The following is a 72,089-nucleotide window of genomic DNA, read 5'->3' as shown; positions in this document are numbered from 1 at the left end:
AAAAAAGGTGAAAGACCGCTACAATGAGAACTATACAACACTAAAGAAAGAAATTAAAGAAATCCTTAGAAGATGGAAAGATCTCCCATGTTCTTGGATAGGCAGAATTAATATTGTCAAAATGGCCATACTACCAAAAGTGCTATACAGATTCAATGCAATTCCAATTAAAATCCCAAAGAAATACCTTGCAGAAATAGAGCAAGCAGTTATGAAATTCATATGGAAGAATAAGAAACCCAGAATAGCTAAAGGAATCCTCAGTAGAAAGAGCGAAGCAGGGGGTATCACAATACCAGATCTTCAACTCTATTACAAAGCAATAGTAACAAAAACGGCATGGTATTGGTACCAAAATAGACATGCAGATCAATGGTACAGAATAGAGGACACGGACACAAACCCAAATGAATACAATTTTCTCATACTAGACAAAGGTGCCAAAAATATGCAATGGAGAAAAGATAGCCTCTTCAACAAATGTTGCTGGGAAAACTGGAAAACCATATGCAACAGAATGAAACTAAACACCTATCTCACCCTGCACAAAACTCAACTCGAAATGGATCAAGACCTCAGAATCAGACCAGACACCCTGCATCTTATATAAGAAAAAGTAGGTCCAAACCTTCATCTTGTTGGCTTAGTATCAGACTTCCTTAACAGGACTCCCATAGCACAAGAAATAAAAGCTAGAATTAACCACTGGGATAGGTTCAAACTAAAAACCTTTCTCTCAGGAAAGGAAACTATCAGTAATGTGAAGAGAGAGCCTACAGAGTGGGAGAATATCTTTGCCACTCATACTTCAGATAGAGCACTAATTTCCAGAATCTATAAAGAAATCAAAAAACTCTACAAGAAGAATATAAATAATCCAATCAACAAATGAGCTAAGGAAATGAACAGACACTTCACAGATGTACAAGTAATCAACAGATATATGAAATAATGTTCAACATCTCTAGTAATGAGAGAAATGCAAATCAAAACTACACTAAGATTTCATCTCACCCTCATTAGAATGGTGATTATCAAGAACACAAGAAACAATAGGTGTTGGTCAGGATGTGAGGAAAAAGGTACACTATACACTGCTGGTGGGGTTGCAAATAAGTTCAGCCACTCTGGAGAGCAGTATGGAGATTCCTCAGAAAGCTTAGAATGGAACCACCATTTGACCCAGCTATCCCACTCCTCGGCCTATACCCAAAGGACTTAAAATCAGCATACTACAGATATACAGCCACATCAATGTTCCTAGCTGCTGAATTCACCATATCCAGTTTGTGGAACCAACCTAGATGCCCTTCAGTTGATGAATGGATAAAGAAACTGTGGCATATATATACAATGGAATATTACTCCGCCATGAAGAATGATAAAATTATGGCATTTGCAGGCAAATGAATGAAATTGGAGAATATCATGCTAAGTGAGATAAGCCAATCTCAAAAAACTAAAGGAAGAATGATCTTGCTAATAAGTGGATGAGGACATATAATGGGGGTAGGAGGGGTTAGAGTTAGGGTTAGAGTTAGGTTTAGGGTTAGGGATAAGGAGTGTGATAAGAATGGAAGAAGGATGGACTGTATAGAGGCAAAAGAGGGGTGGGAGGTGTGGGGGGAAGGGAAAAAATAACAGAATGAATCAAACAACATTGCCCTATGTAAATTTATGATTTTTAATTAAAAAAAATAAAAAAGAACACAGATGAGCATTCTGCCATGTGAAGCACAGGGAGGAGCATTCTGCCTGTGAAGAACAGGGAGGAGCATTCTTCCATGTGAAGAACAGGTAGGAACATTCTGCCATATGAAGCACAGGGAACAGCATTCTGCAATGAGAAAAACAGTGAGGAGCATTCTGCCTTGTGAAAAACAGGGTGGGAAATTCTGTCATGTGAAGCACTGGGAGGAACATTCTGCAAGGTGAAGCACATGGAGGAGCCTTCTGGCATATGAAGAACAGGGAGGAACATTCTTCCAGGTGAAGAACAGGGAGGAGAGTTTTACCATGTGAGAGCAGGGAGAATAATTCTCTCATGTGAAAAACAGTGAGGAGCATTCTGCATTTTGAATAAGAGGGGGGAGCATTCTGACAGGTGCATCACAGGGAGGAGCATTCAGCCAGTGCAGCAAATCTAGGAGCATTATTCCATTAGAAGAACAGGGAGTAGCATTCTTCCTTGTGAAGCACAGTGAGAAGCATTCTGCCATGTGAGGAACAGAGGGGCGCATTCTGCAAGGTGCAGCACAGGGAGTAGGATTCTGCCATGTGCAGAACAGAAAAGAGCATTCTGCCAGGTGAAGAACAGGGAGGAGCATTCTACCACGTGCAGCAACAAGGAGCATTCTGTTATGTGAAGAAGAGGGAGGAGCATTCTGCCACGTGAAGAGCAGGGAGGAGCATTCTGCTTAGTGAAAAATAGAGAGAAGCATTCTGCCAGGTGAAGAACAGGGAGGAGTATTCTCCCATGAGATGCACTGGGAAGAGCATTCTGCCATGAGAAGAACAAGGAGGAGCATTTTGCCATGTGAAGCACAAGGAGGAGCATTCTGCCATGTGAAGAAGAGGGAGTAGCATTCTGCCTTGTGAAGAACAGTGAGGAGAATTCTGTAATATGAAGCAAAGGGAGGAGCATTCTGCCAGGTGCAGCACCGCGAGGAGCATTGTGCCATGTGAAAAACAGGGAGGAGCATTCTGCCATTTGAAGAAGAGGGAGGAGCATTCTGCAAGGTGATGTACAGTGAGGAGCTTTCTACCATGTGAAGAACAGGGAGGAGTATTCTGCATGTGAAGAAAGGGAAGAGCATTCTGCCATGTGAAGAACAGAAAGGAGCATTCTGCCATGTGGAGAATCAGGAGGAGCATTCTGTGACGGGAAGAGAGTAAGGAGCATTCTGCCAGGTGAAAAAGAAGTAGGAGCATTCTGCCAGGTGAAGAAAAAAAGGAGCATTTTGCCTTTAGAACCACAAGTAGGAGCATTCAAACATGTGAAGAACAGAGGAGCATTGTTCCAGGTGCGAAAGAAGGAGGAACATTCTTCCATGTGAAGAACAGGTAGGAGCATTCTTTTTTTTTAATTTATTTTTATTGTAAACAAAGGGATACATATTGTTTCTGTTTATACATGGAGTAACAGCATACCATTTGCATATTCATAAATTTACATAGAGTAATGATGTTGATTCATTCCATTACTTTTTTCCTTCCCCACACCCCTCCCACCTCTCTTTTCCCTCTATACATTCCCTCCTTCCTCCATTCTTGTCCCACTCCCACTCCCCATTAAGTGTCATCATCCGCTTATCAGTGAGATCATTCCTCTTTTGGATTTTTGAGATTGGCTTATCTCACTTAACATGATATTCTCCAATTTTATCCATTTGCCTGCAAATGCCATAATTTTATTATTCTTTATAGCTGAGTAATATTCCATTGTATATATATACCACAGTTTCTTTATCCATTCATCAATTGAAGGGCATCTAGGATGGTTCCATAGTCTGGCTATTGTGAATTGAGCCTCTATGAACATTGATGTGGCTGTATCTCTGTAGTATGCTGATTTTAAGTCCTTTGGGTATAGGCCGAGGAGTGGGATAACTGGGTGAAATGGTAAGTCCATTCCAAGTTTTCCAAGGAATCTCCACACTGCTTTCCAGAGTGGCTGCACTAATTTACAGTCCCACCAGCAATGTATGAGTGTACCTTTTTCCCCACAACCTCTCCAACACCTATTGTTGCTTGTGTTCTTGATAATCGCCATTCTAATTGGGGGTGAGATGGAATCTTAATGTAGTTTTGATTTGCATTTCTCTTATTACTAAAGATGTTGAACATTATTTCATATATCTGTTGATTGCTTGTACATCTTCTTCAGTGAAGTGTCTATTAATTCCCTTAGCCCATTTGTTGATTGGGTTATTTGTATTCTTGGTGTAGAGTTTTTTGAGTTCTTTATATATTCTGGAAATTAGTGCTCTATCTGAAGTATGAGAAGCAAAGATATTCTCCCACTCCTCTAGGCTCTCTCTTCACATTTCTGATAGTTTTCCTTTGCTGAGAGAAAGCTTTTTAGTTTGAATCTATCCCAGTGGTTGATTCTTGCTTTTATTTCTTGTGCTATGGGAGTCCTGTTAAGGAAGTCTGATCCTAAGCCAACAAGGTGAAGATTTGGACCTACTTTTTCTTCTATAAGATGCAGGGTCTCTGGTCTTATTTCAAGTTCCGTGATCCATTTTGAGTTGAGTTTTGTGCAGGTGAGAGATAGGGGTTTAGTTTCATTCTGTTGCATATGGATTTCCAGTTTTCCCAGCACCATTTGTTGAAGAGGCTATCTTTTCTCCATTGCATATTTTTGGCACTTTTGTCTAGTATTAGAAAATTGTATTTATTTGGGTTTGTGTCCATGTCCTCTATTCTGTACCATTGATCTACCTGTCTATTTTGGTGCCAATACCATGCTGTTTTTGTTACTATTGCTTTGTAGTATAGTTGAAGTTCTGGTATTGGGTACCCCCCTGTTTCATTCTTCCTGCTATGGATTGCTTTAGCTATTCTGGGTTTCTTATTCTTCCAGATAAATTTCATGATTGCTTGCTCTATTTCTGTGAGGTACATCATTGGAATTTTAATTGGAATTGCATTGAATCTGTATAGCACTTTGGTAGTATGCCATTTTGACAATATTAATTCTGCCTATCCAGAACACGGGAGATCTTTCCAGTTCTAAGGTCTTCCTTAATTTCTTTCTTCAGTGTTTGTAGTTTTCATTGTAGAGATCTTTTACCTCTTTGGTTAGATGATACCCAAATATTTTATTTTTTTTTTTGCGGCTATTGCAGGTGGAGTTGTTTTCCTCATTTCCCTTTCAGCTGTTTCATTGCTTGCATATAAAAATGCTGTAGATTTATGCGTGTTGATTTTATAGCCTGCTATTTTGCTGAATTCATTGATGAGGTCTAGAAGTTTTCTGGAGGAGGTTTTTGGATCCTCTAAGTATAGAATCATGTCATCCGCAAATAGTGACAGCTTAAGTTCCTCTTTTCCTATTCATATCCCTTCATTTCTTTAGTCTGCCTAATAGCTCTGGCTAGAGTTTTGAGGACAATGTTGAATAGAAGTGGTGAAAGAGGGCATCCCTGTCTTGTTCCCGTTTTAAAGGGAATGGTTTCAGTTTTTCTCCATTAAGAATGATGTTGGCCATGGGCTTAGCACAAATAGCCTTTACAATGTTCAGGTATGTTCCTACTATCCCTATTTTTTATAGTGTTTTCAGCATGAAGGGGTGTTGTATATTGTCAAATGCTTTTTCTGTGTCAATTGAAATAACCATATGATTCTTATCCTTAAGTCTATTGACATGATGGATGACGTTGATTGATTACGGATGTTAAACCATCCTTGCATTCCAGGAATGAACCCCACTTGATCGTGGTGCACAATTTTCTTAATATGTTTTTGGATACGGTTTGCCCAGTGTTTTGTCAAGGATCTTAGCATCTATATTGATGAAGGATATCGGTGTAAAATTTCCTTTCCTTGATGTGTCTTTTCCTGGTTTGGGTATAAGGGAGGTATTAGCTTCATAGAATGAGTTCGGTAGGGTACCCTCCTTTTCTATTTCCTGGAATACTTTGAGAAGCATTGAAATGAGTTCTTCTTTGATGGTCTTGTAGAACTCGGCTGAGAATCCGTCTAGTCCTGGGCTTTTCTTGGATGGTAGATTTTTAATGGCTTCTTCTATTTCATTGCTTGATATTGATCTGTTTAAATCGTGTATGTCCTCCTGGTTCAGTTTGGGAGGAGCATATGTCTCTAGAAATTTGTCAATGTCTTCAGTACTTTCTATTTTGTTGAAATACAGATTTTCAAAGTAGCTTCTCATTATGTTCATTCTCAGTGGTGTCTGTCATGATATTTCCTTTTTCATCACGAATTTTAGTAATATGAGTTTTCTCTCTTCTTTTCTTTGTTAGTGTTCCTAAGGGTTTTTCTATTTTGTTTAGTCTCTCAAAGAACCAACTTTTTGTTTTATCAATTTTTTGATTAGTTTCTTTTGTTTCAAATTCATTGATTTCAGCTCTGATTTTAATAATTTCCTGTGTTCTACTACTTTTGCTTTTATTCTGTTCTTCTTTTTCTAGGGCTTGGAGCTGTAATGTTAGGTCATTTAATTGTTGACTTTTCATTTTTTTCTGGAATGCGCTCCATACAATGAATTTTCCTCTTAGTACCGATTTCATAGTGTCCCAGAGATTTTGATATGTTGTATCATCATTTTCATTGACATCTAAGAATTTTTTAATCTCCTCCCTGATGTTTTTTGTTATCCATGTTTCATTCAATAGCATATTACTTAGTCTCCATGTTTTGGAGTAATTTCCTTTTTTTTACTTTGTCATCAATTTCTACTCTCAGTCCATTATGGTCTGATAGAACACAAGGCAGTATCTCTATTTTTTTGCATTTCCTAAGGGCTGCTTTGTGGCATAACATATGGTCTGTTTTCGAGAAGGTTCCATGTGCTGCTGAGAAGAAGTGTAACCGCTCATTGATGGATGGAATATTCTATGTATGTCTATGAAGTGTAGGTTATTGATTGTGTTATTGAGTCCCATGGTTTCTTTGGTTAGAGTTTGTTTGGAAGATCTATCTAGTGGTGACAGTGGTGTGTTAAAGTCGCCCAGAATTATTGTGTTGTGGTCTATGTGATTCTTGAAATTGAGAAGGATTGTTTGATATACAGGATGCACCATTCTTTGGGGCATAAGTATTTACTATCGCTCTGTCTTCCTGATTTATGGTTCCCTTAAGCAGTATGAAATGTCCTTCTTATCCCTTCTGACTAACTTTGGCTTGAAGTCTACTTATCTGATATAAGGATGGAAACCCCACTTTTTTTACTGGGTCCATGTGCACAGTAGGTTTTTTTTCATCCTTTCACCTTTAGTCTGTGGATGTCTTTTTCTATGAGATGAGTCTCTTGCAGGCAGCATATTGTTGGGTCTTTCTTTTTAATCCATTCTGCCAGTCTATGTCTTTTTATTGATGAGTTTAGGCCATTAACATTCAGGGTTATTATTGAGAAATGATTTGTATTCCCAGTCATTTGGCTTATTTTTGGTTTTTAAGTTGACTTGGTTTCTTCTTTGAGTGGTTTTTCTCTAAGGTAGTTCCTCCCTTTGCTGACCTACATTGTTGTTTTTCATTTCCTCCTCATGGAATATTTTGTTGAGATCATTCTGTAGTGCAGGCTTTGTATTTATAAATTCTTTTAACTTTTGTTTATCATGCAAGGATTTTATTGCATCTTCAAATCTGAAGGTCTGTTTTGCTGGGTATAGGATTCTTGGTTGGCAACCCTGTTCTTTCAGAGCTTGAAATATGTTGGTCCAGGCCCTTCTAGCTTTTAGAGTCTGGGTTGAGAAGTCTGCTGCTATCTGTATTGGTCTCCCCATATATGTAATCTGATGCTTTTCTCTCGCAGCCTTCAAAATCCTATCTTTATTTTGAATGTAGGCATTTTCATTATAATGTGCCTTAGTGTGGATCTGTTGTGATTCTGTGCATTTGGTGTCTATAAGCCTCTTGTATTTGATTTTACATTTCATTCTTCAGGTTTGGGAAATTTTCTGATATTATTTCATTGAATAGGTTGTTCATTCCTTTGTTTGTATCTCTGTGCCTTCCTCAATCCCAATAATTCTTAAATGTGGTCTTTTCATGATGTCTCATAGTTCTTGGAGATTCTGTTCATGATTTCTTACCATCTTCTCTGTTTGGGTGACTTTATTTTCAAGATTAAATATTTTGTCTTCATTGTCTGAGGTTCTGTCTTCCAAGTGGCCTAGTCTTTTTGTGATGATTTCCATTGAGTTTTTTATTTGGTTTATTGTCTCCTTCATTTCAAGATTTCCATTTTTTTTTTTGAGAATCTCTATCTCTTTTTTGAAATGATCTTTGCTTCCTGCAGGTGCTCTTTCAGCTTATTGGTATTTTCATTCATTGCTTGCATTGCTCTCTTATCTCATCCTTTGCTTCACGAATCACCTTAATCATGTATAATCTGAAGTCCTTTTCTGACATTTCTTCTAACATACTATCATTGGATTCTATTACTAGAGAATCTAGAGTTGGTTGGATCATTTTCTTACCTTGTTTTTTTCATGTTGTTCATGTATCTTCCCCTCTAGTGCTGCAGATCTGCGGTATTGCAGATTTCCCTCTATAGGCTTATAGTGGCCCTATAGGTATCCAAAACCCTTTCTTTAAGGGGAGATCAATATTAACAGTGCCCAAATCAGACACTATGCAATCCTAGACCAAATAGCTTCTATGGGGACAATAACATCATGAAAATAAGGGAGAAAGTGACTCTGAGGGAACAGGTAAACAGAAGGAAAAGAAAGCAAGAAACATAAAGAAGTAAAAACTTAAATATTTTTTTTAAAAAGGAGAAAAAAGAAAATCTACTGTATAACAGTCATATACTAATGAAACCTCCTGATGTATGAGAGGTACCTGACAATGAGCTTCAAGCCTCCAGCAGGCGTCGCAAGATGGGATTTGCCCCACCTGAAGATCAGAGCTATGGCTTCCAGGATTATTCAAGATGGCTGCTCTGGCATCCAAATGTGTTGGCAAATGGGGAGCTGCAGCTCAGGGCTCGACGTGGTCAGCTGGAGGTCCTGGAGACAGGATGCAGTTGGTCCGGGAGTGGTCCTGGAGGTCAGGTGTATTTGGTGTGGTTGTGGGATCCAGGAGGCCGGGTGCAATCAGTTGGTCTGGGTTCCCGGTGATAGGGCACAGTCAGTTGGTCTGGTGGTTCTGGCAGCAGGGAGCAGTCAGTTGATGTGAGGGCCCCAGAGGCAGGGTGTGTTCGGTTGGGCTGAGGGATCCTGGAGATGGGCTCAGTCAGTCCGGCCAGGGGTCCTACAGGCCTGGCTGTTGTCTCAAAATGGCGGCAGCCAAGTGTATCAAACCTGCAGGTAATGTGACAATGAACTTCCAGGCAGCAGTAGGCAGCTGGTGCTCCACTGGCAGTCTGCGGTCAGTCTGCTGGCAGCTGTCAGACAATCGGGAGGTGAACCTCGAGCGTTGGGTGATGGATAGGGATAAGGTAGGTGATGGACAGGTGAGAGGCAGGCAAATGGCGGATGATAGATGCCTGACAGTGAGCAATCTGCTCTCAAAAAAGGCGTCAATATGCTGGCAGCTTGCAGGTGATCACAGCAGACAAATAGGGTAAGAGCAGGGATCGATAAGGAGCAAAAACTGCCTCACCGAGAAATAGATATCCTCTGCTTGAATCCGGTGTTGCGGAGCAACAAGGAACCCAGTCTCCCTCTAGACCGCCATCTTGGATCTTGAGGAGTATTCTTCCATGCGAAGAATAGGGAGGAGCATTCTACCAGGTGAGAAACAGGGAGGAGCATTCTGCCAGGTGAAGACCAGGGAGAAGTATTCTGCAAGGTGAAGCACAGGGAGGAGCATTTGCCATGTGAAGAAGAGGGAGGAGCATTGTGCTAGATGCAGCACAGGAAGGAGCATTCTTCCATGTGCAGCAGAGGGAGGAGCATTCTGCAATGTAAATACAGGGAGAAGCATTGTGCCTTGTGAAGCACAGTGAGAAGCATTCTGCCTTCTGAAGCACAGGGAGGAGCATTCTTCCATGTGGAGCACAGGGAGGAGCATTCTGCCACGTGAGGAACAGGGAGAAGCATTCTGCCATGTGAAGAACAGGTCGAATAATTGTGTCACATGAAGAACAGGGAGGTGCATTCTGCCTTGTAAGAAGAGGGTAGAGCATTCTGCCAGGTGCAGCACAGGGAGGAGCATTCTGCCAAGTGCAGCATAGGGAGGAGCATTCTGCCATGTGAAGAACAGGGAGGAGAATTCTGCCTTGTGAAGCAAAATGAGAAGCATTCTGCCATGTGAAGAACATGGAGGAGCATTATGCCTTTTCATGAACAGGGAGGAGGATTCTGTTAGTGAAGCACAGGAAGGAGCATTCTGCTAGGTGCATCACGGTGAGGAACATTCTGCCTTGTGAAGAACAGGGAGGAGCATTCTGGTAGGTGAAGAACAGGGAGGAGCATTCTGCCATGTGAAGAACATGGAGGAGCATTATGCCTTTTCATGAACAGGGAGGAGGATTCTGTTATGTGAAGCACAGGAAGGAGCATTCTGCTAGGTGCATCACGGTGAGGAACATTCTGCCTTGTGAAGAACAGGGAGGAGCATTCTGGTAGGTGAAGAACAGGGAGGAGCATTCTGCCATGTGAATAACAGGGAGAAACATTCTGCCATGTGAAGAACAGGGAGGATCTTTCTGACATGCGAAGAACAGGGAGGAGCATTCTGCCAGGTGCAGCACAGGGAGGAGATTTCTTCCATGAGAAGAACAGAGAGGACTCTTTCTTTCTTCGCTTTCCCTGTGCAGATGTGAATCGTCTGCATAAAATAAAAGTTCCTTGTGTGAGACCTGTATCTGTGGAGCATTTCTGTTAGCTAGCGACAAACCATAACTGTGCCTTTAACGCCTAACATCTGGTACCAAAGACTTGTGGATGGGTTTTTCTGCTGACTAAGCACGTGGAATCCCATCCAATAGCCCCCGGCATCCCCCGCCCCGTGATACAGGCTCACCTTCCATTTACCTGGATACCAAGTTTCTGCATACAACACCGGACTCCAGAATTGGTGAGTTCCCCTTAGGCAGGCACTGACCACTTAAACACATCTCAGCCGCCGCAGCTCCTGCTGTGGTGCCCCCTCACCCCCTGTATCTGAGAAGTGGCCATTCCTGCAGTTCCCCTCTGCCACGGCTCGCGGTTTCCTCCCGCCGCTCTGAGGCTCCTTACTCGCAGCTTTCACTGCCCACCCTGTAGCTTCCTCCTGTTGCCCTGCAGCTTCCCTCTCGTGGCTTCCACCACCTGCCCTCATGGCTCCCTCCACAGACTGCTGAGGTGTGGGGTATCTCCTAGGAACCCATAGGTGGTCCCTAGTTGCTGGGGTAGACTCCTAGGTTTTATGGTGCTGAGATTCTTTCTCAGGGTCTGAAGCTCTCTCATATTTCTTGCTTCATCTCACTCAAAATCCTGGCCAGGTCTTCACACTCTCTCGGCTTTATGCCTGGTTAAACATTGGTTTTTGGTGACAACCAAGCTTTTGTTCTAACCTCTCATTGCCTGGCACTGTGATCTCAGGATGCCAAAATCACTAGCCAGGTGGGTCTCAGCTTACCATGGGATTCAGGACATCCAGCTCAGCAAACTCACCCCTGAGATGCTTATTAAATCATCTCAAACCGCTTCACCTATTCCCTAAATCAGAGCTAAATTGTCCTTTAGATAGTAAGTCAGAATGGTCTATTTATGGCACCTTAAATTCTAGCTTTATACTAGGTAAAATTATATGCCTAATTATACTAGTTATAATTAAGTACATATGTGGGCAACCTGGTGAATGGAAGGAACTTTTCCCCTTCGTGTTTTCCTTTCTTTCTTGCTGCTTCTCCTCCCCTTTTAATCCTTTCTCTTCCAAGTTTAATCCATCTGATGAGTCATGTCCTTAAGGTCTCCTACTGCAGTAGCTCCTGTCCATTCCTATTCTTTGCCTCATTCTGTTTCTCCTTCTGATTTGCCACTCAGCCCACCAAGTCCCCCCACCACACTGTCTCGTACACACATTCTAGCTCCTTTATGGGAGGTGGCGGGCGCAGAGGGAGTAAAACCTGAATATGTTCTCTTGGCTGATTCCTTATTTTCAAATCTTTTCTTTCTCTCTTAGCTCTCCCTGCAGGATCAAGAAATTAAAAGGACCTAAGCATCAAGTTTCTGCTAGAACATATTAGCCCCTTTCAGATTCAGATCACAGTCAATGGTTACACTGAAATATAAATGAAGAAAGGTGCAGTAGGAAACCAGTTTCAAACCCAAGAAAACAAAAAGTGTAAAAGTGTCCATTTTAAATTTTTCCTGGGCTAAAACTCAGAATACTTTTCTCCCTTTCAACTTTTCTCTCCTTCTCATTTTCTCATGCTATAATTAATAACCATTATCATTTTTCTTCCAGGACTTAGTTTTTCTTAAGTGCTGTTTTTTGAGCTCACAATTTTGATCCTACAGACCTAGGTTAATAATTTTTTGATCAGTTCTTTTGATCCAACTCTAGAGTTATTTTGAACATCCATTACATTCCAATGGAAACAAATATTACAAGGCCTTTGCTTTTGTGTTACATATAAGCACGCATAAAAAATTAAATTTTAAAAATGGATCCAAATATTTTAAGTCACGTGATTTAATAAGGTTCAATTTAAATTAGGTAGACTAATAAAAGTAAAAACTCCTTAAAATTAACTCACAAGTCTCTAAGTGGTCAAACTAATAAAATATTAATGTTTATAAAATGTCTAATATCAATTTTTCTAGGACTTTTCTTCAACAGGAAAGAGACGGCAAATACTATTGGCACACTTATCTGATGTCTTGGTTTTTTCTACAATAAGCAACGTGTATGGGATTACTCAAATGTGTTTGTTAGAGACATCTGATTAATTGATAAGCTATTCCATGGAGTACATACTTAAAAACATTATTCTTTGTATATTAAATGCGTTCATATTTTCCAGGTATACAAGCCTTTAAAGCAGAAAATTTATCAACCTGCTGTTCTCAAATTAAACTTGTCTGTAATGGTAAACCTATCATTTAATGTTCTATTACCTGTCATCAATACGGTATATATAACCTAACATTGTGCACATATAAAGATTGCTAGGATTGCTAACATAACTCTTTAGATCCACATTTCCATCAGAGACAGAGCTCCATCTGATCTCAGCTTAATCTTCAAAATCTGTGTTTATATACTCCTTTGCCCCTCACTGAAAAGCCCCACGTTACCTGAGATAAGGCTCTGCCTCACCACCCTGCTACACATTACAATGGCTCCAAAGTTAGCCTGACTTTAACTCATTTAAAGTTGTGTTCAAAAGTTTAATGTTTGTTGTAAAGATTACTGTAATCTCAAATGGGAACTCAGCCAAAATTCAAAATAGCTATTGCACAAACTGAATGTTTACTGTGATGACTCCATTTGTATTTCCCTTATAAACTCTTAATTGTTTGCCTGATCAATATTTGCAGAAGTACTGCTTCAAGAGGAAACATCATAAATTAACTTGGAATAGTAAGCCATCACCTATAGAAGAGATAATGTAAACCCAAATTAGACAAAAGGGGGTAAATACTGTAAAGTTATAGACATTAAAGCCAAAGCCCAGTACTCTTACTTATGACTGGTGAGACTGTCTTGCTTGATGTTAAGATCAAACTTAGAGACTGAGATTAAATACAGAGGTTAAGAAAGTCCATATTTGGGTCTTGCCCTCAAGTCAGGCCAACCCAGGGAACAAGAGGACTTCTCCAAGGAGCTTTGCAACTCTGGTCACACAACCTCCTGACCAAGAAGATTGATGAGACCACAAGAGGATGAAAAATCACTCAGTGCACCTGCTGCAGAGGAGGGTCAAGGAAAAAGGGAGACATCTCCAATGCTTTCAAGGAAAGCCACTTCATTGAGAAGACCCTGCCTAAACAAATGGCACTAATTGAGCTAAGAAGCTGCTCTTAATTTCTCTATGAATGACCCCTGTGGAAACTCAGCTGTCTCCTTAACAGACAGGAACAGGTCACTTTGACCAGCTTGATCTTAAACACCTAGCAAATCAGTTAAAACCAAAGTATAGCCATTCTTGGACATTTAAAAATAATAGTAACTATCAAGAGAAACTGCCAGAGTCAGAAGGTTTTAGTCAATTTAAGGCCTACAGACACAGGTAGGCTTAATCTATGTTTGTTAGTAACAGAAGTATAGAGATCTCTACTAAATGTTGTGTTCACATTCCTGATAACCTAGACAATGTTAAAGCTCCCAAATAAAGGCCTGTCCTCTCCAGCCTTTGCTAGGCCTTGTTATGTTAACAACTTCTCAGTTCTTCCACCCCCTGGTGAGGGATTATTGATTTCTGTCATCTTTATTATATGCATTTGCATGTTCCAGATCCTGCAACATTTATATTGTATCAATCTCATTTCAGTACTCATGTCTTTTTGTTCTTCCCCCATAGAATCATCCATCCCCAGATGCCTTTACAGCCTGCTCTCCTCGCAACTGGACTTCTACCATGAACCCCTCAATTGACCCGATTTCTAACAAGGAACCTCCAAATTGCTTGCCCCACGCTGCCCACTTCAGCTTGAAGAAGTCATATTGGTATCTGCCTTTTCCCTACAGCAGTGAAGGAGTTCCTAGTATTAGAGGGGTAAATGAAGTCAGAATTGGGGACAGGCAGTTAATGCAGAAATAGGGGATCAATCAAATCGAGAAAATGAAGTCCATGAAAATCATCTGCCTTTGGAAGCCTGGGAGGAGAATGAACCTTTTACATCTCACCTGCAAAACCAACCCCAGTCACCTAGGCAGGAAGGAGAGAAGGCTTCAGAAAGAACTGGAGACCAAGATTTTTTTTATATATAAAATGAAATGGGGGAATGTAAGATATAAAGCCACCTTTCTCTTCTGTGACAGGATTTCCCTTCTTCCCAACAACCTGTCAATCTGCCTTGCCCGACTCTCCGGTTACAGGAATTTCCAGCCTCCCCACCACCTGTCAATCTGCATTCTCCCCGCCTCTCACATTACAGGAATTTCTGGCTTACATTGCTGTAATCTTACTGCCTCCTGCATTATGTCCTAATATGTCATTGGTCCATCAGTCAGTCTGTAAGAATTCTCCTCCGCGATTGGTTCCTTTCAGCCCATGAAATTCCTATGTCTGAGAGAAACCTTGCGCCATCTTTCTCCTTTTCTTTTCCCCTTCCCCTGTGCAGACATGAATTTGGCTGCGCAAAATAAAGGGTTACTTGTGTAAGACCTCTATCTGTGGAGCGTTTCTGGGAGCTAGCAACGAACCATAACTGCGCCCTTTTCCACCTAACAACTGGGACATCTGAAAGTTTCAATGTTTTCCTCTACTAGCCTAGTTTCATTGATGTAGTAGAATTCTTCTTTAGGAACATACATGTTCCCCGTTTGTTTACTGTCTGGAGATGTAGTGCTTGATGATTCTTCAAGGATACTTGGTAATAGATGTTATTTGTCTATGTAGGAGTGCCAGGAGGGATCAGATGCTTCTACTGACTCTTGGAGTTGCTGTTCTAGCCTTTGGGTGACAATGACTGCATAACCAAGTCCTCCTGCCCACAACCTTGAGGCCATGGTTGAGGAGGGAAAGGAGAGTCGAACCACCAGTAGGAAAATAGCCCATTGTAATGTCATCTGAGGGTGGGTGCTTCTTATGAGAGAGAAACAAAAAGACATGAGAACTGAAATGAGATTAATTGAGAATAAATGTTGCAGCATCTTGAACATGGCAATGAATATCATGAAGTTGACACAAGTCAATCTCTCACTAGGAGGAGGAAGAACCGAGAAGTTGTTCCCATAACAAGGCCTAACAAAGGCTGGAGAGAACAAGGCCTTTATTTGGGAACTTTAACAATGTCAGAGTTATCAGGAATGCAAACACAACATTTAATTTCTAATGCCATTAATGTCTCCAGAAAATATATTTAAGCCACATAATGTCATCTGATTTCTGCGAAATATCCTCTTGTCGGTAAACCTGTGTTCAGTAGAGTTCTCTATATATCTGTGACTTAGGGTTAGATAATCATACTATCAAGAATAGATTAGGCCTACCTGTGTAATTTTAGAAGATCAGTAGGCCTTGAACTGACTAAAATTTTCTGACTTTGGAAGATTCTCTTTATAGTTATCAGGAACTCTTGACTAAGAATCTTTTTCTTTGTAGTTTCCAGTCTTACTTGTTCTAGGGGATTAACAAAAGTGTACATCTTAGGTTACATTTAACTATTGTTTCTTTGTTCAAATGCCCAAGAATGGTTATGTTTTGGTTTTAAATGTTTTGTGAGGTGTTTAAGATCAACCTGGTCAATTTGACCTGTTCCTGCTTCTTGAGAGTGAGCTGAGTTCCCGTAATGGTCACTCATGGGAAACTTGAGAGCAGCTTCTTAGATATTTAGTGCCATTCACTAGTTAGGGTTTCCTTGATGAGGTTTTGGAAACATTAGGAATGTCTCCCTTTTTCAGTGACCCTCCTCTGCAGCAGATGCACTGATTGGCTTTTCATACTTTAGTGATATCATCAGTCTCCCTGATCAGGAGGTTTTGTGGTGCAGAGTTGCACAGCTCCTTAGAGAAGTTCTCTTGTTCCATGGTTTCAGGCGGACTCTGAGGGCAAGAGTCAAATACTGGTTTTGATGGCCCCTTTCTTTTAATCTCAATCTCTAAGTTTGATCTTAAACATCAAGCAAGCCAGTCTCACCAGTCATAAAGTAAGAGTACTGGGCTTTAATATTTATGTCTTTACACTTCTTTACCCACTTTTATTTAATTGGGGTGTATATTATCTGTACTATAGGTGATGGATTACTATTTCAAATTAATTTAGGTTGTTTGTTCTCGAAGTAGTACTTGTGAAGAACAATAATCAGGCAATAGTTATAGTTTACAAGGAAAATACAAAATGCAATGAACAACAGTAAAATATTTAGTTTCTGTGATAACTATCTTGGATTTTCACTGAGCTATTCATTATATCCCCTGTTTAAGATCACAGTAATTTTACAACAAAAAAGCAATCTTTTGAATATACCTGGAAAAATATGAATACACTTAATATACAATGAAGAGTAATAGCATAATTATCTTGATATTTGGTTTTTACATTAACCAAGTTTAGATTTTAAAGAAAAATTTAGGACTCCATAATGAAGTACAATTATTTAAGAGTTGTTTAATCATTATTTTTTTGTACCCCAATTTTTAAGATTGATTGTCCTAAAGAATAAAACTTAATAGACATGAAGTTAAGAATAAGATCCTTGTTTGTTTCAAAGTTTGTGCACAAAAGAAAAGCCCAAAGATAAATGCACTTAGGGCATGTGCTTTCTGTGCGCCAAATATCCAGATGGGTTCTTTTTTCAGACCCACAGTCAAATCTGTGCCCAGAATTTTTTTTTTTGAATTTTTGCTTTGTAAAATCATAATTTACATAAATCATAATTCATTGCTGCTGGTTTCTATAATGGTTCGTGTTGTCATTTGTCTCTTAATAATGAGGGCTGTAAATAACTTGTGATTTTGCCTTTTCTATAATCTTACTCCTATGAAGAACCTTAATTCTGATTGAGAAAGAGTGAAAAGCATTATTTTCCCCCCAGATATCTTTATATTTCTATTGTATTTTTTAGTTGCGTACTATGCTACCAATTTTTTTCAATTTGTTGCAAACACAATTTAGTAATTCCTAAATTGGTTCTACCTTTCTTCAGACAGAAACATGTGCACAAATTTTGTGGTAGACTACTTTCTAGTAAAATGGTCAAGATACAATGAAAAAAAAGAAATCCTTATCATTTTAAAATATAGATTCAACTCTGGTTTATATTAGCACATTAATATTTGACCTTAAGGGAAAACCTTAAATACCTTTTTTAAAATTATTTATTTACTTTAATTAAAAATCATAAATTTATATAGGGCAATATTGTTTTTATTCATTCTGTATTTTGCCCTTCCCCTGGACCACTCCCACCTCTCTTTTCCCTCTATACAGTCCTTTATTCCTCCATTCTTACTACCCTCCTTATCCCTAACCCTAAACCTAACCCTAACCCTAACGCTAAACCACTACCCCCCCTTATATGTCCTCATCCACTTATCAGCAAGATGATTCGTCCTTTAGTTTTTGAGATTGGTTTATCTCACTTAGCATGATATCTTCCAATTTCATCCATTTGCCTGCAAATGCCATAATTTTATCATTCTTCATGGCAGAGTAATATTCCATTGTATATATATATATATATATATATATAATATATATATATATATATATGCCAAAATTTCTTTATCCATTCATCAACTGAAGGGCATCTAAGTTGGTTCCACAATCTGGCCATAGTGAATTGAGCAGCTATGAACATTGATGTGGCTGTATCTCTGTATTATGCTGATTTTAAGTCCTTTGAGTATAGGCCAAGGAGTGGGATAGCTGGGTCAAATTGTGGTTCCATTCCAAGATTTCTGAGGAATCTCCATACTGCTTTCCAGAGAGGCTGCACTAATTTGCAGTCCCAACAGCAATGTATGAGTGTACATTTTTCCCCACGTCCTCGCCAACACCTATTGTTTGTATTCTTGATAATCGCCATTCTAATTGGGGTGAGATGAAATCTTAGGGTAGTTTTGATTTGCATTTCTCTTATTACTAGAGATGTTGAACATTTTTTCATATATCTGTTGATTGCTTGTACATCTTCTTCTATGAAGTCTTTTATGTCCTTAGCCAATTTGTTGATTGGGTTATTTGCATTCCTGGTGTAGAGTTTTTTGAGTTCTTTATAGATTCTGGAAATTAGCGCTCTATCTGAAATATGAGTGGCAAAGATATTCTCCCACTCTGTAGACTCTCTCTTCATATTACTGATAGTTTCATTTGCTAAAGAGTGAGCTATTTAGTTTGAATCTATCCCAGTTATTGATTCTTGCTTTTATTTCTTGTGCTATGGAAGTCCTGTTAAGGAAGTCTGATCCTAAGCCAAAATGAAGATTTTGAACTACTTTTTCTTCTACAAGATGCATGGTCTCTGGTCTGAATCCGAGGTCCTTGATCCATTGTGAGTTGAGGCTTGTGCAGAGTGAGAGATAGGGATTTAGTTTCATTCTGTTACATATGGATTTCCAGTTTTCCCAGCACCATTTGTTGAAGAGGCTATATTTTCTCCATTGCATATTTTTGACCCCTTTGACTAGTATGAGAAAATTGTATTCATTTGGGTTTTTGTCCATGTCATCTATTCTGTACCATTGATCTACCTATTTTGGGACAAATACGATGACATTTTTGTTACTATTGCTTTGTAATAGAGATGGAGATCTGGTATTGCGATACCCCCTGCTTCACTCTTTCTACTGAGGATTGCTTTAGCTATTCTGGGTTTTTTATTCTTCCAGATGAATTTCATAATTGCTTCCTCTATTACTGTAAGGTACATCATTGGGATTTTAATTGGAATTGCATTGAATCTGTATAGCACTTTGGGTAGTATGGCCATTTTGACAATATTAATACTGCCTATCCAAAAACATGGGAGATCTTTCCATCTTCTAATGTTTTCTTTAATTTCTTTCTTAGTGTTCTGTAGTTCTCATTGTAGAGGTCATTCACCTTTTTTGTGAGATTGATCCCCAAGTATTTTAATTTTTCAATGCTATTGTGAATGGCGTAGTTTTCCTAATTTCTCTTTCTGAGGGTTCATCACATGTGTATGAAAATTCATTGGATTTATGAGCATTGATCTTGTAACCTGCTACTTCACTGAATTCACTTATGAGTTCTGAGAGTTTTCTGATGGAATTTCCAGGCTCCTCTAAATATATAATCGTGTCATCAGTGAACACGGATAGTTTGAGTTCCTCTTTTCCAATTCATATCCCTTTAATTTCTTTGATTTATCTAATTGCTCTGGCTAGAGTCTAAAGAATGATATTGAATAGAAGGGAAAGAGGGCATCCCTGACTTGTTCCAGTTTTTAGGGGGAATGCGTTCAGTTTTTCACCATTAAGAATGATATTGGCCGTGAGCTTAGCGTAGATGACCTTTACAATGTTAAAGAATGTTCCTACTATTCCTATTTTTTCTAGTGTTTTGAGCATGAAGGGATGCTGTCTTTTATCGAATTCTTTTTCTGGATCTATTGAAATAATCATGTGATTCTTGACTTTAAGTCTATTGATATGGTGATTACATTTATTGACTTCCTGAGGTTGAACCAACCTTGCATTCCTGGGATAAAACCCACTTGATCATGGTGCACTATCTTTTTAATATATTTTTGTATGCGATTTGCTAAAATTTTGTTGAGAATTTTTGCATCGATATTCATTAAGGATATTGGTCTGAAATTTTCTTTCCTTGATGTGTCTCTGTCTGGTTTAGTTATTAGGGTGATATTGGCTTCATATGAGTTTGGGACGATTCCCCCCTCTTCTATTTTATGGAATACTTTGAGAAGTATTGGAATGAGCTGTTCTTTAAAGGTTTTGTAGAACTCGGCTGAGAACCCATCTGGTACCGGACATTTCTTTGTTGGTAGGCTTTTGATGACCTCTTCTATTTCATTGCTTGAAATTGATTCATGTAAGTTGTGTATGTCCTCCTGGTTCAGTTTAGGTAATTCATATGTCTCTAGAAACTTGTTGAAGCCTTCGAGGTTTTCTATTTTGTTGGAGTATAGATTTTCAAAATAGCTTCTAATTATGTTCTGTATTTCACTCGTGTCTGTTGTGACCTTTCCTTGTTCATTCCGAATTTTAGTAATTTGAGTTTTCTCCCTCTTTCTCTTTGTTAGTGTGCCTAAGAGTTTATCAATTTTATTTTTTCAATGTATCTACTATTTATTTTGTTAATTTTTCCAATTGTCTCTTTTGTTTCAATTTCAGTGATGTCGGCTCTGATTTTAACTATTTCCTGTCTTCTACTTTTGGTGTTGGTATGCTCTTCTTTTTCTAGAGCTTTGTGCTGTAGTTTTAAGTTGTTTATTTGTTGATTTCTACTTCTTTTGTTGAATATGCCCCATGAAATAAATCTTCCTCTAAGTACTACTTTCATAGTGTCCCAGAGATATTGATATGTTGTGTCTTTGTTCTCATTTACTTCTAAGATTTTTTACATTTCCCTCCTGATGTCTTCTGTTATCCATTCATCATATAATAGTGTATTATTTAATCTCCAGGTATTGGAGAAGTTTCCGTTTTTTATTTTGTCATTTATTTCTAATTTCAATACATTATGATGTGATAGAGTACACTGTAGTATCTCTATCTTCCTGTATTTGCTTACAGTAGCTTTGTGGCATAAGACATGGTATATTTTAGAGAAGGATCCATGTGCTGCTGAGAAGAAAGTGTATTCGTTCTTTGTTGGATGGTATATTCTATATAATCAGTAAAGTCTAAATTGTTGATTATGTTATTGAGATCTATGGTTTCTTTATTCAATATTTGTTTGGACGATCTATCCAGTGGTGAGAGAGGTGTGTTAAAATTGCCTAGTATCATTGTGTTGTGGCCTATTTGATTTCTGCAATTGAGAAGGATTTGTTTGACATACATGGATGAGCCAATGTTCGGGTCATAGATATTTATGATTGTTAAGTCTTGCTGATTTATGCTTCCCTTAAGCAGTATAAAATGTCCTTCTTTATACCTTCTGACTAGTTTTGGCTTGAAGTTCACATTATCTGAAATGAGGATGGATACTCCAGCTTTCTTGCTGTGTCCGTGTGCATGGTATGTTTTTTCCCATCCTTTTACTTGTAGTCTGTGTGTATCTCTTCCTATGATATGAGTCTCTTGCAGGCAACAAATTGTTGCATTTTTCTTTTTAATCCAATATGCCAGTCTATGTCTTTTTATTGATGACTTCAGGCCATTAACATTCAGGGTTATCATTGTGATATGATTTGTATTCCTAGTCATATGACTCATTTGTATTTGTTGACATGATTTGGTTTCCCCTTTATTTGGCTATTCCTATAGGCTAGTTCCTCCTGTTGCTGATTTTCATTGTTGTTTTTCATGTCTTCCTCATGGAATATTTTGCTGAGTATGTTCTGCAATGCTGGCTTTCCTTTTGCAAATTACTTTAGCTTTTGTTTATCAGGGAAGGATCTTATTTCATCGTCAAATCTGAACGTTAGTTTTGCTGGGTATAAGATTCTTGGTTGGCATCAATTTTCTTTCAGGGCTTGGTAAATGTTGCTCCATGCCTTTCTAGCTTTAGGGTCTGGATTGAAAAATCTGCTGATATTCTTAATAATTTCCCCCGAATGTAATTTGATTCTTTTCTCTCGCGGCCTTTAAAATTCAGTCTTTATTTTGTATGTTCGATATTTTCATAATAATGTGCCTTGGTGTGGGCCTGTTGTAATTTTGTATATTTGGAGTCCTATAAGCCTCTTCTACTTGGTTTTCCATTTCATTCTACAGATTTGGGAAATTTTCTGATATTATTTCATTGAATAGGTTGTTCATTCCTTTGGTTTGTTTCTCTAAGCCTTCCTCAATCCCAATAATTCTTAAATTTGGCCTTTTCATGATATCACATAATTCTTATAGAATCTCTTCATGATTTCTTACCATCTTCTCTGTTTTGTCAACTTTGTTTTCAAGATTAAATATTTTGTCACCAATATCTGAGGTTGTCTTCCAGGTGTTCTATCCTATTGGTTATGCTTTCTATGGAGTTTTTAACTTGGTTTATTGTTTCCTTCATTTCAAGGATTTCTGTTTGTTTTTTTTTTTTTCAATATCTCTAACTCTTTATTGAAATGCTCTCTTGCTTCCCATATTTGCTCCTTTAACTGTTGATTGGTGAGATCACTTAATGCCTGCATTTGCTCTTTCATCTCCTTCTTCAATGCCTGCATTCACTCTTTCATCTCCTCATTTGCTTCCCTGATTGTTTTAATTATGTGCATTCTGAACTCCCTTTCTGACATTTCTTCTGTTGTGTTGTCATTGGGTTTTATTGATATAGTATCTAGGTTTGTTTGGGACATTTTCTTCCCTTGTTTTCTCATATTGGTCAGATGTCAGTGGGACTTTGTGATATTGCAGAATTCTTCTACTGGCTTATAGTGTCCCTGTAGATTTCCAGTGTATCAACTTCCTGCCATCAGGTACCTGGAGTCTTGGAGTAACTTGATAATGCAGTGCTTCCAAGGAAAGCTGCCCCTAGCCCACTACTCATTCCAGGACTTGGAGCTGGCTCTGTGTGGAAAGGCTGTCACTGGGGGACCTGCTCTGAGAAACCAGCCTGGAAAGGTACTTCCCACCAGAGGGGTCCGGGCTGCGGGCTGCTTGAGGAAGTCCCTGGCTGCCCTCTCCTGCTCTCTGAAGCCACCTGTGGGCAGGAACTTGCCACCCTGTTTCAGTGACATGAAGCTTGATTCTGTGCAGGAAGGCTCTCACTGGGGGGCCTGCTCCGAGATGCTGGAGAATCTGGTCCTGTGGGAGGAGCCCACTGCCTGAGTGTGCAGGGCTGCCTGGGGAAGACTCTAGCTGCCCTGCCTTACTCTAATAAGCCACCTGAATCCGGGCCTGCTGCCCGGGCAGCACTTCACTGGGTGGGGGAGACTCACCCTGTGGCTCTATTTTAGTTCGAGTCTCGCAATGCCTCCCCTTCTTGAATCCTGGGTTCTGGAGCAAGTGGAGATGCAGTCACCCTCTAGTCTGCCATCTTGGATCACCCCCTTAAATAGCTTTTAATCAATTTTCTCAAAAACATATGTAACCAACTTAATTTTATACTAACTTGTTGAAATTTGCCCTTTACTTACACACGTACGTTCTTAACACTTACATAGACTCTCATGGATTTAAGCCCTTTCTTAACCAGAAATATATCTTTCTACTAAATATATTTCCATTCCTAGAACCTTTTATTTTCTCTTTCCTATCTACTAACACATTTTTGTTTACATCCTAAAACAACTGTTATGAATTTTTATTTAGATAAATTCCTCCATTTTAATAATATGGAATATTTTATGTTATTTACAGCACTTCATTTGAAACACAGCCAAAATTTTTGGATCCCTCTGTATTTAGAATTCCACCTGCTAGTACCCAATTTTTAGCAACCCTGCTTTTAGTGATGACACAAAGCAATTTTAAACCCTTTTTATTTAGCAATCTATGAAAACACCAACGATGTTTATTCATGTTACCCCTGGAATCTAAGAAGTCAAGAGTACTCAGTATTCTCCAACAGCCTTCATTTTAGCCCTGCAAATTAATCAGATGTCTTAAGAAACACACTTGAGTAATCCCACATAGGTCAAACCCAATTTACTTATTTTCACTGTAAAAACCAAGATAAAAAATAAGCATATTGAAAATTATCTGCCATCTCTTTTCTGTTGAAGAAAGTCCTAGAAATAATTGATTAATATCAATTAACATTTTATTAATTTGAGCACCTACAGACTTGTGAGGTAAGTAATTTTAAAGACATTTTACTTTCATTTGTTTACCCAAATTAAGTTGAACTTTTTTATATCATGTGAATTAAAGGTATCTGGATCCATTTTTAAATTTTAATTTCTTGAGTGCTTGTTATTTGTGTCAATTATGATACCATGTACATGATATTTGGGCATACACTAGACAGATGACACTGTATACATATAAAACAAAAGCAAAGACCTGGTAGCTTTTTATAGGTGAATCTCCATTGCAATGTAACAGATGTTCAAAAAGTTCAGTTGAATAGGAATAGGACTGATCCAAAACATTAATGTTATGAGCTCAGAATTATGGAATTTAAGGAAAAAACAATAGTCTCAGAAAAATAACATGGCCATTAATTATTTTAGTAAGACACCATACAACTAATTTTCACTGGAGTTCAGGTAAAAGACTCCTTTTTCACCTGTGGGGAGAGTTACGTTTGTTAGGCAGACCTGGTACGCATGATCTTGTGCTGCCTGCTGAATGCAGACTCCTTCATCTGGGGTAAGAGTGGAAGAAAGAACAACATAAATGTCTTGCCAGGTGAGGTCATAAGCCTAAGAAAGAATCTAAATTCCTTAATATAAGTAGAGGAGTCAGCAGAGAAAGACCCTAGGCAATTTTTGATCTGGGAAAGATCCTGAAGTGAGAACAGGACATGGAGTCACACAATGTCCTCTGCACAAGCTACTTCCCAGAGAGGACAGAGGAGTTCTGGGTTGCATGATGGAGGACCCAATGAGATTGGGTGTGAGTACTAACAGGTGAGGAGAGAGATGAGTGGGTGGAGGGTCATCATGGGGGAGGAGAAAGAGGGGAGAGTGGAGGACTCTGAGAAGGAGGAGGAGCTGTAGCCATAGGAGGAATGGGCAGAGTCATAGATGTAAGAGGAGAAGAGGAAGAGGAGGAGGAAATCAAGCCTGAATAAGGAGGGGGAAGACAAGAGGTGGAGCTGAAAGCAGTTCTGGTGAATCTATAAACATGGAGGAAGGAGTGGGAGAACATTGGGGGAGAGGTTAGGAACCATCTCTGAGGAAGAAAATTGGGCAGTAGAACAGGTAGAACAAAGGGAGGGATGAGCACAAAATTCCCAAAAAGCTTGATAATAAGGCATTTGTGACCACTTCTCTGTCTGGTGACAGTAATTGCCAAAATTGGTGAGGATTTGTAAATCAAAGCTTCCCTCTGTAGGTCATCTTGAGCCATTATCCAAAACATACTGCAATGAGTCCACAGCCTAGTAAAAGACCAGCTGCTTACAGCATAAGTTTTGGACGATTCCTCACTTAGTGAAATTAAGGTACAGACAGCCCAAAGGAGTCTTGGGGTCTAGGGAGGACCTGGCATTTCCCATGGCCTTTTAGTATTACCCAGGATTAGACAGGAGCAGAAGAAGTGTCCCACATCCTAGTCATAATCACCCAAGAAACAGAGAGGGCAGACCAAAGGTTAGAACATCTTCTTAGACTTTGTGGTCTGGAAAAGGAAGGAGGTGCTTGCCAGAGCCTGAAAAGGCTTCATAGTCTAACAGTGACCAAACGGAATGGGCCTGGGTCTGTGGCCTGTGAGACCTATGGACAGAACACTGTCATGGAAGGGGAAATCAGAAGATCAAGGGAAACATAGGGGAGGGAATTTACCCCAACTCTGTCAGCCTGAATGAAGATAAAAGGGTGTTGCAGGAGCTTCCTGGTCCAACTGGGTGAGAGGGCTGATATCCCCCCAAAAGGGGAAGATCAAAAGACCCTTTCTGGCTTTCGGCACCAAATGCAATATAGGGTGTTGGTAGCCATAAAAGGAGTAAAAGCAAAAGCAGCTGAACATCTCTCTTTATTGGGAACAGCTCTCAGGCAATATTTGCCAGCCTACCAGAATGAAGGGCTGGGGAAATTGTGTCCCAGCCCCAGTGGGGCAGCATTTTGTCATCTAGGATATATGGGGGAAGGCTTGAGTGTTTAGTGTCCCCCTGGGTTTTCTGGGGACTCTGATTGATGGGTGGTTGTGAGACACCACTAGGGTTCATCTGTCAGTGTTTGATAGATCATTCTTTGGCACGTGGGCTGCCTGATGCCCCACCCCCATCCAGCCTCCTCACACTGCCCTAACCATTAGCTCACTGATTTGGTTAAAGGTCTCAAACCCAATAATTTCTCTCCTAAACCTTGCACTGTCTCTCACATGAGCTTTTGGGGGACACTTCACTTAAAAACCATACCTGACAAGCTCTGTAGAAATAGCCTCTGCTTGTTTTCCTTAGGGTAGTCTGTCTTCCCACATTCTAAATAGATAGATTGATGTGATTTACTTTTGATGTGACAAATACCTGAGAAAATAAACTCAAAGGAGGGAATTCTTATTTTGCCCTTTGGCTGCAGGGATCTCAGTGCATTGTCAGTGGGTTCCATTGCTTTGAAGGTGAGGCAGAAGATCATGGCACAAGGGTATGGTGGAGGAACTCTTCTCAGATCAGGGCAGCAGGGAAAGCAGAGGGGAGAAGAAGGGGGCTGGGGACAAGGTGTACCTTTCCAGAGAATGCCCCCCATTGTGACCTGCCTCTTCCAACCATGCCCACCACCTAGTTTCCTCCCCTATAGGAGTCCCTTCAGCTGGCAGGTGGTTCACCCAGTTTGCAGTCATAGCGCTTATGAGTTAGTATTTCCCCAAGCCCCACCTCTGAACATACTGCCCTGGGGAAAAAGCGGTCAACCAAAGAGCTTGGGGTACCTGACAGGTCCAAGCCCTAGGAGGTGGTTCTTTCCAACGTCAGTCTGGGTGTTGTCTTCCTTGCTCATCGAGGGTGTAACCCCTATAGACCCAAGCAGGGGCACAAAGACCCACATGTCCACTAACACTGGCCTTGTCTCATAGCTGGCTCCTTGCTGGACAGCACTCCACATGATGCAGCTTTCAAAAGGAGGTCTTCCCAAGATGTGGCAGCCATCACTTGCCTTCTGACTCACAGCATCTTCCAAAATAGCCCTCCTGAGTGGCACCAGGCCCCAAGTATTTCCCAGGATATTCAGGAGGGCGAGGTGCACAATGTACTCACTCGGGACTCAACATCATTTGTCCTCTCAGATAGAGGCCATGTTCCTATTTTTGCTCAAACTTGCTAGGGAGGTCCTGCTCTAACAGGTCCTCACTCTGAACTCCCTTCCCTAGAAGCCCCTCTCCTAGAGCCCCCCCCCATCAGGCAGAGTCCAGAGGTCCCTACCTCCATTCCCTTCCTCAGAGGCCCGTCCCCTAAAGGGCACACCCTTGAGGTCCCTACCTAGATGCTCATACAATCCCACCACTGACCACTTAGAATAAATTCTAGATGCTCTAGAGTTTTTTGGAATATGGGAAAACAAGGGGATCCAGAGAAGTCAAAAGAATGTGTCATTGTTGATTTGTATACAAATTATTAAGCAAAGCTGAAGTGACCCAAGAGGGCCTCCATTCTAACAAAGTGGGGTCATTGCTAAAAGAATTGTCCCCTAACTTATGCTTAGCAATCTAAACACCAGCTTAGAAATTTGTCCTTGCAACACAGCAGAGTCCCAGTGGGTCATGGCATTGGAATGAGGTCTCAGCAAGCTACGACCACCCGGCTTCCTCTGCCTTGCTTCAATTTTGGTGCATGGATCCCCCTTTTCTGTCCACTAGTAATATCGAGATGACATGACAAGCAGGCATCATGCTGAATCTACTCTAGTTCTGAGGACTATGCAATTTCCAATGTTTTCTTTACTCAATGAAACTGCATTACGTTACCTTAAGATTCTTTTATTATTGTCAATTCCAAGTTAAAAAATTGCTTTCAAGAACTCTTGATGAAATACCAGAGAGAGAATAAGACACCTCTAAATGAAGAAAAATAGGAGGTATTGTTCTATCAGCAATTAGACGCACCCTATAACCTGCAGATGACAGGGCACATCAGCCCAGAATCAGGAGGATGAGCCAGAGAACCCAGTGTTGGGGCTGAGGAGATCACACCTTTGGGACACTTGATGTGACAAAATGGGTCCTTTAGAGACAGAGTGTGGAGCAGCATTTTCAAAGTACTCTTCTAGGTCAATAAGGGAATCATGGGAAAAATTGTGACTGTAGACTCTCATCTGAGTCCATTAGGGCCACTATAACAAAATACCTTATCTTGAGTAATGTATAAACCATGGATTTTGCTCCCATGTGTGCAGACCACGAGGTCCAAGATGGAGGTCCAAGATAGAGGCCCCAGCAATACAGCATGTGTTTGGGCGTGTTCTCTACTTCAAAGTTGACAACTTCTTTGTCTTCAGATAATAGAGGAGTAAACATATTGGAGGTAACAATCTCATTCACGAGGGTGGAGCCCACAGGACCTGAGCAACAGTGTGACCTGAAGCAGACTCCAGAGTCATTACTCTACTGCAAAAGAATGTCCATCAGTGTGGTCATCCTCCAGCGCTCTCTGCTGAGAGAAAGGATCCTCACCTAAGGGAGTACACTCCATCCTTTGATGTAAAGTTCCATAATGGATAAACTAATCTATGGTGGAAAAATCCACCATGTCTTCTGGGACTAGGAGGAGACTGAGGCCAAGGAAAGACGGGGTCTGAGCAATGCCAGTGCTCTGTTCGTCCTGGTGGGGACACACAGGAGGGCATGCTTGTCCCATCTCTGGTAATGCTCACTTGAATCCTGTGCACTTAATGTGTCTGAGTTTCATATAAAATGAACTGTAAAGAAATGACAAATTCTATGATAGGTCCAATTACTTGACGGAGTGTACTGACATAATTTACTATGAAAGGAACATGAATTAAGGTATATTCATGGATGCACATGAATTCTGAATAGGTAGAGTGTTTACTTGTACACAGTAGGAAGCATCCCACAAACTCTGGCAGCCTTTGAACTGCAATACATCCTAGAAAATAAGGAGGCAAAGTTTTCTTCTGTTTCTCATGGTGGCTAGAGAAATGGTGCTCAGCACCATCTGCATCTCAGGTGGCCCCAAGAGGCATGAGAGAGATCCCACTATTCTCTTTTTGGCAGATTATTTATTGGGTTTTCCTCATAATTTTTTTATAGTGTATAAATCCCCCGTGTAGAGGAAAAGTCCCCAGTCTGTACTTCAGATTTCCTGTTTTATGTCAGTGGGATACTATCTTGTGTGCTCTGCTTAGTCTTTGGCATGGTAATTGCCTGTGAGAGTCATCCAGTTGTTCCCTGTCCCTGTCTTACATGTTTCTATAGTTGCTGAGAATTCTGTGATAATTTTTCAACCATTCTCCTGCTCTGGAGTTTTGGGTTGCTTCTGGTCTGAGGGAGTTAAAACAATGCTACTGCCAAAGCATTGTTGTTTTTGTCAATGTTTTGTTCATGTGTTCTGATCCACAAAGGAATATATTTTTCTAGGCCAAAGAGATTCTCAAAACTCTTGGTGTCAGGCCACGTTTATGCTGTTAAGAGAAATGCAAAGAGCTTTATTTTTTATGTGAAGTGTGTCTACCCAGAGTCATTCCCACTGAAGAATGAAAACCACTACAATTGACTGTTTTATGTTTTACTGTGAAAACTTCCAAATTAACAGCAAAATAGTGTGAGGTAGCAGTAAGTACTGAGCAGTGGAATGCAAACCAACAGCATGGCAGGCTCATGGGTGTCCTCAAGTTATTTTCAGGGAAAATGAATAATCATATAACTTATGGAAAAGTAACAGAAGCTTGAACACTGAGAATAAACAGGGAGGAGAATAGAGAGCCATGTTAAGAAACATGTGAAGGAAAGATTGAGCCTAACTCCTGACAAGGATCCAACTCCTATCATAGTGGAAATATGATCACCCCATCACCCAACCTGAGTTGGTTGATACCATCACATCACAGCAATGCCTGAGGGATGGATTGTAACTGGAGTCAGAAAGATCTGGAAAAGAAAGGGAAAATGTGAAATCTTCTTCCTAGAAAATTTCCTCAATGCTTAATCTAATATATGTATTCTCAAATAGAAAAGAAACAGAGACCACCCCATGCTCATAAGGATGACCACTATTAGGAAAAATACCCAAAAACCATAAAATGCTATTGCCAGTGAGGAAGGTCACTAGTGCAACTTCTGTGGAAATTAGCATGGTAGCTCCTCCAGATCCAAGGCAGAACCAACACATGATGTTGCATGCCTGGATGCCACCAGGGTCACCAAAGGCAGGACCTCCAAGAGGCACCACACACCTGCCCAGAGAAGAAGTGCAGCTGAAAGGATGCAGTGCCTGGGTTTGGCTGAGTGTTTACTTGAGAGAATCTCACACAGAGGAATGTCACTCCAGCTTAAAAAGAGGGACCAACATGAGTGGACCTTGAGGACATTGTGCAGAGTGAATGGACCTGTCATGTAGGGAAACAGTGCAGTACTTGGCCAAGGTGCCCAGGTAGCCTGGGGGCTGATGAAGTGTGACAGGATCAGTCAGAATGGTTCTCAGCACCAAAGATGAGATGGATTCATACACGACTGAAACACATCACTTAGGTCAAAAACTCATGTCCCTCTTGAAAGTATAAAAAGAATAATCTGACATTGAATAACCTTAGAATGTTTCAAGAAAAAACAATTCTAAGGACTCATGATGTCGGTGAAGGTATCAACACTGGATCCACTTTCCTGCACAGACTGTTTCTGGGCAACTGGTGAACTGATGAGGAGCGTTCCCATACATGAGAAAATTTCAGCACATGGCATCCTGAGCCCTGCAGAAGACATGTTTGGGTAGCCCTAAGATGGTGGCTGGCATTGAGCTAAGAGGTGGCGCATAATTAATGTTAACACGGTGTGATCTACTTTTGCCTGATTAGTTAATGTCTCCTTTGTGCTAGTGGTCAACAGACATTCCTCATTCTTTCTTGATTGGTACCGAGGGACGTGCCTCAATTGTGCTAATCCTAAGCTGATTGGCTGCCTTAGGTATATAAGACACACCTATAGGAAGCATCCGGGATAACTGGATAAGCAGCTAGCAGAGAGTATAAGCAACAGTTAAGCAGCACCTCTGAATGATGGCCGAACACAGGTTGTAGACTGCAGAATGGAGAAGTAAAGCCACACCTCTAGATAGCAGAGTGAAGGTCACAGTATGCAGGATGCACCTTTAAGAAGAAGCCACAGAACTAAGAAGATATAGATCTCTGAAAGTGTAGTCTCTCTCTCTTAAGCAAAGTCTCTCTTTCTCTATCCTCTCAGAGCAAGCACACCTCATTTCCTCTGTCCTCTATAAACTAGGGGATAAGCAAACAAGCAAGAAAGCAGCACACTAAAGGGAAGATAATGGAAGTAGCTCAGTTTCCAGTCAACCTTCGATAAATACCCATGCAATTGTTGCTTCAGGTGGTAAAAAATTGCCATGGGCAACAACAGAGCCCATTTGCCTAGAAGACAATTTTGACAGCTCTGAGTCCATAAAAAATATATTGTAAAATGAAGGATACCAAAGAAGCAAATCTAATGCAACCCTGAATGGTTATGGAAAACTATTTTCCTGCAAGACAGCCCCCCAAATAAGAGGGGTGGTGTGGCTCAGGTGGAGGAAGGGGAAGTTGGCCAAACATTAAACCTCTCCAGGCATCCTTTCCAAATAACAATGGGTTCTGTAGGACAAAGCAAAGTTTCATCCTTTCCCAGGCTGATCCCCAGCATCTCCACCAAAAGCAAACATTTACCGCTTCCCAACCCAAGTGCATTTAGAAGGAAGGAGGTAAATACTCAGTGCTGTGCCCTGAACTTTGACCTTCCCCTATTGTAAATTAGCCCTAAATGGAGGAACAGAAAATATTGAAACTCTGGGAAACAGTGGGTCACAGAGAAAGAAAAACAGTGGGCAAGATTCAAGTACTCATCCTTCAGGATCTGGACTGAGTTTCAGCCTTTTATAACTACCTTCCTAAGCTACAGTTTCTAACCAGTACAACCAGCCCCCAATTGTCCAAACGTTATGTCCTCAATCTGCATTGAAACTATAAAAACCCAGACTCCTTCTGTAACCTGCAGGTGGCATCTTCATTCCCAGAAAATGAGCCCTCCCATGCCTGAACTTTGGACTTCACTGCAGAATAAAGGAAGTTTCCTGATCTGAGATTTGCTGCCCATCTACTGCCTCCATCATTTGTGGCCATGAGCTACAAACTGAATTGAAGTATTTAATACATAAATTATGCCAAGAGAGGAGCTGTCTCATTTTAGTACCAGTTGGGAAAAGACAGACGGACCAGCCTGTGTGTCATCAAGAATTGTAGGAAGAGAACACACATACACATGCAGAAGGCTTGTCTCTGTGTGAGATAACCTCTGCTTCGCTCCATCGTCTCGTTTCCTTTCACATTCTGTATTAAAATGTAAACCAAACATTAGATGCCATTTGTCTACACCAAATACAAAATTTTTCATAATTATAATGTGCTATAATTTTTATTATTGAGCACATAAGTATTTTAGATATTTCCTTCTTGTTTATAAAAATATTAAGTGATATAAATGTTTTAGAGTTCCTCATGTATCGAAGTACTTCAATGTATTAGAACTCTGAGTAGGGAGCATTGCAGATGTATACTATAGCCTGGTCATTTGGTGTTTTCACACTCAATATTTAAAATTTCTTTATTTTTATTTTTTGTAAACAAATGGGGTACAACTTGTTTCTCTGTTTGTACATGAAGTAGAGGCATACCATTTGTGTAATCATACATTTATAATGCAATGGTGTTTCATTCATTCTGTTATTATTCCTCCCCCCACCTCTCCCACCACTCTTTTCCCTCTGTACAGTCCCCTCCTTCCTCCATTCTCGCCCCCTCCCATCCCCCATTATGTATCATCATCCGCTTATCAGTGAGATCATTAGTCCTTTGGTTTTTTGAGATTGGCTTATCTCTCTTAGCATGATATTCTCCAATTTCATCCATTTGCCTGCAAATGCCATAATTTTATTATTCTTCATAGCTGAGTAATATTCTTTGTGTATACATATACCACAGTTTCTTTATCCATTCATCACCTGAAGGGCATCTAGGTTGGTTCCACAATCTGGCTATGGTGAATTCAGTTGCTATGAACATTGATGTGGCTGTATCTTTGTAGTATGCTGATTTTAAGTCCCTTGGGTATAGGCCAAGGAGAGAGACAGCTGGGTCAAATGGTGTTTCCATTCCAAGTTTTCTGAGGAATCTCCACAATGCTTTCCAGAGTGGCTGAACTAATTTGCAACCCTACCACCAATGTATGAGTGTACCTTTTTCCTCACATTCACACTAACACCTATTGTTGTTGTATTCTTGATAATCACCATTGTAATTGGGGTGAGATGAAATCTTAGTGCAGTTTTGATTTGCATTTCTCTTATTACTAGAGATGTTGAACATTTTTTCATATATCTGTTGATTGCTTGTAGATCTTCTGGAAAGTGTCTGTCCATTTCCTCGGCCCATTTGTTGATTGGGTTATTTGTATTCTTGGATGCACTCACTTTTAAATGATATAGAAATAGATTGTAAGAAGTTGTATTTTTTCCCCATAGTTTTGAAATGAGGGTGTTTTTAAATAAGTATTGTTTTGCAGTCATATTTCAAGCATTTGCGTGGCATTAAATAAATTATGTAGTTAAATCTAAAGTGTGAAGCTGGAATCAAGAATTTGAGGAAAGATCAAATGACTTGGAAAAATAAGACCCTGGCTGTGGTGGGTGAGGGTGAGAGTGTGAGCAGGCCTCCCGGAAGTAACTCCTTGGCTCTGAGGCCCCTGGGGCAGTGAGTCTTGCCAAGGGAAAGGGTGTTGGCCCAGGCGGACAGCCAGTGGATACTGCCTGCTGGAGTACTACCTGGGGGGTCCACTCCTGGTGCAGTGACCTCTGCCAGAGAAGAGTTGAGAAGCACAGCATGTAGACCTCCATATTTTCCAGTATACATAGCAGCACTTGAAATAAAAGGAAAGAGGGGAGTCACAGGAGGCTATCAGATGACAGATGGTTCTGTGAGGCCAACTGAGTGAAGGAAGGAGTCCAGTTGTTTCACAGATGAATCATGAAATGATTTGAGAGGATGGGCAGGACTGTCGACCCACGTGGAGTGAACCTAAGAAGGCTGCAGTCTCAGCCTCAATGGAACCCAGAGACCTGGTTACCCTGAGTGCTGTGCCCTCTTGCCCTCAAGCACTGAGTTACTTGGAGAGAGTGAAGGGGCAGCTGAGACTGCTCACAGGGTTAGAGAGGACTTTCCTCCTTGGTGCAGTGAATCCTTGGGGACAGAGGGAAGCATGGTGCTCTACCTCCCAGGATGGCTCTCAGGCGAGGTGGGACAGGGAGGCCCAACCATGGGAGCAGGTGAGTGCTCAATAGCTGATCTGTGAGTCTGGAGCTACCCAGGGGATCGTGTGTCCCATCCCACCCTTACTCCTGCTGCCACGGAGAATGGGGTCTTTCAGTGGAATTGTAAGCCTTTCTACTTCAGGGTGATCACACACAGCCAGCTCCCAGAGATGGAGATCCCAGGTGACCAAACTTGGCTTTGGGGGCAGGCCAGTGTCACCTCCCTGCCCACGCACAGCTGTGAGAAGATTGCAGGTGAGGCTCCCTGTGCAGAGGGCCATCTTGAAGGAAGGGAAGGCCCCAGAGAGTGTGCAGAGAGTGTGACACGTGCCAGGGCACTTCTCAGCCCAGGCCACAATGCTCCTGCTGCTGGCATCCACATTCCACCTGGCATACTGGGTTGTTCATCCACAGAATCTTCTGGAAGTCCCAGGGGGAGGCCACTCCTTCCAAAAGCTGATCTTCAATGAATTAATAGCTCCTTCCCACACTGATATTATAGTATCGTGATGCCAGGACACATCCAGTCAGGTATGGAGGGTGGCGCCAGTGTGTGTGAAGGTGGCTCTTTCTCAGGAATGTACTTGTTGTCTGTCCTCAGAGATGGTGGTCCCTCCAGGGCAGGCACCTACCATGGGCAGGCTCGACCTAAGAGCTGTGGGTCCTGGGTCTGAGTGCCTCTCTATGCCACTCGCTACTGTTTTCTGTTTTGCAGAGGATGCCTGGGACACCCAAGGGTAAGTAACGAGGTCCAGCTCACTGTCCCAAGGAAGGTGGGGGACTCGTTCACACAGTCCAGCTCAGCAAGTTCTGGACCTGCATGCTCCTCCCAGCCAAAAGCCACTGCATGTACAGAGAACTTGGTCTGTGCCAGGAGTGGACCCTGGGCTCCCACACCTGGGTCACTCCCCAGTACTGCTGCAGGGGAGACTGAGGCAAACAAAGGTGAAATCACTTGAGGCACTAAAGGCAGGTCTGTTAGGACTCAGGAGTTCTGAGTCCAGCCTGCCTGTGTTCCCTAGGGGCCTCAGAGGGAATCAGCCTGTGCACAGACCCACCACTCAGCATTGCTCAAAGGCAGAGGGAGGGAGGACCCTGAGGGAGCAGGCTGACAACCCCAGCCCTGCTGTAGATCTGACTGGTCATCTCCCTCACTCCTCTTCCCACTCAGCAGTGCCAGTCAACCCCATCCCATGTGCCCTGGACAAGGCAGCCATGGTCAATTTCAGACGCTCTGCTCAAGGCAGTGTTGGGTTCTGCAGGATACCATGGAATGAATGGTTGTCTCTGTTCCCTCCCCTTCCTTTCCCAGCATGTGCATCTATCAGGAAGTGTGGAAAGATTCTCTGCTGAACCTTGGGGATTCTCAAGAAGGCAGTGCAGCAGCTGCCTTCTGCTCTCAGCCCCTCTCCTCAGAACCCCAGGGCTCCCATGCCTGTCCCTGGGCTCCACTCAGCCACCCTTCCCAGGAGTGGGGAGCACTCCACACTTCCAGCCTGGCCCTCTGGGTAGGCTGAGACTCAGCTACAAGTCTGTCCTGCTTGCTGACAGGAGCAAGTGCTTTTCAGGGATGACCTCAACTCCCTGAGCAGACCCTGTCAACCCAGATCCTGAGCAGGCCCAGTCTGCTCTCTTGGGGGGTGAGGTGGGACGATATCAAGACTTTCCCTCAGGTTGCTGCCTCCTTTTGCCCTCTGGGCCTGCCCTCTGTCCCTCTGACCTTGCACTGTCTGCAAGCCAGCGCCACACAGGCAAGCTGTCTGCAGAGGTGAGTTCCTTTCCTGCAGGTCCACAGATTGCAGAGGGCAGGATTGTGTCCTGCAATCTGGGCCAGGCTGCAGTCTGCAGGTGTCTCCTCCCTTCCAGGGCCCAGGAGCAGCAGGGCTGAGTGCACACAGTGGGAGGACACTTGCTGAGACTGGGGCATGCTGGAGGGCACCTGTGGTGAGAGGTTCCCTGAGTCCCTTTCCTGGGTTATTGCCCACAGCTGACTGTGGTTCCCGCCCAGCAAGCCCCTGACCATCTCAGAATTCGCCAGCTCTCCATTTCCCCCTCCCCAGCAAACTCAGGCTGCTCAGTGGGAAGCTGTCCCTTATCCCAGAATGTAGGGAATTTTAAGGGCAGTATCTACAGAGCTGAGGGACTTTCTCATGATGTGCATATTCACATCTGTGACTCTGGGTTCAGAGGGAGGTGATAGTTTCTGTCTCTACTTGATGCACCAGTGGCTAGTGAGAGGCTATTTTTCTTTCTTAGACAGCAGGAGTAATAGGAGCTGTTTCTCATAATTCTGTGCATCAAACACAGAAGTGTCAGATACCTGTAGTAACAATTAAGGAGGCCCTAATGAGGTCTCTCTAATGACACCCAGTCTTCACCCACATCCCTGGTGTTGCATTTGCACAGAAGACAAAGTCCATTTCTCCCAGGTCTCTCTGGGCTCACCTGGAGACTGGGCATCTGACAGAATTGTCCCTTCCTATCTACGCCTGTCAGTTAGCAAACAGTAGTACAGCCTAGATTACATTACCTCCATATGAAGCATGCTACTTACAAAGTAGCATTGCTACTTGAAAATGCCTTGCCTGGCATTTTCAGACAGATGCAGTATTGTTGACTATTTTTCTAGATATTAATAATTATACTTTATTTCATGATGAATTGGTTAAGGATCTTCTAATGCCATCCTAACACGAAACAACTGGATCATCCAGTATTTCAATATTATGGTAAGTTTGTTCTTTTCTTGCATTTTTAGATTTTATTCACATTTTGTGCAATCATAATATAGGCCTATAGAACTTTAAATTGGATTAATGGGAAATTAATCAGCAGGAGAGCAGAACAGAAGATAGACTGCAGAGGAAAATGGAAGAGGGACATGTTTCCACATGCCGGCTGCAACAAGGGTGTGCACAGGGGACCGTCACCTGCCCTCATGTGCACAGGGGTAACTGTGCTCCTTGAGTTGGACAGCCTGGGCTATGCCAAGTTCTGGCCTCTGGACAGTGCAGTGCTAGGACTGGGAAATCTTCAGCATCTGGGGACACAGGGATGTTCACCTGAAGGAGGTCTCACCAGATGGGACTCTCATTCAAGGCTGCTGTGAGATTCAAATTGGGGGCTATCCCAGCAGCACTGGGAGAAGTGCCAGCCCCTGGTAAGAGCAGCAGATGGGGCTTTTGCCCCGGTGCCCACTAAGCCAGCTGTATCCAACAGCAGGGCACACCGGACCAGGCAGCTCCTGTGAAAATACAGCCCTCATGGTGACTCAGAGGCTGTGGATGTTGGGGAGAACAGTGGTGCACACACTGCCAAGAAAACCACCCTGTGAGTGTGTCAGGGGACCTCTGACCCTGGCAAGTGAGGGATGCTTCCCAGGAATGTGACAGATGGCTTCTAGAGACTTGGCTGTTGGACTCATCTTCCTGTTCCAGACTGCAGTGGGCATCCTGGGCAACTCTACCTTCCTCTGCTGTGCTGTGCTCAGCGGCCTTGATGGGAACAGGGTGAAGCCCACAGATCTGACTCTCAGGAACCTGGCCTGGGCCAACTTTATGGCTCTCCTGTGTAAAGGAGTTTCCTCAGACAATGGCGGCCTTTGGCCTGGAATCATTCCCTAGATGACGTCGCTTGTAATCTTGTCTTCTATTTCCACAGAGTGGCCAGGAGGGTATCGCTTGGATCCACATGCCTGTGAGTATCTTTCAGGCCAATCACCATCAGCCCCAGTAACTCCACCTGGGCGCAGCTCAGGGTCAGAGCCCCAAGTTATCCGGCCCTCCCTGTGCCTGTGCTGGGTCCTGCACATCCTGGTGACGCCTGGATTCCCATCAACGTGATTGGACATAAAGGATGGAAGAATCTCACTGGGATGAGGGATTTTGGTTTATTGTGCTGTCAGAAGTACCAGGAGACAATTTGCTAACAATTATATTCAGCCTTGTTGGCCTCCACTGATGTCCTGTGTTTGGGACTCATGATATGGGCCAGTGGCTCCATGGTGGTTGTCTTGTCCAGGCAAAAAAAGAGGGTCCAGCATATCCACAGGTCCTTGCCTTCCAGGCCTGTACCTGAAAGCAGGGACACCCACAGCATCCTTGCCCTGGTGAGCAGCTTTGTGCTCTTGTACTCGACCTCCGGCACCTTGACCACATACATGGCTCTCCTGGATGGAGCCACGAGGTGGTTGGTCCACACCAATGTGGCAATGGCCGCATGTTTCTCAGCCTTCTGTCCCTTTCTGCTCCTTAGTCACTACACCTCAGTTTCCAGGCTCTGTTCTTGTTGCTGCCGTCTGCTGACAAAACTGTCCAGGCACTAGTCAGAGAACTCTAAGGGTTATGCTTCCTGACCACCTTCCATTTCTTGTTTCTTCTGCTTGCTGGATGGTGTCATATTCCCAGCAAGAGCTCCTCAGGACATCAGCCCATTGCAGAAGGCCCCACACATCACTGGTTGTGAAGGAGTCTGGGATCCTGGCAGTGCCTGAGTCATAATGCAGATGCTGATGCAATTGTTCTCCATGGTCTCCTTGGAGAATGAACATCACAGTGGTAGAGATCCAAGCTCTGGGGCTACAAGGGTGGTAGTAGTTGTTGTGAGCTTCCATGGGCTGGGGTATCCACCAAAGGTCTCCTCTGTAGTCACAGATTAACCAGAATGGGCCTGCAACTAGATTCAGTGACCTAGAGGTGGGACAGACTGCCAGGCCCCACAGGAAACAGGAATAACTGGGACTGGAGATGATGTGGAAGGATCAGCAGTGGCCTGGGAAAGCCTGAAGCCATGCCAGCATTGGATACTGCAGGGGATTTAGTGTCAGAGGAGAGACTGCATTCCTCCATCCCAGAGGCAAGGTAGACCTCAGTCAGAAGGACACCGTATCAGGATGGAGTGACCTTACTGAGTCATATTTAGGACAACTGTGAGCTAATAATGGTCAGAGTTGAAGGGGAGAAAGTAGGTCAGACAGGAAATGCTGGGAGACACTTCAGACCCAGTCCTGGGAAGAGGGGGTTCAGGCGAGGCTGGTTGTTGAGTGGAGCAGCAGCAGAAGGTTGTGGCCCGCGACAGGGTCCAGCATGAGGTCAGGCATGAATCAAATTGTGGCCTCCAGGGAAGGGAGTATCTGGTGGCCAGAGCTTTTGGATGGGACGGGGCTGGGGCTGAAACTGAGGCTGGGGCTGGGCTGGGGCTGGACTGGGACTGATGCTGGACTTATCTTGCGGCAGGATTGGGGCTGGGGCTGGGCTGGGCTGAATTTGGGTGGGACCAGTTCTGGTCTGTGAATAGAGCTGGGGTTGGGATTGGTGGTAGTTCTGGGGCTGTCTTGGTGTTGGGTCTGGTGCTGGTGTTGCCTCCAAATAAAGCATGTCTTCTCTCCTGACTGTTTCCTCACATCTTCCTCCAACTGCCAGGAACCCAAATCTGTTTACCAGGGTCCGAGCCTCAGCCTGACAGCTGGGCAGATGAGAAGGGACCTGGTGAGTCCCTGTTGAACCAGAGCTAGAGAGAGTGTGGCGATTCCTACCCACCTTGCTCCACACCCTCCCTGGCTTGGGAGCCTCCCAGTGACTTGCTGTGCATGTCCACTCCACTGAAATCTATCTAAATCTCTCTTTCTGTAACTAGGAGCCTGTCTCAGGCTCTCAGAAAGAACAGGAAGCTGATTTTAAAGACAAATGACTTTCAATGTGGACCTGAGTTTCTAGCACAGGCTGTCCTGGTCTTCACCTTCACATTCAAACCTCAGAATCTTTCTCAAACTTCCCTAAAACCTACACATTTACAGCTGTACACCCTGAGTAAATGCATTCCCCACCTCAGTTCCTGATTATAATAAATCCTTGATTAGCACCTGTGTCAGTCCTCTGCAAAATGTGCTTTTTTGTGATGCCCTGAATTTCACATGCAGATGGTAGCCCTGCAGTTACCAGTTACCCTGCAGCCATATTCCCTGGAAAGAACACAGCACTCTGGTGTCACAGAACCCACACAGCCTCTGATGGCCCTTGGCAGGCTTGGAGCTGTGACCCTGTCAACTGATCTCCTGAGTGTTTTTCCAATTAGGATGTGATAGTTGGCCAGTAGCGTGTGATTGTCTTTTGAGACGAAGACAGAATGCAACACAATCAAGAGCTGGGGGTAACTTGAAGTTAGTGATCAGAAGGAAGTTTGCATCTGCCGCAGCCCTAAGTAAAAATGAGTAAGGAAGTCAAGTTAACCTACTGTCAGTCCACCTTAGGGAGCTAGAAAAATAAGAGCTAGCTGAACCGGAGGCTGACTTAGGGAGTAAGAGAAAAGACACAGGAAATGTGGAAGGAAAATCAACAGAGATCAGTCAGCACAAGGGAATGTTAGATGTTTGGAAGGATCCAGAAAATGGAAAAACTCTAAACTCATCAAAAGGAAAAACAAGACTCGAGTTACTAAGATCAGATAGGAGCAGGAAGGTCACTAAGGATGCACAGAAATGCAAACACAATCCTGACAGTCACAGGATAGAGATCAGGCAGCCCAGGTGAGAGACTCAAAGGCCTGAAGCACCAGAACCTTGGAGATTGACTTGAGCAGATGCAGTGAATCTGGATATCTGTGCCAGGAAAGGGATTGGCTCTGCAGGGAAGAAGAATGCAAGACCAGGATTGGCACTGTCACCATGGGTTCCACAAGACACACAGAGAGACCAGTATCAGCTTTCTCAAGGCTGCCCAGCTGAGGAGTCATGTGGTCACCACTTACAAGAAGCAGCACTAACTGCTCTAGCAGCTGGGACCTCTTGCCCTACTGATCCACCTGGTCACCACTGCCACCTAGCCTGCCTACCAGGTGACCTGGCACATCCCAGACTCCCTTGGATGAACAAAGGTGTTCAGGTAGTTGGCCACCGTGCTGTGCCAGGCCATAGGTGCCCAGGCACTGGTTTCAGAGACACATGACTCAGGTAGGAGCACCTGGTCTGTGCAAGTGCCCTGCTCTCCTTCATTGCTGAGTCAGTCTCAGTCCCCTCTTTCTCATGGTCAGGACTTTGCACCTGGGTCTGCTGTACCCCTGGTGCTCAACTTTCCAGAAAATATTGAGTTAGAAAATGACCCAGGATGAGAGTTTGGAAATTAACTGTGCCTTTTGCTGACTAGTGGCAGTTTTTAAATATCTGTGATGAAAATCACACGTTTCTTTCTCATTAGTACACTTTAATCACAGAGAATAATGGGTTTCATGCCACACACTGGTGCATATGTGAACCATATCCACACCCGTTACCCTCCATGACTTTTCCATTCCCAGCCTTGATCCCCTTCCTCTTCTCTAATATTCTCCCTGTTATGTTCATGTTAACTTTCCCCCTCTCTAGACTCCCCATGATGGAAAAGGTGGGAAACATGTCTTTGTGAGTCTCACTTATTTTACTTAATGTAATGATCTTCAATTCCACCATCATGCTGAAAATAACATGATTTTGTTATTATTTATGACAGAGTAATTCTCCATTGTGTATTTGTTCCAAAATTTCTTAATCCCCTCATGTGCTGATGGGACCTTGGACTGAATCCATGACTCGGCTACTGGGAATTGTGACACACTGGGCAAAGGTGTGCCCGTGTCTCCATGGCATGGCTGACTCTAGTCTTTGGGTACATGCCCAGGAGTGCTTAGCTGATCATATGGTAGTTCTGCTTAGTATTTGAGAAACCTCAACACTGATTTCAGTGTGGGTACATTCATTTACATTTCCACAAACTCCTCATATCACCAGCATTATTCTTCCCTGTATTCTTGATAGCTGCCATTCAAACTGGGGTGGAATGGAAACTCAATGTAGTTTTTAATTTCCATTTTCCTATTGGCTAAAGATATTGAATATTTTCTCATGTGATTATTGCCTTTGATACGTTTTTGAGAAATGCTTTCAGGTTGTTTGCCCATTGACTGATTTGGATTTAAATATTTTTGGTGATGTGTTTTAGTTCTTTATGAGTTCAGTATACTATCCTGTGTTGGAGGAAGAGCTGACTAAAAGTTTCTGCCCTCTTTAGTAGAGGACAGAAGGACCATCCATGGTCATAGGCAGAATCAATATTGGTTTAAAATGATCATGCACTCCAAACAGTACACAGATTCAATGCAATCTCCATCCAAAATACCAAGGAAATGTCTTCAGAGAATTGAAAGACAATCCTAACAGTCAAACGAACCATAAAGACTCAAATAGCTACTAAAACAAATTTTGAACTAAAAGAGCAATGATGGAGGCACCACAATACCCGATGTCACAATACAGATCCACAGAACAAAACTAGCAGTAGCGTCCTAGAAACAGGCTGTGAGGTGGGAGTAGTGTGCCCATCTGTGATCCCACGCTGAAGGCTGAGGAAGGAGGATTACCAGTTAGAGGCCAGCCTCTACAACTTAGTGAGACCTGTTTCAAAGTAAAAAATGAAAATGTCTAGGGATGGAGCTCAGTAAGATAGCACCCCACAGCTCAGTCCCTCGTACCAATAAAATAGAAAATAATTTCTCTTTTAGGATCAATTCTGTCATTGTAAGAAAATTAAAATTAACATTGTGAATTTTTTATCAATATCTTAACTGAATACTGATGCCTTTGTTCTTTCAGACCTACATGATAATAGCGTGTACTTGGAAGAATTCATACATGGAGTATGACTTGCTCTAATTAGGATTCCATTTATTGGTTTGTACTTGATGTGGAGTTTCACATGTGTGTGCATTCATGAACTGTGACTTTAAGCTGGGTGAGGTGACTGGTGTTTTATTCAACAGGAGTCAGGGAGGAGGGGTAGATACACAGAGGGCAACCTGGAAGATAGAAGGAGATTGCTGACTGGCAGGAGGGGACGGGGTTCCTCCAGCCAATGAACAGTATGTGCCTGCTCCAGCCCCTTAAGCAGAAATGCTTTGCAGAGAAGAGTTCCTTCTGGGATTTTCTGGGTGCAAATTCCTGGTGAGACGGTCACTAACTTGAAAGCAGATTGGCTCACCCAGTGGGCACTTGCTGGCAGGACAGCAGGCAGAGGCAGGCCAGCACGTGTCTGCCCAGCAAGCGAGCCTCAGGATAAATCTTGGGATCTGTGGCCTCTCCCCATTGCTGGAAGTGATTGTTACTTCACCTGTAACTGGCAGTGGCACTCTGCATGAGGACAGATCTCATCTGTGAAGCAGAAGGAATGGAGTGCAGTACTGAGCTCCATCAAAATCGAAGAGCAAAGGCTGCCAGCAGATGTAAGAAGACAGGTGGAGAAGCCAAGTCCCAGGGATGTGGGGGGACGTTAGTAGAAAGGCTCTCACAGAAGGGGAGCAGAGGACTATGAACACAAATGTGTATACAGGACGTAGGTGTTACCGGAGGCCTGGGATGGGTCCACCATTCTGCAGGGTTTAAAAAGGCAGAGCTGGAAGTAAAGAGGGGAGTTGGTTCAGAGGCATGAGCAGCACTGCAGGGGTTAGATGAGGTCAGCAGACTTGTCCACCACTGGGACAGCAGGCAGGCGAATGTGTGTGATGTGGGATTGAGCCTGCAGCCTCCAGCTGCAAGGCAGATGCTCCGCTTCTCTCCAGCACAGAGCAGGCAGCGAGCTCCTGTGGAGCTGATCCTGGGGTAGGGTCAGGAGCCTGTAGCTGGACTGACCAGGCTCACCAGGTGCTCGATTGAGATGCGGGTCAGCGTGTGCCACCAAATACCCCCAACTTCGGAGCCCCTACTGCATGATTTAGGTGAAAAGGTGGCAGGTTTGAAGAGCTCCATGTTCACTCTCTCTGACAGTGTTTGACACACCGCCCATGTGACCTCATGCCTCTCATTCAATTTGATGAGTTCTAAATGAACTTGTACTAGAATGAATAGGCATGTTCTCTGCTCTCAACCTGGACTGTTCCCATCCCTTCCCAGCTATAGAAAAAAAATAAGAAAACTTATCTCAAGGCTGAACTTAGAGATCCTCAATGGCATGATCAGGATTTCAGTTAATGTGCAGTCACACCTCACACAACAACAAACTCGGTCCAACTCATGTGACCTCAGGTAATTTGGTTATAAGGGCTGTGGTGACAGTAGGTGACATAGCTTCTAGACCACTGTCCTCTGTGGTCTGTGGTTAGCCAGCTCATCACCGTGCAGTGCATGACCATGCTGGAAGTGAGATATAATTCCTAATGTGGATCCTGCATATGAGATCATCTGTACTCTGAAGCAAAGGTGGCCAACTCCATCAAGTCATCAAACAGATGAAATCAAACCACAACCACAGTTAAAATACTTTGGCTACCACTGCCAGTTAAACTCTACATTGGTAAACAGGGGGGAATTTGTGGTTCCATGGCAGGTGCAGCACTGGCTCTTCAACCCAATTCAGTGCCTGAAGAGACCCTCCTGCATCTGCTCTTCCCTGAACTTCAGAGGAAACCACCTGCCAATGAACTGCCAGGACTATGGGCCCCAGAAGCCTTCAGTTGAGTTACTTCCATTTTGACTCATTTTTACAGTCCTTGCTCTTCTGGTCATCTGCCTTTGATCCATGAAAGTCTGTGCCCAAGCTCCTCCCTTCTGCCTCCCGTACAGAAACAGTTTCCATCTGACTTCCTGAGGGCATTTCTCCTTGTGTTCATGCACAGATGTGTTTGCGTATCCTGTGTGCTCTAGCAGGCACTCACTGGTCTGTATATGCCCACGTTCACTCCACTGCGGGGCTCCAGGAAGACTCTCTTAGGAGTCAGAGGGTCAGTCCATGGTCTTGTGATTCCACAGTTCTGGGCCCAAATGGGGCAGGGCATCATGGTGTAAGGGTGTGGCAGAGGGAAGCAGCTCATGGCACCAGGAAGCAGAGCTGTTGCACCCTTCTCTTTATGGACAACACCGCAGGGTGATCAGACAACACTTGGTGTGGTGGGGAATCAGGGATCCCTTCAGATATCAAGAATGATCACGTTTCAGAAGGATATCTTATGAACTTCACAGGCTTTCTTTCTACACTAAAATTGAATTTTAGAAGGAACAATGCTATATAGAAGAGGGTGGGGAGCTTGGTCTGTTTGGTTCAAGCAGGGACTCTCTAAGAAGCAGAATTAAAGAAGGCAGGGCAGACTCACAGGACCCTGCTTAGTGGCTGAAACCTATAGGTGCAAAGCCACAGAGGCAGACAGGGAGATGTGTCCTAGGTGTATGTCCCAGGGAAATGTTGAGATCTCAGAGCTCAGCCAAGCACAGGCCCATAAAATATGGCAGAAATGGGAAGAAGGGAGGAAGAGAGAATGCAGGCCTGCATTGGCGATGAGGAGTGAGGCCATCGGGTTCTCTACATTCTGGTCAAGCCATAACCTGTGCAGAAGAGGATGCAGAGCCATGGCTGGAACAGATTCTGGATGAAGCTTTCCACATCTCTATTTTTTTTATATTATATTTATCTAGATTGTTCATTTTTATGTGTAGCTGACATTGAACCCAGTGCCTCACACATGCTAGGGTAAGCACTCTGACACTGAACTACAGTCCCAGCTTCTCCACATGTGTACTCTTAAACTACCCCCTAATTCAAGACAGTAAAGGTTTTTTTTTTGTTGTTGTTTGTTTGTTTGTTTTGTAAGCCAATTAACCACAACAAGAAGGTTGAGAAGCCCTAGGAAGGAGGTCCTGTCAGGGGCAGAGGTTAACCGAGCAACCAGGAGCTTATCTGAAAAGACCTGGATGGGGGAAGTCTCAGAACCCTGCCTCCCTAGAGAACATCTCTTCTAAAAATATCCTGAGGAGAAAATGTGCTGTCCCATGGAGCTTCTCCCCAGGAGCATCCCAGGAACAAACTACTGGCCAGATGCACCGGCCTCATCCCTCTCGTAGGCAGACACTGGAAACCATGACTGCAGCTGACCAACTCCAAAGAACAGAGAAAGACTGTTACTTTAGGTGGTTTCAAGGCCAGAAAAATAGGAAGAAAAAGGCAGGACAGGTGCAGGTGTGCCATGGAGCCCTGCTTATTCCAAAAGAGAAGAGTCATGACTGCTTTCCTGAGCTCAGGAGTGATCCTGGTCACTGATCTACCCAATCGACACCAGTAGGTATGTTCCAGCTCTGTCATACCCAGGTTCTGTCCAGGGTTTCTTTGCTCAGTTTCTGTCCTGCAGCCCGACTCCCTTAGGACTCCACTGAGGAACATTAAGAGTGCCACACGCCATACTCCTAGGAGGTATGTCCACAGGCTCCTCAAGGCACGCAGGTACAGCATCTTTCCATTCCTTTTGGGTTCTGGTGGCAACATACTCCTCATTAAGTGTTCAGATATGATTTCAATGATGTCACTACCTACAAAGCAACCTAGCTTCACTGGCTCCCTCCAATGTGACTCTAAAATCTGCCTTAACTAAATTCAACAGGCACCTTTCAGTGACCCCTGAGCCTTATTCTCTGTAGACACTGACAACATCTCCTCACTCCTCCTGGAGGTTCTGGTCACTGGTGGTGGCCACTGTTGAGGAAAACATCTTCCTCAGTTGGCCTCATGCTACACACCATGGAAATAGCAATCCCTGGTCACAACACTGAACTCTGGAAAACAGAGTGTCCCATGAAGCCTGAGCCTGTGACCCTGAACCCAAGTTGCTTGCAGGGCTGTAAGTCATGGAAAGATGCCCAAAAGTGCAGCATCACCAGCAGCACCTTTAGACCCACACCTCTGGAGTGAGTGGCCTGCCCTGGTCTCACTTTCTTGCCCATTTTTATGGTTTGTGGGAGGTCAAACGTGTCCCAGGACACCTTGTCTGGTTACGAAGTCCCCTGAAATTAGCTGGGTGAACAGTAATGAGAACTTGGGGTTGCTAACTTCATACGTGACAGAGCTTGGTAGAATATTGCTACTTCCCACCCCCAGCCAGCAGGTCACTAGTCAAAAGGGACCCAAACAACAATAGACTTGCCAAATTCCAGGCAGGGACTCTAGTTTTGGATGCATCCAGCCAAAAAGTAGACCCATATTATTTATTATAAACTGATGGGACACCATATGCAATACCCCCAATAAGTGGAGTCTCTTCCTCACAGACACAAAAATACACATGGAAAAACAAGTGTGTACATCTGCAGAGACTAGACGACCAGAACACCCCAGGACTGTCGTGTTTGGCAGTTGTCGACAATTCTGATAAATGAGCACAGCATCTCAACTTTCTAAAAGGTCCCAAAAAGCCTGTGCCAACACGATATATCATGGTCTCCTCAAACAAGTCCTTTCAAAATTCCAACCTGACCCAGGTGTGGGGGTCCACACATGTAGCCCCATTGGCTTGGGAGCCTGAGGCAGGAGGATTGCTGTATTCAAAGCCAGCTTCAGCAACTTAGCAAAATGCTGTCTAAAGTAAAAAATAAAAAGGGATAGGGGATGTGGCACAGTGGTAAGATGCCCCTGGTTTCATCCCGCAATACCTCATCCCCAAAATATCCAGCCTGACAATGCCTCTCTAAATGAGTCTCTTCATTCCACAGCATTCAACTTAATACATTTTCTATCATGCCCCCACCTCCTAAGGGCTGGAGAAGGAGGAACTCTGGAGTCCTTGGATCAACTAAGGTGGACATCCTATGGACCAAATAGCTACTCCTGTGACACACGACTGGTTTGAACCTAAACTTCCAGAAGAAAGTTAAAAACACCACACAGTTCAGCTGCACACATTCTGGCTCCCAGTAGTCCCACCATGTTGACTGGGGAGTTCTTATTGGCTTCTAATAGAGGTCCAAACCTCTGGGTAAGCCATCTTCCAGGTGAGTCCTGAGACCCACATACTCAGTGCCCCCAGGCCCACCATGTGGATGTACGTCCACGTTGGAGATATGCTCCAAATCCAGCTCCCAGAGGAGAGCTCCCAGTACAGAATTTTCCCACAGCAGATGACCCTACTCCAGGTAAAACCCACCCCACCCCTCTGTGTCCCTGATGTACTGAATGAGGCTCTGAATTTCTTCTTTTGAGACTGAGGATATATTGGTTTTAGGTCTCATCTGCTTTTCCCAGGATCCTGATGGGCTCCCTGCCAGAGGCTTACTCCCTCTCCCCGGATGAAAGGCAAGTGCATTAGTGGTACAATTCTGTGCTTCCAGAGACGTCTGCTCATGGTGTCAGACTCTCAGTCCCCTGAGAGTGACCCCTCACTCCCTCGTGGTTTTCCATCACAAACCATCACAAACTCTTCACTTGCATCTCTAACCAGGACTTCTGCATCTTCTTGGTTACACACAAATCCCACGAATCATTGTAGAGACTTGACCCAATCAGCAGGTCATGCACCTTCCAAACACATGTGTGGACCTGTGCCTGACCCAGGAAACCAGCAATCACTGCAAAATCACACTTCTGTCTCCATCATTGGTCAACTCATCAACCCTTCTATTACGATCTGTAGATATTAACTCTCTACAGACTCTTTCTGTCTTCTTTTTCTTCTTCTTCTTATTTATTTTTGGTACTGGGGATTGAACTCAGGGATGCTCTACCACTGAGCTACATCCCCAGCATCCCCAGCACTTTTATTTTTTAGTTTTGAGGTAGAATCTAAATGGTTAGGTGTCAGGCACACCTTGAAAAGGGTCTTCACACTCAGACTCCTGAGAGGCTGGGATCACGGCATGGCCACCGCAACCTATACTTTAGAACTTTGTAGTTCTGCCATGCTCCACTGTTACAGGTCCCCACTTTTCACGTCTATTTTCCTGGCTAATGCTCTACAATTTCAAAAGTTATTTGAAGGATGGATACCACAGACTTCGTCTATTTCTTTTGTGCTTCTTCCTTCCCCTGAGATGCAAACTATTCTCTCTGCTGCTGGGAATTGATGTCCAGCTCTTTAAAATATCCACTCTCATCACCTCAAAAATTCCCCCAAATGATGCCAAATAACCATGACACCAGTAGTTTCCTGTGTGCTGTTTTTAGATTCTGCTGTTGGTGCCCATTAACCATGGGGAACAACCACAGTTGATGATTTCCTCATCTCCTGCAGGTGAGCTCCCAAGGAGCTGCCTTTCAGATTCCAACTGGAGATCCATGTCATGACTCCATACATCCAATATAGTTCTGCTCTGAATGAGCATGCTGTCAGATAATCAGAGACATTCTCCAACCCCAGAGCCCAGGAAACCACACCAGTGGATCCCAACCCTTACTCTGCCTCTCCTGAGGAGTCCCCACTAAAAGGTGTGGCCTGGGCTTCCCCTTTCCACTCTGACCACCTGCTGCATCAGAAGTGGAGGGTGTGGAAGGTGCAGGAGGTCAGGGAGTATAGTGAGGCTGCAATGCTCCCCTTGGAGTGCCAACAAAATGTTGCAGGAACAGGAAAAACCAAGTGCTGAGGAGCAAATGGAGCTACCAGGTGTCACTGGCCCCCTGTTGGTAGTGCCACCTGTGTAAGAAAGGGCATGAAGCCTGAAGCTTTCCAGGGAGGACATAAACCCACCCAGAGGAAGAAACCATGTCCTGGGGGTTGCAGGATTCCTGAAACAGTTTATAAAATGCTTTTCAAGAAGTATGCACTGAACTGAAGGTGGGAAAGGGTTTAGTTGTAAGTGCAGATAGAATCCCTTCTGAAGGATCAACACAGTGTTCAGGAATGCTGGAATAGAAAGGAAATGACCAACACAAACACACTAGGCAATAGGAGTCTCCCCTCAGATGAACACTCAGTGTTTTGGGACCTGGGTGAGAGGACAATGTCCCATTGTTCCAGGAGAGGGACACCAGGTGAGGAGAAACATGGAAGCAGGGTACTGGGCATACATGCTGCAGGTTGCAGTGGGCAGACCAGGTTGTTCCCCAGACACTCCTGAACCACGCCTGGGTGAGCTTGGTGAAGAGAGGCTTAGACTGAGCGAGGGATGATGGAAGTTCCTGGACTTGCCCATAGTGCCGATTGTGCATGGCCAAAGCTCCTTCCAGGGTTTTAGATACCCATGATAGGTGTAGCGTCTTAAGCAGGGGCTTTCCCTTAGTTTCCCTGGTCAGACCTGGGGTGTCGGCACTGTTTCACAGGAGTTTGCTGTTTACACAGGGAAGTGATACTAGCAAGGGGGCAGCATGGAAGGGAGTTCCTGGGCCCTGGGTTGGGGTGTCTCAGGCGAGGTTTGCTGGTGTGTCCTTGCTCAATGCAGATCCTCGACTGTACTTCAGAAATGTGAGATGCAAAGCAATAAATTGTATACCGATTTCAAATCTGGTAAAATAGGGTAACAAGAATGACAATTTCCCTCATACACTGTTACTTTAAAGAAAACAAGAAATAGTGGTAGAATATGTGTTTTTATTTAAAAAACAAGTGATGCATAAAAATGGCTATGATGATGTTGTAAGATACAAAACTTCATAATTCTAATATTAACTAAATAAAAACACTTGGCACTTCAATAACTATATTTACAGATGTTTGTTCATAAATTTAAAGGTGTAAAATATTAAATATGGGGGTTTATTTCTTTCCTTTCTTTATTTTTTTTATCAGAGAGGAGATTGCTGTTCTTCAGATAGACCTTTAAACAGCAGCTTTTATTCTATGTAATTTTGTGCATGAGAATTCTCACGTGGGTGAAAATAGGCAAGAGACGTTTTGTAAGAATTTAGAGACTCGACATTATCCATTAGAAACTGAGCACGCTTTTAAGGACTAAGTAACACATGACACACTTGACTAAAACCAGCCTTCAAGAATTTCAGTGTTATTAGTAGAAACACGTGAAACCACTGAAACTATTTTAATTATTTATATATAACCAGAGTGCTCTACCACTGAGCTGCATCCCCAGCTCTTTAAATTTACATTTGGATACAGGGTCTGACTGAGTTGCCCAGCCTGGCTTGAATCTGGCACTCTGGTGACTGGTCAGGATGGCTGGGATTACAGACCTCCCCAACACACACAGCATACTGAGAACTGCTTAGTGAGGAGGCCTGGGATTTCCATCACGCTGATTGGATTCCTCCACTGTCTGTGACCTTAAACAGCCACTCAGAATTTCTCAGCTATCCTAGGTGAAGGCCCAGAACCTTCCCTGGCCATACTCCCCTGCTCAGTATATCTGTTTGCATTCCAATCCCATGAGAATCAGCCCACCCAGTGAGCTGCACTTGACTTCCTCACACCAGTCATGCAGTTCATTTCCCTCTGCCAAAAATGTTGGCTCAAAACTTCGTTGGAAAACTATTTATCACCATAGTTAATAAAAATGGAATGTGTATTTCAAGATTTTTGAAACAAAAGATTTATAACATCCTCACAAGAAATGAATGATGCTATTGAGATGTTGGGCATGTAGGTGATTTACTATTTCTATAAAGTGTACAGAGATCAGCACATCACATTTTATCTCTGAAATATACATAATAATTTGCCAAGGAAAAATAATTAATTTAAAAAGAAATGATAATGAAACACTAGAAACAAAATGGCAAAAAGGCTTCAGGAGTTTTCTTTTTTTTTTTTTTTCTTTTTTTTTATTGTAAACAAATGGGATACATGTTGTTTCTCTGTTTGTACATGGCGTAAAGGCATGCCATTTGTGTGATCATAAATTTACATAGGGAAATGTTGTTTGATTCATTCTGTTATTTTTTCCCTTCCCCTCACCCCTCCCACCCCTCTTTACCCTCTATACAGTACTTCCTTCCTCCATACTTGCCCCCCTCCCTAACCCTAACTCTAACCCTAACATTAACCATTCCCTCCCCCCCATTATGTGTCATCCTCCACTAATTAGCGATATCATTCATCCTTTGGATTTTTGAGATTGGCTTATCTCACTTAGCATGATATTCTCCAATTTCATCCATTTGCCTGCAAATGCCATAATTTTATCATTCTTTATGGCTGAGTAATATTCCATTGTATATATATATACCACAGTTTCTTTATCCACTCATCAATTGAAGGGCATCTAGGTTGGTTCCACAGTCTGGCTATTGTGAATTGAGCAGCTATGAACATTGATGTGGCTATATCACTGTAGTATGCTGATTTTAAGTCCTTTGGGTATAGGCCAAGGAGTGGGATAGCTGGGTCAAATGGAGGGTCCATTCCAAGTTTTCTAAGGAATCTCCACACTGCTTTCCAGAGTGGCTGCACTAATTTGCAGCCCCACCAGCAATGTACGAGTATACCTTTCTCCCCACATCCTCGCCAACACCTGTTGTTGCTCGTATTCTTGATAATCGCCATTCTAATTGGGGTGAGATGGAATCTTAGGGTGGTTTTGATTTGCATTTCTCTTATTACTAGAGATGTTGAACATTTTTCCATATGTTTGTTGATTGCTTGTAGATCTTCTTCTGTGAAGTGTCTATTCATTTCCTTAGCCCATTTGTCGACTGGATTATTTGAATTCTTGGAGTAGAGTTTTTTGAGTTCTTTATAGATTCTGGAGATTAGTGCTCTATCTGAAGTATGATTGGCAAAGATATTCTCTCACTCTGTAGGCTCTTTCTTCGCATTGCTGATAGTTTCCTTTGCTGAGAGAAAGTTTTTTAGTTTGAATCTATCCCAGTGGTTGATTCTAGCTTTTATTTCTTGTGCTATGGGAGTCCTGTTAAGGAAGTCTGATCCTAAGCCAACAAGGTGAAGATTTGGACCTACTTTTTCTTCTATAATCTGCAGGGTCTCTGGTCTGATTCTGAGGTCCTTAATCCATTTTGAGTTTAGTTTCGTGCATGGTGAGAGATATGGGTTTAGTTTCATTCTGTTGCATATGGATTTCCAATTCTCCCAGCACCATTTGTTGAAGAGGCTATCTTTTCTCCATTGCATATTTTTGGCCCCTTTGTCTAGTATGAGAAAATTGTATTTATTTGGGTTTGTGTCCGTGTCCTCTATTCTGTACCATTGATCTACCTTTCTATTTTGATACCAATACCATGCCATTTTTGTTACTATTGCTTTGTAGTAGAGTTGAAGATCTGGTATTGCAATACCCCCTGTTTCACTCTTCCTGCTAAGGATTGCTTTAGCTATTCTGGGTTTCTTATTCTTCCAGATGAATTTCATAATTGCTTGCTCTATTTCTGTAAGGTACGTCATTGGGATTTTAATTGGAATTGCATTGAATTTGTATAGCACTTTAGGTAGTATGGCCATTTTGACAATATTAATTCTTCCTATCCAAGAACATGGAAGATCTTTCCATCTTCTAAGGTGTTCTTTAATTTCTTTCTTTAGTGTTGTATAGTTCTCATTGTAGAGGACTTTCACCTCTTTTGTGAGATTGATTCCCAAGTATTTTATTTTTTTCGAGGCTATTTTGAATGGGGTAGTTTTCCTAATTTCTCTTTCTGAAGATTCATCACTTATGTATAAAAATGCGTTGGATTTATGGGCATTGATCTTGTAACCTTCTACTTTACTGAATTCACTTATGAGTTCTAAGAGTTTTCTGGTGGAATTTCCAGGTTCCTCTAAATATATAATCATGTCACCAGCGAACAGGGATAGTTTGAGTTCTTCTTTTCCAATTCGTATCCCTTTAATTTCTTTGGTTTGTCTAATTGCTCTGGCCAGAGTCTCAAGAACGATGTTGAATAGAAGTGGTGAAAGAGGGCATCCCTGCCTTGTTCCAGTTTTTAGGGGGAATGCTTTCAGTTTTTCACCATTTAGAATGATATTAGCCATGGGCTTAGCATAAATGGCCTTTACAATGTTAAGGAATGTTCCCACTATCCCTATTTTTTCTAGTGTTTTGAGCATGAAGGGGTGCTGTATTTTATCAAATGCTTTTTCTGCATCTATTGAAATAATCATGTGATTCTTGACTTTAAGTCTATTAATATGGTGAATTACGTTTATTGATTTCCTGATGTTGAACCAACCTTGCATCCCTGGGATGAAACCCACTTGATCATGGTGCACTATCTTTTTAATATGTTTTTGTATGCGATTTGCTAAAATTTTGTTGAGAATTTTTGCATCGATGTTCATTAAGGATATTGGTCTGAAATTTTTTTCCTTGATGAGTCTCTGTCTGGTTTAGGTCTCAGTGTGATATTGGCTTCATAGAATGAGTTTGGGAGGGTTCCCTCCTCTTCTATTTTATGGAATACTTTGAGAAGTATTGGAATGAGCTCTTCTTTAAAGGTTTTGTAGAACTCAGCTGAGAACCCATCTGGTCCCGGACTTTTCTTTGTTGGTAGGCTTTTGATGACTTCTTCTATTTCAGTACTTGAAATTGGTCTATTTAAATTGTTTATGTCCTCCTCGTTCAGTTTAGGCAATTCATATGTCTCTAGAAACATGTTGATGTATTCGAAATTTTCTATTTTGTTGGAGTATAGATTTTCAAAATAGCTTCTAATTATGTTTTGTATTTCAATCCTGTCTGTTGTGATATTTCCTTGTTCATTCCAAATTTTAGTGATTTGGGTTTTCTCTCGTCTTCTCTTTGTTAGTGTGGCTAAAGTTTTATTAATTTTGTTTATTTTTTCAAAGAACTAACTATTTATTTTGTCAATTTTTTGTATTGTTTCTTTTGTTTCAATTTCATTGATTTCAGCTCTGAGTTTAACTATTTCCTGTCTTCTACTACTTTTCGTGCTGTTTTGTTCTTCTTTTTCTAGGGCTTTGAGCTGTAGTGTTAGGTCGTTTATTTGTTGAGTTTTACTTCTTTTATTAAATGCGCTCCAGGAAATAAATTTCCCTCTAAGTACTGCTTTCATAGTGTCCCAGAGATTTTGATGTGATGTTTCTTTGTTCTCATTTACCTCTAAGAATTTTTTAATTTCCTTCCTAATATCATCTGTTATCCATTCATCATATAATAGCATATTGTTTAATCTCCAGATGTTGGAATAGTTTCTGTGTTTTACTCTTTCATTTATTTCTAACTTCAATCCATTATGATCTGATAGAATACATGCTAGTGTCTCTATCTTCTTGTATTTGCTAACATTAGCTTTGTGGCATAATATATGGTCTATTTTCGAGAAGGATCCATGTGCTGCTGAGAAGAAAGTGTATTGGCTCTTGGTTGGATGGTATATTCTATAAATGTCCGTTAAGTCTAAATTATTGATTGTGTTATTGAGATCTATGGTTTCTTTGTTCAATTTTTGTCTGGAAGATCTGTCCAGTGGTGAGAGAGGCGTGTTAAAATCACCGAGTATTATTGTGTTATGGTCTATTTGGTTTCTGAAATTTAGAAGGATTTGTTTGACATACATGGATGAGCCACTGTTTGGGGCATAGATGTTTATGATTGTTATATCTTGCTGATTTATGCTTCCCTTAAGCAGTATGAAATGTCCTTCTTTATCCCTTCTAACTAACTTTGGCTTGAAGTCCACATTATCGGAAATGAGGATGGATACTCCAGCTTTTTTGCTGAGTCCATGTGCATGGTATGTTTTTCCCCATCCTTTCACCTTTAGTCTATGGGTATCTTTTTCTATGAGGTGAGTCTCTTGCAGGCAACATATTGTTGGATCTTTCTTTTTAATCCAATCTGCCAGTCTGTGTTTTTTGATTGATGAATTCAGGCCATTAACATTCATGGTTATTATAGAGATATGATTTGGTTTCCCGGTCATTTAGTTCATTTTTAAAATTTTATTTATTTATTTGTTTGACACAACTTGTTTCCTCCTTTATTTGACAATTCTTTTAGGATAATTCCTCCCTTTGCTGATTTGCTTCTTTGTTTTTCATCTCTTCCTCATGGAATATTTTGCTGAGAATGTTCTGTAATGCTGGCTTTCTTTTTGTAATTTCTTTTAGCTTTTGTTTATCATGGAAGGATTTTATTTCATTGTCAAATTTGAAGGTAAGTTTTGCTGGGTATAAGATTCTTCGTTGGCATCCATTTTTTTCAGGGCTTGAAAAATGTTGTTCCAGGCACTTCTAGCTTTTAGGGTCTGGATTGAAAAATCTGCTGATATCCGTTTTGGTTTCCCCCTGAATGTAATTTGGTTCTTTTCTCTCACAGCCTTTAAAATTCTGTCTTTATTTTGTATGTTAGGCATTTTCATTATAATGTGCCTTGGGGTGGGTCTGTTGTAATTTTGTGTATTTGGAGTCCTATAAGCCTCTTGAACTTGATTTTCCATTTCATTCTTCAGATTTGGGAAATTTTCTGATATTATTTCGTTGAATAAATTGTTCATTCCTTTGGCTTGTTTCTCTAGGCCTTCCTCAATCCCAATAATTCTTAAATTTGGCCTTTTCATGATATCCCATAGTTCTTGTAGATTCTGTTCATGATTTCTTACCATCTTCTCTGTTTGTTCAACTTTGTTTTCAAGATTAAATATTTTGTCTTCAATGTCTGAGGTTCTGTCTTCCAGGTGTTCTATCCTACTGGATATGCTTTCTATGGAGTTCTTAATTTGGTTTATTGTTTCCTTCATGTCAAGGATTTCTGTTTGGTTTTTTTTTTTTTTTTTCAATATCTCTAACTCTTTATTGAAATGATCTTTTGCTTCCTGTATTTGCTCTTTTAACTGTCGATTGGTGCGATCATTCAATGCTTGCATTTGCTCTTTCACCTCATCATTCAGTGCATGCATTTGCTCTTTCATCTCATTGTTTGCTTCTCTGATCATTTTAATTATGTACAATCTGAACTCCTTTTCTGTCATTTCTTCTGCCATGCTGTCATTGGGTTTTATTGATGTAACATCTAGATTTGTTTGCAGCATTTTCTTTCCTTGTTTTCTCATATTGTTCAGGAATCAGCGGACTGCTGAGATATTACAGATTTCCTCTATTTACTTACAATGTCCCTGAAGATTTCTGTATATATCCCCCCTTAGCCTTCAGTAGGCTGAAGTCTTGGAAGAAGTTGATAATGCGGTGCTCCACAAGGAAGATGCCTCTCTAGGAGTGGTGACCTTCAGGTGGGGTATAATCCCTGCTAGTGGGCAGAGGTGCCTCCACTTGTTGACCAATGGTCAACCAAAAGGGACCTAGGCTGCGGGCTGAGGCAAGGCCTGTTTGGGCCTGAGTCTCTGGTTTTACCGTCCTTGTGGGGAAACCTCACCTGGCAGGGAAGACTCACCCGATGGGGAGGTCTCGCTGGTCAGTTCCCTCCTAGAGGTTCCCCTCAATTTACAGTTACCGCCTGGGCTGGGCTGCCTTCCTCTGCAAAGTTCCCAGGGGCCCAGCCCTACCTCCTGGGCCTGGGAGCCTCACCCTTCGCAGATGAATCTCCTTAGGCTGCCCCTCCTCAGAGAATCTGCCCACAGGCCTGGAACCTTCACTCCGCCCTAAGCCTGTCTCTGTGCGGCTCTTCCACCAAGAAGCCTCCTAGATCCTGGGACCCTGTTCTGCACCTAATCGCCTGGCGATGCGGCCCCTCCTCTGAGCAGCCACCTGGGACCCCGTACAATCGCTCTGAGTCCCAGAGACCCGCCACAGGCCTCTTCCTCCAGACAGCCGCCCAGTATTCCGGTGAGGTCATTAGGCGTCCTAGAAACTCACTGTGTGCCTCCACCTCCCACCAACCACCCGTAGCCCTGGGCAATCAATCACTCCTAGTCGAAGTGACCCTCCCCGTTCCTCCTCCTTCTCCAGATAACCCCCTGAATGTTCAGGAGCAGTCGCTCTGAGTGGCTCTGAATCCACGTGACCCGCTGCATGGGTCCTCTGGTCAACCGCCCGGTGCTCTGGTGCGGCCACTCAAGACCAAGCGACCCACCGCGCTCCTCCTCCAGGCAGCCCCCCTGTGTTCAGGAGCTGTCACTTTAAGTCCAAACAACTCACCACTCACCTTCTCCTCTGAGCAGCCGCCTGGAGCACTAATGCAGTCAATGCGAGTCCAAACGACCCGCCGCGCTCCTCCTCCTCCTCCTCCTAGTCCTCCGGGCAGGCCCCGGTGTTCAGAAGTGGTCTGAGTCCAAACAGCTCACCGCGTGGCTTCTCCTCTGGCAACCGCCTGTAGCTCTCGTGCAGTCACTCCGAATCCAAGCGGCCACGTTCCTCCTCCTCCTCCTCAGGGCAGGCCCCAGTGTTCTGACTCCCAGGAGTTTTCATAAGACTCTAAAGGAAAGAATTTCCTTATCTGTAATCTCAACAATTTCTTCTAATACACTATTTTAAAATATCCTAAACTTCCCCAATTGGAAACAGGGTCAGATCCATGTTTAATTATGTGCATGGTGTCTGTGCTTGGTCTGGCCTAGAGCTGAGGCTAGAGGAGATATTGCCACCTCCTGTGCCATAGGGTTAGACAGTCTGAACTGGGGGCTCTTCAAATATGAGCAGATTTTTACATGAACATTCAAGTACCTCAAGGAGAACAGACCCCTTGCCAGGTGAGTGGATTAGGAGACACAATTTGTCCTCACTCGGCAGTGAGAGAGGAACTGAGAGACATGGGTGTCATTGATGAGGAGCACAAAGGGGCTGAGTGCTGGGAAACATGAGGCCACCAGCATGGAGCTGCTCATGACCCACTGGCCTCTGTTTGAAGCTAGGGCCATCCACATGGTCAGTACAGTGTAGACTGAGTAAAAGGAAACAAAGGAGCTCACCAGGATCAGGATGGTGCGTGTGGCCCTGACCTCATGGGAGACTCTGAGGCTGGGGACATGGCTGTGAATGTGCTGGACTCGCTGCTTGTGCCTGTGCAGGAGGACGACCATGGAGCCACTGGCCCAGACCGTGAGGACCAGACTCATCACATCAGGGGAAATGTATAAGATTGAGTATAAGGTGCTCTGACTATATTCTGTTGACCAGGAACAGTAGCCATGACTCTCATCTGCACTGAGATTTTCCTTATTCAGTGGGCCATTCACTACTAAACGTAGAAATGAATTTATGAGGAGATGCAGGGTCCAACAGAGGAGACAGCAGGAGCTGATGCACTGTAGGGATCTGATCTTGAGCGAGATCCACCTACAGATTCTGGGGTTGAGTTTAATGGCCTCGAAGCCATTGAACAGGCACAAGGTGCTGAAGGACACACCAGTGCTCACTCTGTAAAAATAGAAGACAAGCTTACATCTCCTATCATCCAGGAAATATTTCCATCCCAAACTTGCCAGAGTCTGAGGTACTCCTTTAGAGAGAAGAACAATGGAATTGGTCAGCACCAGCTGATTGAGAATCAAATCTGTGGGTCTGAAGAGAAGTCTGGTGAACAAGGTGAAGTTATAGAGGCAAAGGAGGGAGAAATTTCCCAGGAATCCTACTCCTGTCGAGTGAGGAAAATAATCCCCATATCCATGCTGAATAGATCACATCAGCAACTGGAGTGTGGGTAGTACCTAACGTCAGGAGATAAACAAATGAGAGTAAATGTGTCACCATCAGTACAAGTCACAATGTAATACTTACCATAAATACTCTCACATGAAAGAGAGAGTGACTTTCTGCCCACCTGCTCAAACAAAACATAATAAAAACCTGAGCTGCACAGAGCCTCAGTCTCTAACTTCCAGGTGAAGCTAAGAGTGATGGAGAGCTCTGTGCATTGATATGGGTCCCTCCTCAGGGTGGAGGGTGGCCAGCAGATGTCTCTGCAGGGAGAGGAGTGGGAGGCCTGTGCAGGGACATGGGTTCACCTTCATAGTGGAGGGTGCCCAGCAGGTGTCTCTGCAGGGAGAGGAGGGGGAGGCCTGTGCAGGGACATGGGTGCACCTTCATAGTGGAGGGTTCCCAAAAGGTGTCTCTGCAGTGAAAGGAGGGGGAGGCCTGTGCAGGGACATGGATGCCTTCAGGGTGGAGGGTGCCCAGCAGTTGTCTCTGAGGGGAGAGGATAAGGAGCCCTGTGCATTGACATGGGTCCCTCCTCAGGGTCAAGGTGCCCAGCAGGTGTGTGTACAGGGAGAGTAGACAGAGTCTTGTGGGATTTAGTGGGTTGTTCTCAAGCTTATATTCTATAGGTAAAGACAAGATCCAGACATGTGCAGCATATTTTTTTAAAATATATGAGGACAGAAATATTGGGGCAGAGACTGGCAATGATGGAAGGGTAGAATCGTTGACTTTGTAAAGTGAGCTGATCTGTATTTAATAGTACAAACATGTATTTTCCCATGATTCTCATATCAAATTCAAAAATTTTCAAAGTTAAAAGAAGAGATTGTTCGATTATCACTATGTTGTTGTATTTGTACTTATCCGAAATAGTTCAAGTAATAATTTTTTTCCTTTTTCTGGGAACAGCAGGGTCCATGGGGACAGCTGGAACCCATCCATCACCAATTTAATATTTTTACTCAAGACAGTGTCTGGGTAAGTTTCCCAGGTTGGCCTCAAACTTGTGATCCTCCTGCCTCAGTTTCTCAAGTAGTCAGGATCATGGGCTGATACCACCATTCCAGGCTTCAGATAAATAAAACACAGAGACATATATGAAAATTACAGCCCTGGAAGAGGAAGGTTAGGCTGTGGTCCACAATAATTTTTGCAAATGTGTTATCATTTTTCATTTGAAATATGTAAAAGTCTATTTACAGAACTGACAACCAACCCTTTCAGTATAATTCAAGAATATGTGAATAAAAATATATGTAACTCAAAACCACATAACATTGGAGGAGTTAATGCAGGCAGTGCATAAGTTTCGAACACATCTGTATTTCCTATTTCTCTTCAGTGAGACATCTAAACATTGTAACCCACTAATCCGACATGCTGCTTTATCCATTTTTATCTTGGTAATCGTTTAAGTGTAATGGTATGCTTTAATGGATATTCAATTTACAATATTTGAGAAAACATTTTTCTCTTCACACTCACGTGTGAACACTGAACAAATGCATTGGAGTCTTGGGTAAGGGCTGCTCAGTGTGGAATGGAAGTTGGAGGTGGGCAGAGGAGACCTACCTTATGTCTGGTCCTCTTCCTTGCAGGGCAGCTGGTAGCTTTCAAAAAGGCAGAAGGGAATAAATTATGTTGCTTACTTGGTCAGGCAGGGATGAGTCAGAAGACACCTCAGGTTCCAGGTGGAGGAAAAGGTGTCCAGAAGGAGTCTCACCAGGGACGCTGGCCTTGGGAGCACTGGGGTGGGAGGTGGAGTTGGAGCACACACCCACATCAACTGTGGGCTTGGGGGTTTTTGCAGAGTGTCCCAACTGATCACTTTACAGCATCTGCAAGACAGAAGGCAGTTTAAACTCATCAGTGAACTACAGCTCCATGATAGGGCTGAAACTGTGAGGCAGAGTAAGCACAGGGGAAGGGAGAGTACAGGGATGGCTGAGAGACCAGGCCTGCCATGTATCCAAGGGAGCAGGGGATCAGGCTGCAGCAGGAGTCTTCAGGTTGGCATGAAGTCAGGTCCCTAACAGGAGCCTGAGCCCGTGAGGCTGTGGTGTATTTTCAAATTCTGACTGATAAATAGGTGCTGAAATTCACAGGGCAAGTAAAGTTAAAAGTTTCCAACAATGCTAGGGATGTGTGGACACACGAGATCGAAATAGATGCCCTGAGTCCTCAGGGAAGGGCACCCACCTGCCCATCCAAAGCATCCCTGATGAGAATGGGTGTTCTTTCCTGTTTCATAAGAAAATTTGTGTGGGGTTATTCAGAATAACAGATTGATTGTGGGATGGAAAAGCAGCATAGCACTTCACAATCTGTCTACAGGCTAGGGTGCCAAGTGTCATTACAGTCAGACTCAGGCACTCAGGGTCCCTGGCTGGCCTTTCCCTTCCTCTGTCCCCATCACAGTTCACATACATTTCCCCAATCACCTTTTCATCCTCGACACAGGAAATCACTGTTTTAACTTTTATCTAACCAACTATTTATTGTTCCTCTACCGAGGAGAGTAGTTTTAGATTTAGCATTATGATCACCCTGGGCTCTGCCTCCTCTCCCTGGGATCAGAAGGAAGGAAAGCAAGAGCCCATGACCATACCCACACCTTCACCTGGACATCAGTGTTCACTGAGGACTGACCTTCCTTAAGCTCACCTGGGTCTGCAGAGCAAAGCCTGTAGAATGAGCAGAGAGTGTTAGTCAGGGACCAGCGAGGACATCTCAGAGGGAGGTCAGAGCAGGAAGGAGAGATGAAGTGTTTCCTTAAAGAGCTGCTGTGAATGTGTGTGTGTGGTTGAGAGTGAGATTGGGAGAGGAGAGAGAGAGAGAGAGGGAGTGGAAGGGGGAGAGAGAAGAAAAGGGAAGAGGGAGAGGGAGAGGTAGAGGGAGAGAGCACTGTCATAGTTTCATGTTCAATCCCCTCTGGATCCATGCTTCTGTGTCTGATACTGCATTTGGGGAAGACTCCCTTCTCAGAATCTGGGAGTGATATGAATGCATGGACACTTAGCTGAATGATGCTGTCTGCCAGTGTTCCCAGGCAGCATTGTGCTTGTGTGGGCAGGGAGGGTGATAAAGGTCAGGAACTCTACGACCTCACCACTTTGCTGGGAAGTGTCTGTCCTTTCACATGCAGGTGCAGTGACAGCACCTGCATGGGGACAGGAGGTCATCTGGGGAACATGTGGCAAGGACTGTGCATGCATCTGCAAGCCCTTCCCCATGAGAAGCCCCTCAAGGGCAGAAGCAGGTGGGACAGGATTCACATTGGCAAAAGGAGAGGTCCCAGTGGAGGCTGATCAGAGCACACAGGGACCTGCCTACTGAGAGGGGACATGGAGCACATGGCTCTGGCTGGATTTCAGTCTCGTGGAAAACTTGGGCTTCAAAGTGTGATTCCTGAAATACCTAGGGACTTCTAGGATGCCCAAACTGAATAGTTCCAGCATGTGAATTTAGTGGAAAGTGAAACCAGAGTGGTTCACGTGGTTAGAGTGACACAAGGACATATCCTTTTACTGCTCCAAGAGTGCTTCAATGTCCCCTCCCTCTCCCAGCAGGTGAGGCACTCTTCTAGGCAGCTGAGATTCAGGAGATATAACAATAATGTTTCCCATGGAAACTGATTCCTGTTGAGGAAAACAGACCAAATACACAAAAGCAAGGTACTAAATGGTACACTTCTTGTTCAAGTAGGACATGCACGCAGTCTCAGGTGAAGACACAAGAAAGGGCATTCTGCAAGTGCGGTTTTAAGAACGAGCATTCTGCCAGGTGTGGGCCAGGGAGGTGCATTCTCATTTGCAGGACAGGGAGGAGCATTCTTTCATGTGAGGGCACATGGAGGAGAAATCTGCCACGTCCAGCATAGGGAGGAGCATGCATCCAGGTGCAGCACAGTGTGGAGCTTTTGTCAGTTCGAGTACAGAGAGGAGAATTCTGCAAGTTGCAGCACATTGAGGAGCATACAGTTAGGTGCAGCACAGAGAGGAGAATTCTGCCAGATGCAGGGAAATGGAAGATCATTCTACCAGGTGTGGGCAAAAAGAGGAACATTCTGCCAGGTGCAACACAGGGAGAATTCTGCCAGGTGTGGGCAAAGGGATGAGCATTCTGCCAGGTGAAGTACAGGGAGTAGAATTCTCCAAGTTGTTGGTACAGGAAGGAACATTGTGCCAGGTGTAGGCACAGGATGAGAATTCTCCCAATGGAAGCACAAGCAGGGCCATTCTACCAGGTCTGGGCACAGGGAGGAATGTTCTGCTAGGTACAGGCACAAGGAGCAGCATTCTGCCAGGAGTGGGCAAAGGGAGGAGCATGCTGCCTGGTGTGGCAAAGGGAGAAGCATTCGGCAATGTGAGGGCACATGGAGTAGTATTCTGCCATGTGGAGCACAGGGAGAAGATTTCTGCCATGTTCAGCACAGAAAGCAGCATTCTGCCAGGTGTGTTCACAGGGAGGAACCTTATGGTAAGTGAGGCACAGGGAGGAACATTCTTCCAGGTGCAGCACAGGGAGGAGCATTCTGCCAGTTTAGGACTCAGGGAGCAGCATTCTGCCAGGTGTGTTCACAGGGAGGAGCTTTCTTCCAGGTGCAGCACAAGGAGAATTATCCCACATATGGGCACATGGAGGAACATTTGGCCATGTGCAGGCACAGGGAGGAGCTGTCTGCCAGTTGTGGTCACTGGGAGAAGCATTATGCCAGGTGCAGGACGAGGAGGAGCATGAAGGCAGTAGCACCACAGGGAGGAGTATTCTGTCACGTTTAGCACAGGAAGGAGCATTTTGCCAGGTGCAGCACAAGGAGGAGCATTCTGCCAGAAGCAGGCACAGGGAAAAGTTTTCTCCCACGTGCAGCACAGAGGAGCGTGCAGCCAGGTGCACAAACCAGGGTGTATTCTTCCAGCTGTGGGCAGAGGGAGGAGCATGCATACCGGTGCAGGAACAGGGAGGACATTCTGCCATGTGCAGAAGAGGGAGGAGCATTCCGCCAGGTGCAGTCTTAGGGAGAAGCATTTTGGCGTTTGCAGCACAGGGATGAGCATTCTGCCAGTTTCAGACACAGGGAGGAGCATCCTGCCAGTTTTGGGCACAGGAGCATTCTGCCAGGTGCAGGGCAGGGAGGATCATTGTGCCAAGTGTGGGGACAGAGAGGAGCATGCACACATGTGCTGCACAGGGAGGTGCATTCTGTGAGGTCCTGGCACACAGAGGAGCATTGTGCCATGTGAGGGTACACGGAGAATAATTTAACCATGTGCAGCAGAGGGAGGAGCAGTCTGCCAGGTGCAGCACAGGGAAGAGTATTCTCCCAGGTGTGGGCACAGAGGAGCATTCTGCCAGGTTCAGGAACATGGAGGAGCATTCTGCCAGGTCCTGCACAGGGAAGAGCTTTCTGCCCGGTGTAAGTACAGGGAGAATTTTGCCAGATGCAGCACGGGGAGTAGTATTCTGCCATATGTGGGCACATGGAGGAACATTGTAACAGTTTCAGATGAGGGAGAATCATTCTGTGAGATGAAGCAGAAAGAAGAACATTCTGCCATGTTCAGGCACGGGGAAGAGCATTCTGCCAAGTTCGGGCACAGGAAGGCATTCTGCCAAGTGTGGGCACAGGGAGGAGCATTCTGGCAGGTGTGGGCAAAGGGAGGAGCATGCTTCCAGGTGCAGCACAGTTAGGAGCATTCATCCAGATGCATCACAGGGAGGAGACCTCTGACCTGTGCGGGTACAGGGAGGAGCATTGATCAGGAGGAGCAAAGGGAGTGTCATTCTGCCATCTAAGTTCACAGGGAGGAGCATCTTGAAATGTGCAGTACAAGGAGGAGCATCTGCCAGGTGCAGCACATGGAGGAGTATTCTGTCATGTGCAGTAGAGAGAGAAGCATTCTTCTGGGTGTGGTCACAAAATGGGTCTTTGCGCTAGGTCCAGGAACAAGGAGGAGCATTTTGCCAGGTGCAGCACAGGGAGGAGCATTCTGAATGGTGTAGAAGAGGGGGGAGGCTTCTACCACATGTGGGAAGCATTTTGCCAGGTGTAGGCATAGGGAGGAGCATTCTCCCAGCTGTGGGCACAGGAAAACCTTCTGCCAGGGGTGGGCATATAAAGGAACATTCTGCCAAGTTTGGACACAGGGAGGAGCATTCTGCCAGGTGCATCACAGGCAGGAGAATTCTTCCAGTGCATCACAGGCAGAATTCTGCCAGATGCATCACAGGGAGAAGCATACTGCCATGTTGTTGCCGCCTGCAGCAACGAGACCACAGGAAAGAATCGGATGCAGACTGGGAATGAACAACTTCTTTATTTTTCTCAGGGGTGCTTCCTTGCTTGCTTCCTTTCTTACCTCTCTTCCCAAGTAGATGCCTTGGTGCCAACACCAGCTCTGCCTAACACTGTGAGAAGAGAGAAAACATCAAGCCACCACAGCTAGGAGTGGAAGCAAGACGAGAGCGGCATGCATAGAGCGGCACCCCTAGGTGCCTGTCGTTCCGGTGTGCTCGGTCAGATGCCTCATGCACGAGATTGCTGGGGTTGTGGCACCAGGACAGCCAGGAGACTGTGCGAGCATAAGGGTGGGGGAGGAGGCATCCAGCGCCAGCAGGTGGGCGTGTCCTCCCCCTCGCCACAGTCTCTTCCAAAAACATCTGTAAGCATGTCTCTACATCTCCCCCTTTTTGTTTCAAAAGGTGAAGAAAACTTTAATGGATGCGTGATAGCTGTCACTACATCTGGATTGACAGTGCCTGTCTTAGGCATCCACATGTCTTACTGGCATTCTTACCTGCCATCGGATAACCAAGAAGCTTGATATTATTGTCTTGGCTCCTGTTTTAGGTTGATATGTTAGTCACATGAGACATTCCCGTCTTTGACTACCAGCCGTCCATTTGAGACAGCCAAGCCTGAGAAGAAGTTCTGGCTTCTAAGGTGGCAAGTGCATTTTTTACAATGATCTTATCCCTTTGTTGGCATAAGCACATCTTACACATGCAATAAAATCCCAACACAATGAACAACAGAAGTATTAAACAGAATCCCATAATCCCTGCCCATTTTGGACTCCATTGTACAATATCTTTAAAAAACGTAATTACATCAGCAACAGAGGGCACCTTGACTTTAGTAGAATTTACTAAGATTGTTTGGGCTTGTAGTGATCTGGTGATTATCAAACTGATAGTTCCAAGATCCATTAAGCATAGCACTAAGTTGTCTTGATAAATTGGCAGCCCTGCTATAATTATGGTATTGAACCCTTGTAAGAAATAGTCCTGAATAATGTCCAAGACTTCCTGATGCAGCAAGGTCCATCAAAATATCCACTTGTTCTTGGAGAAGATCAACACGTTGGTTGAGTATGATTATACCAGAACGAAGATGTTGATTTATGGTTTCCTGTGTTTGAAGAGCCGTGGCCACACTACCAGTGAGGTTGTTCAATGCCTGTGCAGTAGGAATACTTGTAGCTACGGCAACTCCAGCAGCAGTAACTGCAGCTGATAACACAGTGACAGCCACAGCCACAGCTAGAGATACCAAAATCCCTCTTATGACGAGACAACACCACAGGGAGGTCTTCCACATTGGCTAAAACTGGCATTAGGAGGTACATAGGAACTTGAAAACAATCATTAAAGGAAAACTAGTACTATTCCAACATCAAGTTAAAAAAAACATGAGGAGGGAGTGCACTCTAAAGTATGATTAATGGAGGAGGCATTAGAGACTATAAGGATGAACAGTGATGTGACACATATAGGGGTAGGCTTAAATGTAATCATTGAGGAGAATCTAGAAATATTAAGACCTGTTTCAAACACTGTAGAGGTGTTATAATCATATAACCCATTAATAAATTGACCTCCTTGAAGCATACACAGAGCACTAATATCTGTACAAGCTCTTCCTCTGCAAAATGACCAGGAATCAAAAGAATTGGCTGTATCTACCATTAAAGGATTTTGAAAAGAAAAATTATATCCAGAAAAGGAACTATTAGAGTAGGTACTAAATCTAGGAGCAAAGGTGAAAGATCCAGTTCCACCTACAAAGACAGCTCTAGAGAAACCTGGACATCCAGACTACAAAGAAGGCCATGTAGGGGAAGACTCCCAGCAAGGTGGGCCCCAAGAGTTTGGTTGCCAAGTATGACACAGGGATGGGTAGAATCATTATTATAAGAAATTGAGAAACATAAACTACCAGAGAGTTGAAAATAATTAAGAAATGCATAATATCCAAATCCACAAATACAGCAGGTAAACCCAATGTGCTATTAGTAATAAAGAATGGGGGATAAACAGAGGAGGTGTTAGTTAAAAAGAGAGGCCAAGGCCAACCTGTAACTACAGACCAGAGTTGTAAAGTGTTTCCATCAACCAGTGGAATCATCAGGAGGAGAATTATCATGTTCATGTTCTCTGTTTTCATGATGTTTATCAACTGCTGAACGACTGGTAACTTGTCTGATGAGTCTTGCTGGCACCGACACCAGAGAGGTTGCATCCTGTGGAAAGATACAAACAGATCCTTGCCCCCATATTAACACTGGGTCCAGACCCTTCCACATCCCTGTAAGGACATCTTTCCTGCAGGCTAGCAGTTTGTGTTGCTGATGAGGATTCCAATGTCTGTCTCCAGCAGAATAACCCTCTGAATTCATAGTTAAAAAATTAAAGTAAGAAGAGCTATAGCTAGTCTATCTCTGGGGGTAACCCAATCTCCCCCTTTTTGTTTTAAAAGCATGAGCTTGAGCATTTGATTAGCATGCTGCACTATGACTTGGCCTTGAGGATTATAAGGAATTCCAGTTTTATGAGTAATTTGAAACTTAAGACAAAACTGAGTAAAAGTTGATGAAGTATAAGCAGGGCCATTATCTGTCTTAAGCATTTTAGGAATGCCCATAGCTGCAAAAGCTTGTAAGCAATGAGAGATAACATTTTAACTTTTTCCCCAGAATGGAGAGAAGCAAAAATCAATCCTGAACATGTGTCAATAGACACTTGAATAAATTTTAGTTTACCAAAGCTGGGATCTGAGTAACATCCATTTGCCACAAATGATTGAGTAAAAGCCCTCTGGGATTGATGCCTACATGTGGAACTGGAGAATGAATACCACAAGATTGGCATCCCTTAACAATAGTTCTAGCGTGTTCTTTAGTTATTTTAAATCTACGTTTTAATGTCGTACTGTTAACGTGAAATTGAGCATGAAATTGAGCAGTCTGTTCTACTGAAGAAAATATGAAAATAGTTTGAGTTGGAAGATCAGCTTTATGATTACCCTCATGTAGAGGACCAGGCAAATTGGTATGAGCTCTTAAATGTCCAACAAACATAGGTTCTTTACGTTCCCATAAGAGCTTCTGTATTTGAAGAAATAACCTAAAAGCTGGAGTATGAGGAGCTATAGGTCAAGCCAATTGTAATTTAGGAATTGCTTGAGCAATATAATTTATGTCTGTAAAAAGATTTATAGGTTGTTCCCTGAATTCTATAAGGGCTATGATCACAGCTTCCATTTCTACCAATTGAGCAGACTTATGAGAAATAATATGAGTGATAGTATTTTGGCAAGTGACCACTGCAGCAGTACCGTTAAAGGATCCATCAGTAAAAACACTTAAAGCTCTGGGAATAGGTTGTATTTTAACTACTTGGGCGAATATAACAGGATGATTAAGACAAAAAGACAATAAAGGGAACGTTGGAGGGTGGTTATCAAATTTTGCAGAAGTAGAGCATTTAGCAATAGCCCAGTTATTATCATTAGCACATAAAATTTCAACTTGTTGGGCAGAATAAGTAGTTATAATGGCAGTAGAATGTATACCAAACACTCTAACTGCACATTTTATCCCTTAAAGAATGAGCTGTGCCACCATAGAGGTATAAGGTTCAATTATATTTTTAGCAGAGGTGGATAAATGTACCACATTAATGGTCCATCTTACCAGACAACACCCATGGGCATATATTGAGAAGGAAGTAGTATAAACAGAAGTGGTTTTAAGAAATTAATTCTATCACAGTGGGCACACTCAGTAGCCCTTTCTACTCTACTTAAAGCTTCTCTAGTTTCATTAGTTAAAGATCTTGGAGAAGATGGATCATGATCCCCATGGAGTGTGTCAAATAAAGGCTTTAATTCTCCTGTGGAGAGGCCCAAAGTTGGTCAAAGCCAATTAATATCCTCCAGTAGTTTTTGGAAATCATTTAAAGTGGTTAACTGATCTTTACTGAGCTGGATTTTATTGAGGTTTGATGAATGTGTCCATAATTTGAAATCCTAGATACAAGATAGGGGATCTAGTTCATACATTTTCTTCTGCTATGATCAACCCATATTGTTTTAGGCTGATAGCCATATCCCCAAATATCGCAAGTAGGTTCTAATGATCAGGATGAGCTAATAGAATGTCATCCATATAATGGAGACAGATGAGTTTTTTTCTTATGGGTTGTAAAACTTGGTCTACAAAAATCTGACACATACTTGGACTGTTTGCCATGCCTTGATTGCTGCTGTATATATCTGTGCATACACTCTGGGATCATATTGATTTGGGGTATCTATTGGAGCGTATTGGCCTCCTGTTAGCATATCAACATTTCTACCATGAAACCCTGCTGCTGTGTTTCTGTGAGCAGTTTCAACAGATATTTCTTTCCACTGAGCTCTCCAAATCAGATATTGTCCTCCAGATAACACTGCTCTGCACAACTGTTTCCAATCAGAAGGAGTTAAATTTAAATTACTCAAAGACTCAAACATACTTATGGTAAATGGTTCCTGAGGTCCATATGTCATAACTGCCTCTTTAAAGTTTTTAATGGTTTTAAAGTCTAATGGTTGATTGTATCTCTGTCTATTTTGGTCCTCAAATATGGGCAGGTCCCATGAATTTTGGGGTTCTTTGTATTTAAGGGTGTCTAAGCACTTAGAAAGGTCCTGAATGGCCTTGGTCAGAGGATCTTCCCATGGTGGTGCAGAAGGCTGCATAGGATTTAGCTTTCCCCTACCTTTTCTCCTGGTTTTTCTTAAATTATCTGAGTAATTACTTTCTACGTCACTATCACTCAATGCTTCCTCACCTTCTTCTCCTTGTTTACCAGATTCTCGCTCTTGTACTTCTCCTGAGGCTTCATAGGAAATGTTCCTTTAAGAAAAGGAACCCCCTGTTTGTCTGTCGCTATTAGATACTGTTTCCTTCCCTGCCATGCCATTACTTTTTAATACATCTTTTTATGACCTTAGTCATTCGGGTCTTTAAAATTTCTGACCCCATTTCTTCTTACTTTCCCTTGCCCTAAACCACTCTGGCCAGAGACACCTGCAAGGTTCCTCAGTACTTACCCACCATGCCAAATGCCCCATAGGAGCCACCACTTGTTGCCACCTGAAGCAATGAGACCACAGGAAAGAATCGGAGGCAGACTGGGAATGAACAACTTCTTTATTTTTCTCAGGGGTGCTTCCTTGCTTGCTTCTTTGCTTGCCTTTCTCCCAAGTACATGCCTTGGTGCCAACACCAGCTCCACCTGACACTGTGAGAAGAGAGAAAACAGCAAGCCACCACTGCTAGGAGTGGAAGTGAGGCAAGTGCAGCACGCGTAGAGCAGCACCCCCAGTTGCCTGTCGTTCCAGTGTGCTTCCTCATCCGATGCCTCACGTGTGTGGCCACAGCGCAAGTGCAGCTGGGTGGACCATGCGCGTGTAGGGGTGGGGGAGGAGGCATCACACACCAGCAGATGGGCACGTCCTCGTGCACACTTGTATGCACGGTCTCGTCCTCAAACAGCTGTAAGCATGTCTCTACACCATGTGAAGCACAGGGAAGAGCATTCGACCAGATGTGTGTATAGGGAGGAGTATTCAGCCAGGTGGGAGCACAGGGGGGAGTATGCAGCCAGTTGCTGCCCAGACAGAAGTATTCTGTTAGGTGCAGCACAGGGAGGAGCATTCTGCCAGGTGTGGGAACATGGATGTGTCCCTCATATTTGCTATGTTCAGGGCAGTGGATTCTGGAGCTGCTGAAATTAAGGGCTTCAGTGATCTGAGGTTGGGGTCTGACCCTTCCCACACACACACAGGATTTTTTTTTATATACTTAGCATTAGTACCTGGAGATGGTGTGGAACGACACACAGCCATGACTCATCTTTCACCCTGAATGGAGGTGAGACAAATGGTGCTTAAGTATGTTTGTGTTCCTTTTCACATTTTGCTCGATACCTTTTAGAAGTTTAAGGAAGATCACCTATACTTCTGATCTCTTTTAAACTATGTAGAATGGGTGATAATATATCAATTTTTCTTTATAGATCATGAGATTTATTGAAG

The 72,089-nt window shown here is 43.2% G+C and overlaps 1 protein-coding gene across 1 annotated transcript; it reads right to left on the bottom strand.

Moving 5' to 3' along the window:
• Positions 1–58,785: 58,785 nt before the first annotated feature.
• On the bottom strand, positions 58,786–70,894 carry LOC306647724 (vomeronasal type-1 receptor 1-like; the record flags this gene model as incomplete). Its single annotated transcript, XM_079117216.1, has 3 exons — positions 58,786–59,660; positions 60,031–60,061; positions 70,841–70,894. The coding sequence occupies 3 exons, from the start codon at positions 70,892–70,894 to the stop codon at positions 58,786–58,788; spliced, it is 960 nt and encodes a 319-aa protein (XP_078973342.1).
• Positions 70,895–72,089: the final 1,195 nt, after the last annotated feature.

Source organism: Sciurus vulgaris, assembly GCF_902686455.1.
Source record: "Sciurus vulgaris genome assembly, chromosome: 17".
Taxonomy (NCBI): domain Eukaryota; kingdom Metazoa; phylum Chordata; class Mammalia; order Rodentia; family Sciuridae; genus Sciurus; species Sciurus vulgaris.
This window is presented reverse-complemented; position numbering and strand designations above follow the sequence as displayed.